General features: G+C 39.1%; 1 protein-coding gene across 2 annotated transcripts; it reads left to right on the top strand.

Annotated features, from left to right (window-relative positions):
- Positions 1-17,779: 17,779 nt before the first annotated feature.
- Positions 17,780-53,537, top strand: LOC145632089 (putative feruloyl esterase A). 2 transcript variants are annotated; one of them, XM_081684365.1, is made up of 11 exons: positions 17,780-17,860; positions 18,034-18,103; positions 18,296-18,375; positions 20,469-20,534; positions 20,654-20,701; positions 20,795-20,862; positions 25,605-25,677; positions 25,814-25,975; positions 28,132-28,326; positions 29,463-29,551; positions 53,098-53,537. In XM_081684365.1, exons 2-11 carry the CDS (start codon positions 18,037-18,039, stop codon positions 53,309-53,311), a joined length of 1,062 nt encoding a protein of 353 aa, XP_081540491.1. In that variant the 5' UTR covers positions 17,780-17,860; positions 18,034-18,036; the 3' UTR covers positions 53,312-53,537. The 2 variants fall into 2 exon arrangements, with proteins under 2 accessions (XP_081540491.1, XP_081540490.1); XM_081684364.1 differs by having other exon boundaries at positions 17,789-17,944.
- Positions 53,538-72,089: the final 18,552 nt, after the last annotated feature.

Genomic DNA, 72,089 nt, shown 5'->3' with positions numbered 1-72,089 from the left:
TACTTGGACTCTCATGGGTCCACATAAATCAATATGAATAAGTTCTAGAGGTCTGCTGGTACTGATAGTTTTCTTTGGCTTAAAAAAGGATTTGACTTGTTTCCCTTTAGCACATTCTTCACAAACTCTATCTGCTTCAAACTTGATGTTAGGCAGGCCTATCACCAATTCTTGAGACCTGAGTTTGTTAAGAAGTCTAAAGCTGACATGTCCCATCCTTTTATGCCAAAGCCATTGGTCCCTATCAGAAACAGCACTCAAACAGATGGACTTGTTCTCAGGGATTTGGTTTAAATAAGTAATGTAAACGTTTTCATGTCTGAATCCCTGGCAGACAAGTTCATTTGTTTGCAAATTCACTATGTGACAAAGGTTGTCTTTGAACTCAACTTTATTACCTTTATCACATAATTGTGAAATACTCAAGAGATTATGTTGTAAACCATCAACATAATATACATCACTAATAGCATGGGAAAGTGACTTACCAACCTTACCAATTCCAAGAATGGTACCTTTGCTGTTATCACCAAAAGTCACCTTTCCCCCTTCATGAGCTGTAAGTGAGAGAAACTGTTTCCTATCCCCTGACATGTGTCTTGAGCAGCCACTGTCCAAATACCAGTAGGTATTGTCTCTCACTTCAGCCTGCACAGGAAAAATTCAAACGTTAGCTTTAGGAACCCAAATCTTTTTGGGTCCCTTTCCAACAACAGATTCAAGCAAGTCTTTTCTAACCCAAATATGTTTAACATTTTTCTCATTTTTATCCAATCTACTTTTCCCGTCTTTACACTCATATTTCTTATGGCCATTCTTGCCACAATGATAGCACACATGCATGTCTTTTGCTAAGACATACTTACCTTTCTTATACTCCTGTAACCATGTAGTATCTCTGGGAGACCAGTTCCTCCTGTTCCCCTTCCCAGTATAACCAAGTCCCCTTCTACCACTGTTTCCAGCAGTTAAGGTTAACTGGTTCAATGAGTTCTGGGATTGGAGGACTTTATCCATTCTCTTCTTAAATTCTATGAACTCTCTGTCCTTTAAGTTCATTTTCTCATGCAGGGATAAATTCTGGTCAACAACTATCTCAAAGTCAAGCTTAGCTCTTTCAAGCTCAGCTTGCAATTTTGAAATACTTGAATCATGCAAAACTACAGAATCACATGAATTAGTCTTTCTAAGCTGGGCTAACTCAACCTGCAAGCTACAAATTTTAGCTTCACATTCATCATGCATATTACTAGAAACAGTTTCAGAACCAGTACTTTTGCTGTCCTTAACTAGGACATATGCTTTATATAGTTTCTCTACATCATCAACTAACAAGTTGAATCCTTCTAACAGTTTAGACCTATTTAGAGCACTTGCCCTAGATTTTATACTATCAAAGTCGTACAAGTCATCATCACTATAATCAAGCACGTTAATGACACAACTTGTAAACTGTTTCTCACATTCATCATCACTGTCATCACACAAACCCATATCAGATTTTATTCTCTGAATTTCAAGTTTGCTTTGATCTAAAGCAATCTCTAGTTCAGCCACTTCCTGCTTCAAGTTAGCACAGACACTTTCCAACAAATCACAACTTGAATTAGCAATATCATATTCTTTAGACTTTTCTTTAAACTTTCTCTTAAAATCATGATAAGCAATTCCAAGTTCAAAACATTGATCTAAAGCACTACTAGCACATTCCATCAAGTTTTCTCTATCATAAAAGAGCATATCCTTTTTGATCTGATCAATGTTTACCTGATGTTGATCCAAGGGGTGCTTCTTTGCCATGAGGCAGTGGACATCTGAGCTGGTTCCTCTGCTGTTCCTGGTACCTTCTTCTGAACTTTGATTCAGTATTGCTGTCATACATACATCTGACTGACTTGAATCATCTCCCTCTTCATCACTGTCTGTATCTCCCCAGACAGCAGCAACCATGGCCTTTTTGTAGGCCATCTTGTCTGCTTCCTTGGACTGGTTGTCCTTCCATTGAGGACAATTCTTCACAAGGTGTCCCTTCTCACCACACTTAAAGCATCCTGTTGCAGAGAAGTTGTTAGATTTTTTATTTGATGCATTATTAAACTTACCCTTGATGAATTTTCCCTTCTGGTTTCTGAAACTTCTTTCAAACCTTCTAGCCATCATTCCTATCTCATCATCCTCATCTTCGACTGTTCCCTTTAGAGCAATTCCTTTTGCTGGTACCTTCTCTGACTTAGATCCAACCAGCATTTCATGGGTCATGAGGGAACCTATCAACTGTTCAACTGAAAGAATTGAAAGATCCTTTGCTTCATAAATGGCTGTAACCTTGGGAGTCCATTCACCTGTCAAACTTCTCAAAATCTTTCTAACAAGATCTTCATCAGTAAAGCTTTTACCAAGAGATTTTAAATCATTTACAATAGTCATGAATCTACCAAAACAAGTATTAATATCTTCATCCTTAAACATATTAAAAGATTCATATTTTGACATAAGTAAATCAATTTTAGACCTCTTTACCTCACTGGTACCCTCAAAGGCAAGTTCAAGGGTATCCCAGATCTCCTTGGCAGTGGTGCATGCTGAGATCCTGTTTGTCTCATTCTCAGCAATGGCCTGTTGCAGTATCGACATAGCCTTAGCATTTTTCTCCAGCTTTTTGTAATCAGTGGAGATGTATTCATCTTCAGTCTTTGGGACTAGCTTCCCTTCTGGATCAGACTTCTCAATGGTCAAGGGACCATTCTTAACAACCAACCAGCATTCATAATCAATGCCAATGATGATGTTCTTGATTCTGTTCTTCCACCATGCATAGTTCTTCCCATTGAACTTTGGTGTCTTGTTGTCATATCCCATAGCATTCATTTCCTGAGTACTCATGATCTACTTCTCTAGGTGTTACCCTTACAAGAAGCCGAGGCTCTGATACCAATTGAAAGTGCAGCTGGTACTCAAGAAGGGGGGGTTGAATTGAGTACAGGGCAGTGTTAAGAATTATTGGATTTTCTTCTCTATTTATGTAGGGGGACCAGGTGATGAACTAGTCCTGCAGCGGAAACAGAAAATTCAATAAATAATCAACACAAAGATTTAACGAGGTTCAGCTCAACTCTGAGCCTACGTCCTCCACTACCCTAATTACTTTTATTAATCAACTCTGAAAAACAAAAGCAATTACAAATGATCACACTCGTGATCCCCACACCTAACTCTAGGTGTCACTTCGCACTTGAACTCACAAGCACTTGCACTCACACTCGTAAATGCTACCCAATCACTAACCTCTTAGTGATTCAATACAAACCCTTTGTTTCCCTCTAAATGCTTCCACTCAAAGCTTACAAGAGATAATTACAAAACAATTCTTATTGTGTGCATAATTAGTTTGTAAGAGATGAACTAACTATTTCCCTTAGAGTGTATTTCGAGCTTTCAAAGATAGAGAAGTTTTTCAGAAAAGCTCACTCGAAATTCTGATCGAGTTTATGCTTTTATAAGGTTGGGAGATGAATTCTTTCGTGATCTTTTCAGATCATAACTTAGGTAAATAGAATATCTTTTATTTTGTAAATAAGAGATATTCTAAGATATTATTCTACTTTCCATAAATGGGTAGAATAATATATTCTAAGTTATATGCGAAATAATTCATCTCCAACTCTGCATAAACTGAATCAATTAGTTTAGTAAATATTCTCTAAGGATAGGAAATATATATTCCAGAAAATATTTACTGAACTAATGTCCAGGTTCATGAAACAAGCTACGAAGCAGCTGTTTCCTAACCTGTTAGTGTCCTAGAGATCAGGTCAACTTTTCCTGATCTCTACAACACTAAATATTCTAAGTAAGGGATACAGATAGCTCACGTACAAACATTCATGCACACTTAACATTATAAAGACTACAAAGATCAACTATCCTAATCTGAGAGACTTCATAATCTTCAAGTCTTGACGGCCTTCCTTGATAGAACATTCTGATACATATTTCTTGAATGCTTTGATTCAAAAGGACTTCATATTGCCTCAAGTACTTGGGATAGCTGTTCCTGTTCAAAATGTCAGTTGATATGATATAAAACCAACAAGAACCAGCTAGTCAGCTGTTTGTCATCACTCAAAACCTTAAGTGACTCAACAGGCCTCCCTTCCCATCCCTCTTAGACTGCCACCTGGTCGGCAGCCGCCGTGGCTGCGCCACCCAGCCGCGATTGCTGACCACCAAAACTATTATTTTTTTGGGGTTTTCAATTTAATTAAAATAACTTTTATTAAAATTAAATCAAATCAGTCCGAAAATTAAAATTAAATCAACATTCAATTTTAAAATTATGGTTCATCATAAAATTAATCCTAATTTAATTTTAACTCTTAAAATTAAATCGATGATCATATGCAAAACATTTTCATACATAAATCAATCCGATTAAAATTATGAAACATAAAACAAATCGAATTAAATCAAAAATCAAGCACTAAAATCATATTTTAAGGCTAGGATTTTCGAAATAATTCAAAATTAGGGTTAGGGTTTTCGAAAATCCGAATCTAGGGTTCTAGGGATCGAAAATTTCGAAAACTCTAGGGCTTGATTCGGTCCTCTTCATGGCTATTTTGAGCATAATTAAATCATATTTAATCAATTCCAAAAGTTTAATCACATTAAATATAATAATTGAACCATAATTAAATTAATTTCTCGCTCTTAACTGATTATAAAATTAACATGGACTTCAAATTAATCGTATTAATATGATCAAGCGCGTTCATGCAAGAGGCTAACTGATACCACTGTAAGAGTTTATAGGTACTACGCAACGGAAAATCATGAATCATATTCATAAAAGTACCGAATCCCAAGATCACATGCATAACACACAAGACAAATAATCATACCTTTGAAGCGTGAATTCCACGTAGCAATTTGATTAACAAATCAGGGATATAATAGATCCCCAAGCGTTGCTCCTCTACTTAGTCCACGAGCTTTGAACAAGCCGTCCACCAATACTAGATTGGTCGAGTGATTGAGGAAAACTGCGATCATCACCTTTAATGGACTAAGCCTACCACCACGAACCACCACCACCACGAACCACCACAACTGCGCAAGGGAGGAGGAGAGAGCCGTGAGAGAGAGGAGAGTTTGAGAGGGCTAGGTCTCGTGTTTGCTAATTCGGGTTTTGATCTTACTGTCCAACTGAATTCAACTTACTTGCAAACCCTAGGAACTGATGAGTGTCATTTATGGCACTCATTTGGCCTCCTTTAGGATGATTTTCATGCTATTTTATAGCCCTTTTTCTTAGTTTTTCCTTAGTTTTGTTCTTTATTTCATTAGTCTGTGCTTTCCATAGTTAGTTTCCTTATTTTGTGCATTTCTTTGTTTATTTGTTCTTTTTCCCTTTTATTTGTTTGTTTTCGTTTGTTTTTAGGTTATGATCGTGTTTCCAAGGATTCCCGAGCATTCCTCTCATATTTCTCATCAATTTGGATGCCTCATGTTCGCCTTTTGGAACTTCAAGTTTGAAGGAACGCAAAGAGCAAGTCAAGAGATCGGTGAACGTATGTGGTGGGGGCGTCATCTCTGCCATGAACCCACCAAAATGGCCCTTTCAAGACTGCCTACCTTGGTGTTCATCATCATCATAAAGACAAGCGCACAAGGATGAGCTTGGACGAAGAAGAGGGGGGGCTCCCCTGCTGCCAAGTGCGGGCGCGCACGAGGGTGGTTGTAGACACCTAAAAATGTTTCCCCAAAACCAAACCCGATGATGAACAACCTTTCACCGCTATTATTGGTCGGGTTGAGTATTTAATCTTGGAGTGCTTAAATCCATATTTCCATTTCATAAACCAACCCAACTCCTAGCCCATTTCTCCAAACCATAACTTATTTTCCTCTTTTCGTGCCTTTAAACCCAAAATATTTCATTTCGTGTCCTTTAAAATCATTCATTTCGTGCCCTTTTTATAAAACGTTTAATCCAGTTTATTTTGGTCCATAATCTGGGTCCAATGATTGAATATTTGGATGGGGCTTGAAAAGAGATTTCCAACGATATATTATAAGCCAAAATCCGAGTTATAACGAATAAGTTATGGCCAAAATATTAAACTGAGCCCAAACCGAACCTAAGCCCACCTTACCTACGACCCAATGATCATGTGGAGGGTCCAAATTATTTAATCCCATTCCTAAATCAATTAGGATTAATTAGAAACTTCTATAAGTTTCTAAAAGATCTTAATTATCCTTTTTGAAAAGATAAGATTAAATAGTTTGAAATTGAATAAAACTTTTCTTTTTGAAAATCCTATTTCTATCCGAATTGAAAGACGTTCAAAGATAGACAGATATTATTTTCGTGCCTCATAGTTTTTATCAAAATTTAATATGGTTGGATAGCCCTTGAAATTATATTTCCAATGATATATTATAATATCAATGCCGAGCTATAACGGAAAAAGATATGAATAAGATATCAAACTCTATCCAAAACTGACACCGTCTCACTATTTCGGCTATATATTTTGTTCTACAAAATATTTTAATCTGATTCTAATTGGGTTAGAAAGTAGACTTCAAGATCTTTCCAACGATATCTTATTCATTTTATTCCGAATTCTGGATCAAAAGATATGATAAAAAAAAAACCGCAAAAACTGCTGTCTATCGCAAGAGTTTTATCCGATTCGAATTCTTATCTTTTCTTGATTCTTCGACCTTCTTTTTTCTCTATAAATAGAGTTCATATCACCCCTTTTCCAATCATCAACAAACTTGGTCATCAAATAATTCTCTTCTCCCTCTTTAGCCTAAACACTAGCCTCCCCATTCTTTCACTATTTCATCCTTTAAGCACTCCAAGGAGTCCATACAATACCTGAAGTTCTATACTTTAACTAAGGCGTGATAGGTAGAATTAACTGAGGGCTTGGACCAAATTAAATCTACTTTTTAGTTAATTTAATTTAATTTCCATTTGATTTATTTTTATTGAAGTTACTAACAGTTTATTCATGATGTAGCAATTTAAAGGAACGTGCGGAATGTGAGTAATTAATTAATTTAATTACTCTTATTTTATTTTAATATTGCTAGCATCATGATTAGGTTATTTTATTATTTGATTTGACTAACGCTATTATTAATAAATTGCTTCCAATATTAATGTTTATTCTATTGTTATTATGATCACCATATTGCATGTTAAAGGGAATATGTAATTGAAAATCACGCCTAATAAGATAATTTGGACAACCGGTTTAGGTTCCTTTTTAATCTTGTTGTTTAATCAAGTGATCACGATATTTTAGAATTATGTGTTGCATTAATATTCAACCAATTTAGCTTAATAATACTTTGGAGCGAATTGAATATTTTGTTTGTATGCCTTTGAGATCGCAGGAATCATTTTTCACTATAAGAATCGAGTAGAGGCCAATACGGGCGAATGTGACTCCATGACTCACTTCGTACCATCATCCCCGATCCTCCTTTCGTGGTTCCGAACCATATGGAGTTAGTAATCTCATGGATTACGAATGGGGTGTAACCTTCACGGGTCAATCGTTGTTGCCTTCGTTGTCCCTTATCGTGGTTGTCTTTTTATGATCCGTGAACGGTTTACAAGTTCCTTAAAAACTTGTTGGCGACTCCCTACTTTCCTTGTCCCTAATTGTATTATGTCAATTCCCACTTCCTAAGAGTGCCAAGCATATTCACACATGCTTTTAACGTAGGCGCACTTCGAACGACGCCTTACAATTTGACGACTCCACTGGGGAGGATTCTTGATTATTTATCGATTTGAGTGATCGGTATTTAATTAAGATGAGTGGATGAGACTTGAAAGATTCTTGAAAAATATTCCTGTAATTTAATTGGCATTGTCACATTTGCATATGCATTTTAGCTTACCTATTTTGCCACAATAGTACGTATTCTACGTATGTGGCTAGCCCGGGGGATTTATGCTCTATCAACCCGAAAACGCTCATGGCAATAAGGGTTCATCCGAGTTTTTAAATCCACCCAAACCATGGAGTCGAGTTCGATTTCATCACGAACTCGCGGAGCCGCCCGTTGGCATACACCCTCAAGGGAGGCTGCCTTGCTAACGCGTCCAAACTCTTAACCATGGTACCCTTTGACACCCAAAAGCTTGACCATAGTCGAACATAGAACTTGACTTTAGGTTGCGAACTTCATTGCATCATGCGTGACAATATGCTTATATGTGCATTTTTTTAATTGACTTTTTTTAATTATTCTTTCTCTTATCAAACCCTTTTTATTTTTTTTAGAGCCGAGTCATAGGATTTTTTTTAAAATTTGAGTCAACTCGGTTTTTTATTCCCGTATACTGCATAAGAGTCAACTTGTTTTGGTCATAGCCGGAGTTCTAGAAATTGTTACGTGTAGTGTAACCTATGGATCTGTAACCCCGAGTTTTATCTTTCACTTGGAGCTGGTTTCGTCCTAATCAGAGTAACAGATCAAAAGTTATAATCGATATACTACAGCCTGTCCAGTTTAGGTGTCTTTTTAACGTTACCTTTTTTATTTTATTTAAAAAAAAAGAAAATCGTGTCAAGCTAGTCTTAGCCAAGTCCTTTAATCCGTTTCAACTCGTATAACATAGGATTATAGATTTTTTTATACCCATGAGTCTTAACTCTTCTAGAATTCTAGTCCTCTTCCTAGTTTCTTGTGATCGATTTTTGTGCTAACCTTAACATGTGTTCTTTGTCTTTGATTGTGGTTGATCTTATTTATGACTAACGATTGCCAATGGACCGTTTTCACCTAGTAAATAGCATAAACATTAAAAATGGACAAAATTAATCAAGTTAGTTTGTCTTTTAGTCTTCCGTGCTATTTGGTCATTAGGTCCTTTGTTTTTCACAACGTCCTCATGTCTAGCCATGCGATCATACCACGAGTCTTAATATATTCACCTAATTACACATGTTGAGTCATTGCACACACTTTGTCTTCGAGTAATGCACTATATTGTTTATGATCGTATACTAGGACCATGCATGCATCGTTTTCCGTCGTAATAGGAATGAGTGGAGTATTTCTCATCAGTTTTCAAAATCGTTTCATACACTCTTCCTTTTCAATCCGAGTATTGAGTGAATGCATTAAGTGAGTTCTTCTTTACACAATATTTGAGTCTAAAATCACCAGGAAATAGTTGGAAGAATAAGGGGAAGGGGGAACGTCACTCCTTCCTTCTTTCCTTCCAATCAAAGCATCAACAACAAGAAACTTTTTTCCTCAGCAGGCGGCAAGAAGTAACTCATAAACAGCCATGAAGACAAAGCACGATTCAAGATTCTCACCAAGATTTCATGTTTTCTTCTTCTTTTGTTTCAACCCGTTCCCCCTAAAAAGTCTAGCATAGGTTCTCCTTATCCATGTGTCTATGCGTCACATTTCTTACCTTCTTTATAAATGAGCATCTCTTTCTTACATTCGATCATGTGATTAAAAGAAAAAAAATCAATTATCGAACTAAACACAAGGTACACCAATGATTTCAGGCACCTTTGCAACCCTGTCATTCCCTGTTAACCGTTCAATCACATTCCATTTCTTCATCAACCACTTTGAGCCTCGTCTAATGTTTGGCCTTCATTTCTTCGGCCCACATTCACTTAACCCTGGGATTGGAAGATGTGTAATTGTATAACATTCAAAAAGCAAAAAAAAAAAAAAAAAAAAAAAAAAAAAAAAAAAAAAACAGCAAAGCAACAATAAAACAATGTCTAAGGGCAAGTGTTCCAATGTCTTTGATATGAACACGTCTCAAATTGCGTTTCTCATCGAGTGCTTGGTACCGTGCCTAAGAAACATGAATGCTAAGTGAGTGATGGACCACATGATCTGAGATTGCCTACATTGATTCAAAAGAATGAAAAACAAAAATCCAAAAAAAAAAAAAGAAAATAAACTTGCAAAGTCCAAATTTTCAAATACACAATTACACATCTTGGGGGCTTCTCTCGGGTCTTGAGCCTTTTACCCCTTTCTTCCTTAAACCTTCAGATTAACCACATTACAACCCTACTCTTTGAGGTGTACACACACTTGTGCAAAGTTCGGTTAGAGCTACGTTCGGCCTGATTCCTAACGGATACGTAGGCAACCTCACATCGAGGTGCGGCCACATCCATATTCATATCTATGCATGATCGAGTCAAAGAATATCCAATGCTTATCTCTATATCCCTACTAATTTAGAGCTAGACTTGGGGGCTTGAACCTACATCATTTAGCCTACCTAGCCTAAAGAGTCATCATCTTTGACTCTTCTCACATCTCTTTCCATCGCCATAACCCTTGCAGCCAGCCTTAGTATCACATTCACACACTTCACTCACACATCCATATCCATATCAATCATCCTTCCTTTTAAGAGCCCTTTATCATGAAATCTTGTTTCAACACTGTGCATGTTTCATCATATTTAAAGACAACATTCATTAGAAGAACATTGTATACTTGCTTAGCTTTCTGACCTGAGCAATATTCATTGTTTCATGCATTGCATAATGTGCTAAGAAACATTTATATATCAATGATTTTTAATCATACAAAGCATATCGTGCTTAGCTCCTTGACCTAAGCAACGTTCATTATGCAATAATCACTTCATCTGTATACGTGCTTAGCTTCCAGACCTAAGTGACGTTCAAGATCGTTTCTTTACCCCATATATGATGCTTAGCTCCATGACCTAAGTTCATTCATCGTGTCACATGATGTAATCGTCCTTAGCCTCCTGGCCTAAGGACATGCATCATGCATACATTACTTTCAAGAAAAGCAATTCAATCCATGCGATTCATTTTGTCTTGCTCAACGAGGAAGTTCAAAACTTCTTTCTTTTTTTTCGCGTCTTTTCTTTGGGGAAGTTTACAAAAACTTTTTCAAAATTTTCTCATCGAGGGAAGTTCGAAAATAAAAGTTCAATTTTCACATCTTTCTTTTTCGGGAGAAAGTCGGTACCCTCCACTCATGACAAAAATTGACGGAAAGTTTTTGCTTTTGCATCTTCGTTTGCTTGTGTCTGCACACACACATATACACACACACACTCACAAGTCATACACATGTCATGTCACATCAAGTCAAACTTGGTCAAGTCAGTGGTTAAGTCAATCACAATATATACGAGTCCATTGGCAAATTTATTTTTGCAGGTCTCATCTACAACCCACGTTCCGGGACAAGCGAACCAACTACAACCCACGTCCGAGGACAAGCGGACCATCTACAGCCCACGTTCGGGGACAAGCGAACCAACTACAACCCACGTCCGGGGACAAGCGGACCATCTACAGACCACGTCCGGGGACAAGCGGACCATCTACAGCCCATGTCTAGGGACAAGCGGACCATCTACAGCCCTCGTCCGGGGACAAGCGGACCATGTACAGCCCACGTCCGGGGACAAGCGGACCATCTAGAGCCCACGTACGGGGACAAAAAGACCATCTACAGCCCACGTCCGGGGACAAGCGGACAATTTACAGCCCACGTCCGGGGACAAGCGGACCATTTACAACCAGCCCAGGTTCGGGGACAAGCGAACCAACTACAACCCACGTTCGGGGACAATCGAACCACCATCATTTCATGGCGCAAGGTTCTCGATACACAGAGACTTGCAATCTCATCATCTGTCGACTTTCCTCAAGCTTGGAAAGCGTTATCGGTGGATTTTTCTTCAAGTATAGAAAACCGCCAAGTCGGCTTTCCTCAAGCATGGAAAGCGTTATCGGTGGATTTTTCTTCAAGTATAAAAAACCGCCAAGTCGGCTTTCCTCAAGCATGGAAAGCGTTATCGGTGGATTTTTCTTCAAGTATAGAAAACCGCCAAATTCCTTTGTCGGCTTTCCTCAAGCATGGAAGGCATTATCGGTGGATTTCTTCAAGCATAGAATGACACCAAATTCATTCGTCGACTTTCCTCAGGCATGAAAAGTGTCATCCAGTAGGTTTCTTCAGGCTTAGAAGGCTACCAAACTCATCTGTCGGCTTTCCTCAAGCATGGAAAGCATTTCAACATACGTCATCCGGTGGATTCCTTCAAGCATAGGAAGCTACCAAACTCATTTTTCACCGATACACTGGTGTCAGATACGTATTCTATCCTTTTACCCTTTTATCTGTAGAACTAACATTTTTCTGCAGGTATCGGCGTATACAGAATGATTTAGGATCGCAGAACGTCTTAAATCATTCTCCGTCCCTATCGACTACTTTGACTATCGTTTTCGAAACTAACGTTTCTACAAACTCAGTCAAAGTGGGGGCTTCTGTAGACACCTAAAAATGTCTCCCCAAAACCAAACCCGATGATGAACAACCTTTCACCGCTATTATTGGTCGGGTTGAGTATTTAATCTTGGAGTGCTTAAATCCATATTTCCATTTCATAAACCAACCCAAATCCTAGCCCATTTCCCCAAACCATAACTTATTTTCCTCTTTTCGTGCCTTTAAACCCAAAATATTTCATTTCATGTCCTTTAAAATCATTCATTTCGTGCCCTTTTTATAAAACGTTTAATCCAGTTTATTTTGGTCCATAATCTGGGTCCAATGATTGAATAGTTGGATGGAGCTTGAAAAGAGCTTTCCAACGATATATTATAAGCCCAAATCCGAGTTATAATGAATAAGTTATGGCCAAAATACTAAACTGAGCCCAAACCGAACCTAAGCCCACCTTACCTACGACCCAATGATCATGTGGAGGGTCCAAATTATTTAATCCCATTCCTAAATCAATTAGGATTAATTAGAAACTTCTATAAGTTTCTAAAAGATCTTAATTATCCTTTTTGAAAAGATAAGATTAAATAGTTTGAAATTGAATAAAACTTTTCTTTTTGAAAATCCTATTTCTATCCGAATTGAAAGACGTTCAAAGATAGACAGATATTATTTTCTTGCCTCATAGTTTTTATCAAAATTTTATATGGTTGGATAGCCCTTGAAATTATCTTTCCAATGATATATTATAATATCAATTCCGAGCTATAACGGAAAAAGATATGAATAAGATATCAAACTCTATCCAAAACTGACACCGTCTCACTATTTCGGCTATATCTTTTGTTCTACAAAATATTTTAATCTGATTCTAATTGGATTAGAAAGTAGACTTCAAGATCTTTCCAACGATATCTTATTCATCTTATTCCGATTTTTGGATCAAAAGATATGGTAAAAACAAAAACCAGAAAAACTGCTGTCTATCGCAAGAGTTTTATCCGATTCGAATTCTTATATTTTTTTTATTCTTCGACCTTCTTTTTTCTCTATAAATAGAATTCATATCACCCCTTTTCCAATCATCAACAAGCTTGGTCATCAAATAATTCTCTTCTCCCTCTTTAGCCTAAACACTAGCCTCCCCATTCTTTCACTATTTCATCCTTTAAGCACTCCAAGGAGTCCATACAATACCTGAAGTTCTATACTTTAACTAAGGCGTGATAGGTAGAATTAACTGAGGGCTTGGACCAAATTAAATCTACTTTTTAGTTAATTTAATTTAATTTCCATTTGATTTATTTTTATTGAAGTTACTAACAGTTTATTCATGATGTAGCAATTTAAAGGAACGTGCGGAATGAGAGTAATTAATTAATTTAATTACTCTTATTTTATTTTAATATTGCTAGCATCATGATTAGGTTATTTTATTATTTGATTTGACTAACGCTATTATTAATAAATTGCTTCCAATATTAATGTTTATTCTATTGTTATTATGATCACCATATTGCATGTTAAAGGGAATATGTAATTGAAAATCACGCCTAATAAGATAATTTGGACAACCGGTTTAGGTTCCTTTTTAATCTTGTTGTTTAATCAAGTGATCACGATATTTTAGAATTATGTGTTGCATTAATATTCAACCAATTTAGCTTAATAATACTTTGGAGCGAATTGAATATTTTGTTTGTATGCCTTTGAGATCGCAGGAATCATTTTTCACTATAAGAATCGAGTAGAGGCCAATACGGGCGAATGTGACTCCATGACTCACTTCGTACCATCATCCCCGATCCTCCTTTCGTGGTTCCGAACCATATGGAGTTAGTAATCTCATGGATTATGAATGGGGTGTAACCTTCACGGGTCAATCGTTGTTGCCTTCGTTGTCCCTTATCGTGGTTGCCTTTTTTTGATCCGTGAACGGTTTACAAGTTCCTTAAAAACTTGTTGGCGGCTCCCTACTTTCCTTGTCCCTAATCGTATTATGTCAATTCCCACTTCCTAAGAGTGTCAAGCATATTCACACATGCTTTTAACGTAGGCGCACTTCGAACGACGCCTACAGTGTGCGGGCGCGCACGAGGGTGGTGCGGCCGCGCACCTGGGTGGCGCGGGCGTGCCTGCCAGGGCCCCTGTTCCGTACCCTTTTTCCCGCGGCCGCGCCTCTCCTCTGATGCGACCGCGCCTTCCGGGGTTTCTTTTGGGACGATCTAACTAACTCTTCTTTTGTATCTTTCCTATATATAGTTTTTCCTTCTATTTTAGGAGGAAAGAGAATTAGAATAGAATGAGAATCAGTTTTAGATTAAAAATTAGAGAGAGAAACTCTAGATTTTTAGAGAGAGGATTTCATGGTGGATTGTTGATGATTGAAGGTTTCTCCATTTCCTTTGATTTTTGATCAAGTTTGTAAGGATTCCTTTTCTTTAATGCAATCTTTAGTTTGATCTTTAGTTTGATTTGAATTGTTTGTGGAATGTTCAAGTTTGGTTGAAGTTTGATTGATTTGTGTTTGATTTTAGCTTGTTTGATTTGATCATGATGAATTTGTTAATTAGCCTTGTTTTGATCTTGATTTCAATGGCTAGTGAGTAGATAGCTTGCTAGGGTAATGGTGAAGCATGTATGAGTAATGGATTAAAGCTAATTGGGGAAAATTAATGGAGTTGACTATGTGATTAAATTGGTTGATGATCATGTGCATGTGTGTGATTAATTAAAGAGTAGCTAACTTTGATTGTTGCACTAGATTGCATTGTAAGTTTGCATTGATACGGATCATTGATTTCTGGCTTGCATTTAACGATTGAGGTGTCTTGTGATGTTTCTTAGCTAGAGTTTATCATAGTTGACGCTAGTTAGACCTCTACGAGAATAGCTTGATATGCTCTTTTGGCTGCATGATTGATTTTCCCTCACATTGCTTGACTTTGTCAATTTGACCTCCCAATTAGTTGAATCCGTTATGATTACATGTGGATCCTAGCCCTAGTGTTTATTACATTTGATTTCTTCTCGTTTATTAGTCGTCTTTGTCCTAGCGTAACATTCACACCCAATCATTACATTTCGGAATAGCTTGACCATAGACAATAGATAATCGCCCACCATTCCTTTGGGTTCGACCCTCAGCTTACCATTATACTTGTGTAGGGGTGTGCTGAGTGTTTACAAATTTTGTTTGGCCTCGGGTAGGGGTTAGTTTCAACGACCTAGTCTCGACCTTCGTCAGACATCTAGTCTATTTATAATCACATTATAACTAGACTAGGGTTAGGAAGCCCAAAACCCTTCAATCCACTCCATGTGCCCGGGCATACTAGAGGATGAGGCCCATCATGGGCCTTGTCCTCTCGTGCTCGATCTAGACCCTTTGTGTGACTTTATAGGATCCGTTCAATTGGGATTTGGGCTATTTTTCTAGACCAAATTTCGTTAGTACCTCAAGCTTTTAAAACGACGACCCAAATGTCCGAACTTAATTATCTCCATAATTTGATCCATTGATAGATCTAGTAATTGCACACGACGAAGACATAAATCCTTCATACACACCCTCCATTCAGGTACGTACAAAAAACCCCAAAACAAATGCTGATTTTTTTCTCATCTTGTTATGGAAGAAACGGGTGTTTCTATCTCCTTGGGATAGCCAATTTTTATGAGATAATTTTCCAAAATGGTTTTGCCCAAACAGGAGTTTTTCCCTTTGACGGATCATGCAGTTGAGATGGCTAACTAGAATAGGGTTAAAAGGTTGAGAGCGTAGGGAGCTCCCTAGGGTAGCTATCTTTTCAGCGTTGCGTAATATTTGTTATTATTGCTCCTATATCTTTTTCCTTCCCAAATTTATAGTTGGTTTTTAATGCGGGCTAGTTTTTGTTGGATTCTATAGAATCTTGATCCATGGATTGAATGTGGCCAATTTTTTTTTACTAGATCATGGGAATCTTTGTCCCATATCTTTTCCCTGCCTAAATTCCTACCTAGATGCTTCCACGTACCTAAGGCACCATCAATAAGGGGAGTTTGTTCTCGAGTTTTTGAAGAGCCACGTAGGATTTAATTTTCTTAGCGCGCCATGTAGGATTATAAATTTTTGTTGTAGCCAATTAAATAAACGATTATTAATTTTTTTTGATATTAAATAATTCAAATGCCACATATGCAAAATTGGTGAATGAAATTTTTAAGGTTAAATTAATTAATTATTATATATTATCTTTTAATATTAGGAATTTTATCTAAATATATAACAAATTTCAACACATTAATACAAAAAAAAATTATTTTAAAAAAGTCAAACAAACTGTGCATCGCACGGGCTTCATCTAGTCCTATTTTTTTTAAACAACGTACATACTTTTTTTTTTAAAACAACATACATACATTTTTTTTATTTTTAAGAAATGTACATAAATTTTAATGTATTTAAGAAATAAAAAAAAAGGTTTTTTTTTTTTTTTTTTATTTTTTTTTTTTTTTTTATATATAATTATCAAAACACTGTGTTTTGATGTATATATAGGGAAAACACTATGTATAGGGCTGTTCATCGGTCCAAGACCGGACCGGACCGAAAATTAGAATTTTAAGAACTGAAGACCGGACCGATTAAGTTAGGACCGAACCCGGACCGGACTGAAAGGATCGGTCTAAACCCAGACCGGACCGCTTTGGACCGATTTAAGAATTTTTTTAAAAAGAATACTAAATTTTTTTATAAAGTTTAGGAAAACACAAAAAAAGTATTGGAAAAAACTATGTTGTAACGTCTTTTTTTGTATGTTTAGTGCGAAAAAGCTTATAAATTTAAAGTTTTCTAAGCTTATTAAGGATAATTTTAACCATTATTCAAGGTTTCACACATATTTTTAATAGTAAAAAAATCGGTCCGGTCCAAAACCGGTTTTTATAGGGCTTTGGACCGGATCGAAGACCGAAAAAATGAATTTCAAGACCCGATGACCGGACCGATTAACTATGTAGTTAGGGGTGGTATTTTTAATAGTTAGGGGTGTTCATAAATCGGTCCGGTCCGATCCGGGTTCTGTCCGGGGTGATCCGGTCCATTTTTTCGGTCCGGACCGATTTATGAACACCCCTAACTATGTATAATATATAGAGTTGAGTATTTAGTTTTCAAGACTCCACTTCAGATTTTGTTAAGACTTAGCTTTTTAAATGCATTAAAAAAACAAAGTCTTGTCTTAATATCACAAAATCAAAAAATGATGATGTCTTTATTTTTTACGAAAAAAAAAATGATGATGTCAGACGCAAATCTATTGAGTCTCCTCGTTGAAATTACTTAAAACCCCATGCTTCTTAACATTTGCGATTACTCGATTAGCTCTATAATTCTTCCCAGATAATACAGACAAGCAGTATTACAGAAGGGGCAATCTCGTCAAGTCAAATAAAGAAACGTACAAGGAAAGGATAAGCGTTCTTCTCATTCTTTTGTTCATTCATGACTTCAAAACTTTATCCAGAATTTTAATTACACGCAGAAAAGTCAATCCTCCCCCCAAATAAACAAAGGGTAAAGTTGTCGGCAATATATTGTGAAAGAGGAATTATTTCATCCATTGTTAAATTTTTGAATTCGAGGAAATTGATATTTGATGTAAATATTGTTTGGCCCTAATTTTATTAAATGGTTGCTTTTTGATTACTTGATTGAATTTGAAGAATTATTGTTGATGGTGTGCGCAGATTATGGAGCGAAGTAGATTGTTAAGGATGTTGCTGTTCTTATGTTTATTTGGTGCTTCTTTTGGCAGAGGTAATTTAGCTTTGGATTTTCACACTTTAATTCACATTTTTGACTTCGTGTTTCTTGAATTTTATTTATTTGAAATTATTATTAGGTGAAGTATATGTATTTGTTTGGAATTCAACTATTTGCTTTGTTATTAATTGTATGAAGTCTTGAATGTTTAACATAGTTGGACACTTGGTTTCCTTTTGTTCATAGTGCTCAACCTTGAACACGGTGATAAATTCTCTGTCTACAATCACACGCTTGCCAAAATTTTGGTGGAGTACAACGCGGCAGTAAGTACTCTACTACCTCCGTTTTTATTAGATGCATCACTTTTAAAATCAAAAAGTGGACTCATGTGATATGAGAGAGATAGAGTGAATTTATTAACCAAAAAGGAAAATGATGCATCTAAATTGAACTTCTAAATATAGAAATAGAAATCTAATATATTAAAAGGCGTTACTAACTCTTTGCCACACATACCACCCCACGTCACCTACTCCATCTCTCATTATTATGCCACATTATCACTACTCAATGAACCTGAATCATTATGCCACGTCACCTAATATTGCTTCATATAAAAAGATGATGATAAGGGAATTCGAACACCCAATCTCTTATAAATAAGAAGGATGGTTATTTAACCATCTAAACTAATTATCATTTATGTTATGAACATAAAAATAAATGTATATAATTGATAATCATAAGGTCTAACTAAAATAAAAAAAAACTAAAATATCAAATACATATAATCACAAGCAATAATTAAAGTAGCAACCCAGTGTAACACCCGGGTTACACACTAGTTGATATATATTAAAAGAAATGGAGGAAGTATTTTATGACATACCTCTACTTGTAATGATGAAAATTTAAATCTCTTTGCTATTTGTCTCTTGGCGCTGTTGAAAAAAATAGAATGGTAGTTGTTGATTAATAAGCTATTATGTCAATTAAAGAAACTAGTTTAAAGGGTATCTAAGTATGTATAGATTTTACCTGTGATTTCTGACACTGTTGCCATAGTTTAAATATCAGCCCGGGGTTTGAACTAGGCTGAGTGCATTTAAACTAGAAATGCAATCTGTGGTATCTTTTCACTCCAACACTCCAGCATTAATAGATCAATAAATGAGGAAGTCTTAATGGCTAACAGCCTAACAATTAGACATTAAAATAAATATCTAACAACCTTTGATACTACTGAGAGTGTGAGAGTGTCTCTTATACTATTGGAAGCATATATAGTACTACTGATAATGTCTAGTAGTACTATTTTACTGCTCAGTATTACTATCAAATTTGCCATTATTTATAAAATTGCCACTGTTATACATTTGTCAATGTCTAACTGTTGATTAGGACTTCCTCATCAATGGATACTATTTTTGTTTCGTTATTGTAGATTGTTGTAGGTAATTATTGGAGCAAGGCTTTCTTATATTTGCCCTTAGAAGCAGGTGCGCCAGTTGTATTTGGTTATGTTTGACTTTTGAGTGAAATATGGTTAATTTTTTCCCTTGGTAGAAATGGTATCAAGTTAAATTTATGGAGTATGTCAAATATTTAGGAAGATGAGGTATAGGTTGTCCAAAAGAGAAATAGATTTTTCAACCTCGTAACAGAAAAACATCCTGCAGTCTATCCAATATCTTTTGTTTTTAAGAACAGGTAAGTGGCAATATATGTACGGTTTTAGTAACAAGGTTTAGGGTTTAGGGTTTAGGGGATAGAATCAGAAATGAGGTTATTCGCAAGAAAGTAGGTGTGGCGGGCATTGTAGATAAATTAAGGGAAAATCGTCTGCGTTGGTTTGGACATGTAAGACGGAGACCCGAGGGTGCACCGGTGCGAAGAGTGGAAGAGTGGGACCATGGAGGGATTAAACGAGGAAGAGGGAGACCAAAGATGACTTGGTTGGAAGGAGTGAGGAAGGATATGAAGTGCATGGATTTACGTGAGGATGAAGTTTTGGATCGTAAGGGATGGAGGAGAAAGATTTATGTTGATGACTACACGGAATAATCAAATTTGGTTCATGTTAGCCGACCCCACTTTTGGGATTAAGGCTTTGATTGATTGATTGATTGATTGATTTTAGTAACAAGGTTGTGTTTATTTGTTGACTACTCTGACCTGATTAGCTTTCCTACGCTTTTGTTTTTATATATTTTATTCCAGATATATGTTCTGTAGCTTAGTTGTTTTTTTTTTTTTCAGTGATAATGCTTTACTTGCAATATGTTTTTAGTAGTAGTGTTGATATTAATAAATTGGGTTTTGTGATGGAGTTGGCATTGAGCTGATTTCGTAATGCTGTTGAGGTAGCATTTTAAGGCTAATCTGTAGACTGATTCTAATTTTCTGTTGTTTACAGGTGTACGAGTCAGACTTGACTGAACTATTTACCTGGACTTGCTCAAGATGTAATGGAATGACAAAGGTTCTTGACTTACTATTATTAAATTTCTGTTTACATGTTTTATTTTGTCAGAATATCTCTAATGGGCATTAAGTTTAGGTATGTGATTTTCTTAATTAGAGATCGTTTCCTGTTAATAGGGATTTGAAATCATAGAGCTTATTGTTGATGTCCAGCATTGCTTGCAGGTGCGTAATCACATCTTTATCTATCCTATATGCTTCGCAGAATTTTTATGGGCTCCTAACTTCTATCTTATATCATTATTCTGTCTATTGCAGGCATATGTTGGGGTTGCTAAGGATCTGAATGCTATTATTGTTGCATTTAGAGGAACCCAGGAACACAGGTTACATTTTTTTTTTTCAGAACTTTTTGTTTTTGAAATTGATACTTTTAAGGTTGGTTATTAGTCTTATTACGTAGAAACTTATAATATCTAGCTAAATGGTTGGTTATAAGAAAGCTTTACATTTTTGCGATATTATAAGAAACTAACATATCTTAATACAAAATTCTCTTTTGAAAAATGTGTATAAGAATTCTGTCATATGCTTCCCACAGGTTCAGGCCAGGCCCCAGCCTTTGATTTTAGGTTTAGACAAACCTGAGATTGCCCAAGTTATGTGAACTTAGTATAGCTTGTTACCGTCTGTTAGACATTAAACAAGGTTTGTGACACGTTGATGGTGCATAACTAGGTTTGTTGGCTATTCCACAAGGTTACATTTTTATAGTGATCGTGGTGATTCGAAGGTCCAACATCATCCTGTTCTAAATTCCTTCTTTCTTTGATGAGGAACTCTGATTTTCAAAAATACCTGCTGTGTGGGCAGCAATATCTCTCTGATGTAGCTTTGAATCTTTGGTGTTGAAGGCTGTCCACAGTTTTGCTGATACCACATAATAACTTCCGTCATGCCTTCCTTGTTCTGTCTGAATATCAAGACATTTAGATGCCCCAAAAAACTTGGGCAATATGAGTTTGCCTAACAACTAGCTACCTAATAGCTCTCTATTGCAGTTTTTTGCTGTTATCACTCAGGTGAATATCATGAATGGATCTAGGTTACACCTAATAGAATCTTGATAAGCTGCATCTTTCTAACCTGTGATGAGGACCAGGGGGTCTATATCATCCTAGCCTTTATGTGTTTGATTGTTCATATTTTTTATTTTTTATTTTTTGTTTTTGTTTTTGTTTCTGTTTATTTTTTATTTATTTATTTTTGGATTTAATTTAGTTTAGTTTTTTTATTATCTTTTCTTTGTAAATTTTTTTCATGAGAGATTTTTATGCTTTTCGGATGATGGTGGCATCCCACAAAGATTTAAGGTGTTTTTTTTCTGTCTGAAATAAGAAAGTATGGGAGGTTCCAATTGCATATTCTTGGCTTTTACCTGGAAATTTGTAGACCAATTGCAACAAAGGGAGATCAGAGTTGCTCTATAGATGCGTAGGTGGTTTATAAACTTAGACATGCAACATCCTAACTTCGATATCATGAAGTATGCATAGAATGGAGACTTATTTATTTATTTTTTCTTTTGATACACATGTATTGATTGTATCTTGTCCAGTACCTAGGATTGAATTGCATGGCCACTTCAAAGCGGGGTATGAGACTTAGAATCTGTTAATTTACTTTCTTTGACACCCTTTCCCCAGTTAAAATAAAAGGTACTAGTCTTGTTAAGTTGTAACATATCAACTGGTCAAGTACTAGTTTTGATATACGTAATATATTTAAAGATTACCAATGCAATAGTATAATCTTTTAATAAAGATCAACTTTATTATGTCCTGGGATGGCAACTATATTAGCATATTCACTTAGGTTATGGCTCTGCTGAATACATCAATGGAATGTCTCCTTTTTGTGCCTTCACTGCCTAAACAGGTTCTCTGACACTCTTCTTGTGTGTCAAAAAGGTGTGAGTTTATCATTAGTGTTAACTTGTCAGTCACGTCATGAAATCATGATTTACGAAATAGTGTTACAGACAAACCTACTAGTATTATCCTTAATCATATGTTTGTAGATCAATTTTGTTATTATACCTTTGGGTGACACCATAGTATTGAAATTTATAGAGTAGGACATATCAAAGATAGCTTCAATTTCTTACAAGTCCCTATTTAATGTCACTAGGACTAGAAAGTTTGATGTCATCAGTGATTCAGTGGTGGTGCTGAGCTTTTGTACCCATGGTTCGAAAACTCGGCCGTACCGTCGCGAATCGGCCAAGATGTAACGGAATTTCAACTCACCGTTCCGATATTTACCGAGACAGCGCGCTGTTTTTTAAAACTCTGCGATATCGGCCGATACGACCGTTTTGATACAAATCGCGGGCGCATCACACGTTACCGGCAGAAAATTGATGAAAAAAATCCAAATTTTAAGCTTTTTGAGAATTTTCACCACATTTTCGATGGGGTTTATGATTTCTCCATGAAAGCCGATCACTTTCTCGGCAAGTTACTGTTTGAATAAAAGAGATTTCTTTTAAAAATATTTTAAATGGGTCTGACTTATGACAGCTGGAAGTTACTAATGCAACATTACTTTTCCTTTGAAACTTTAACCTTCTCCAGCTGACCCCACCACCTTTTCTATTCCCTTCTTCTTTTATTTTTTCCCACGTGACTACACCACCCCATACTTTCACTTTTTCAATTATTTTAAATTATTTTTTATCCCTGCTTTTTTATTAAGGAGTATATTTTATTTTTTATTTTTTCCGAAGCATTTCAATTACTATTTTCATAGTGCAGTACAAACTTACAAAGAATATACTACCTCCGCTTCGGATTACTCGCAACAGTTTCCTAAAATGGCCGCTTCACATTACTCGCAACAACTTATTTTCTTTCCTTTTTTAGTAAGATTTTTTGTATAATTTTACAAATTTACCCTTACTTTTGTTTTAAACACCCTAATTAAAAAAACTGATTTTATCTTATTAACTTAAAATCTAACTTTAATTAACTTAACTATTTCCACTAAAATCAATCCTTTTCCATCTAAATTCATCTATCATCCCAATTCCCAGCCACTTTCTTCCTTCAACCACCTTCATCATCCTTCATCTTCTTCCTCATCCCCATTATTTTTCACTCTCTTCCTTCATATTCTTCCTCATTCCCGTTATTTTTCTCTCTCCTCCTCCAACTCAATATTCAAGGTTTTTCCAGAGGGTTTCGTGGGTTCGTTGGGTTAGTGCGTGGGTGCGATGGCTTTGTGGTTTCGCGAGATCGGTGGTTTTGTTGGCTGCTTGTGGTGGTCGTGAGTGGTTTCAATGGGTTGGTGGGTTCAAGGGTTCGTGGTTTTGTGGGTTAGTGGTGATCGTGAGTGGTTTCTCCGGGTTGGTGTTGGTGGTGGTGGTGGTGGGTTCAAGGGTTTTTGTGGTTTGTGGGTTTTAATTTCCAGATTTGTGGGTTTTCGTGGGATTGGTGGTGATGTTGGTGGTCGTGGTTGTGGTTTTCGTGGGTTCGCTGGGTTGGTGGTGGTGGTGTTAGTGGTTTCGGTGGTGGTGGATGGTGTTAGTGGTTTCGGTGGTAGTGGGTTTGGTGGTGGTGGTGTTAGTGGTGTCGGTGGTGGTGGTGGTCGTGAGTGGTTTCGGTGCTGTTGGTGACTTGGTGGTGGTGGGGGGGTGGTGGCAGTGCTGGTGGCGGGTGGTGGCAGCATTGTTGGTGGTGGTGGGTTAATTATTTTAATTATTGTTAAATTTGTTTTTTCTATTTTTTTGGGGTTGGATTAATAGTTAAGTAAATGCCCTTATTTTTCAATAACTACACTTAAGATCTTTTGCCTCGGCCTCCGCAAAGTTGTCCTTTGTTGCGAGTAACCCAAAGCGGAGGTAGTAAGATTTTTATAAATTATGAGAAAAAATTTTAGATATTAAAATTAAAATTCGTGCCGTGTCAACCGCGACGCGTCCGCGATCAACACATCAATTCCGTTACCGAATTACCGTTACCGTTTCCGCGATCGCGCCGAAACCGCATTTTCGAACCATGTTTGTACCATTGAGATAGAACTTTTTGTAGTTGGAACACTTGGAACTGCCAACTTGTGAAATTTATGCTTTTGGCTTTTGTCAACGCTCCTCAATGCCATTCCACTTTTACAAATAATCCAAATAGCCTTTCTCTGTCTGGCCAGTGAATAAAAACTGATGCATTCGGTGCCTGATTGGTTTGACCTGTTCCTGATAAACGTGACAAATGTTTCATTTGCTGCTGATTTATTAGCTTCTTGTATAGTTCAAATTTTAGTTGATTTGCAACATGGTTAATTTGTAATGCAGGTCTGCAAAACATTACATACCAGTTACTTAGACTGATTGGGAGCACACTTCATTACATATGATAATAATGTAAAATTTTAATCTGCCTGATATCAATGCTGCTCTCATAGTCTCACCTCACATTCAGAAGATCCTAGTCTATTGTTTTGATGATTTTCTGATTTTCTTAGATCTTTAGGCAGCCTTTTGTCCTTCGTTTGACAAATTTCATGCTGTCATGAGAGCTTATTTTCCTCTGTTTCAGGCTTCTGAAACAGGTGAAACCAGTTACATTATTTGTGATGGATAATAAACTATCAAAATCACATTAAGCACCTGTAAAGGACTAACTTAGTATTTTCTGATTTAAGGACTAATTAAGATATAAAAGCTTGATAATTTAGATTAATAATGGCAGAATTTGGATACAAAAAGATAGATTAATAGCTCAAGGCTATCACTCTCTTGATAACTTTAGGTTATCAGTTATCACTCTCCTAGTAACTTGAGGTTACTACTCAACATTTTTCCTCACAATTCACATAAAGCCTAATGCATATACTATCTCCTATTTATGCTAAGGAGTAAGGACTACTAACCTAAAACCATCTAAACTTCCCAAATTGCCCTTCCTAAGGTTAATCTATTACAGCACCTGATCTGCTACATTTTTCTGCTCCTTCAATGCCTCCCACTTACAGATTGTTTTGGGTGCCTTATCACGGTTGTATTATGTCTGATTGTCTAGTATTGTTTGCTTTCACATGCTACTTGCTTGACATTTAACCTCTTCTACAGCATCCAGAATTGGGTTGAAGATCTGTATTGGAAACAGCTTGATTTAAATTATCCTGACAAGCCCGATGCAATGGTAGGTGTCCTATCACTGTTCTGTTCAGTGGTCAAACTGGTCACTATCATAAAGCTTTTTGCTGGCCATATGACCTCCAGGTCAGCGTGGGACGATGAAAGACATCATAGCTCTCCTTTCTGATTAAATCTTGCAGGTTCACCATGGATTCTATAATGCCTATCATAACACCACACTTCGCCCTGGAGTTGTTGATGCTGTTAAACGAACGACACAAATGTTTGGAGAAATGGACCTTATTGTAATAGGGCATTCAATGGGTGGGGCTATGGCTGCCATTTGTGCACTTGACCTCACGGTAATCATTGTTAGATACTTAATTTTTTTTTTTATTTTATCTTTAAGTTTATTTTCTGCTGTTGCAGGGTTAATATCTTTAGTTATGTGTGTGTAATATGTTGTTTGCTTGATAAGGGATCCTAAGATCCATATACTATGGTAATCTGTAGTTCAGTGTCTTTTTGGCCATGTGATATTGGAAAAGTCTATTTGTAACTACGAATACTTTCTCTTTCCCTTGCTAGTTTTCACAATAGTGTTTTACACAAACTTAAGGCTACAAGAAATGAGGGTAAGGCATGTGAGATTTTTGTACTACCTTCGTTTCTTATTATTTGCAACAAAGGGGGTATTATTTGTGATGTAGTATATCTAAAATGGATCAGTGGAGCACTTGGCTTTCTTGTGAGAGAGACGATAAATATCCTTCCTTCTTCGAAAGGGTTTGCTCTATGATGAAGAGCTTTATGCACACGAGGGCATTTTTCTAAATGAAATAGGTGTTTATTAACCCTTGAAGGAAATGTAAAAATCTATATGGGAGCATTAAGGAAGTGTGGGAAATATAATGGATGGGGGAATTAATTTATTACTCTCAGGTCTATAATCAGGTGTGAGCAGACAGCGCTGCGAAAGTTATTCAACGTTTCTCATTTCTCAATTTATTTAGAAAATTTGTGAAAAAAACCACCTTATAGAAGTGGATTTATGTCGGAAACCACCATGAAAAAAATATTGCCATGGTAAAAATGCAAGTATTTCCCTCTTCCTCTGTTTTTGTTTCTGTGATCTGTGGAGAAATTTTGTTCTGAGTCAAACATGGGTGCAAGACTGAGTTTTGAATGAGTTGCTTGGTTCCTTTGGGGGGAAGAGAATATGAAAGAGAGGGGGGGGGGGGGGACGGTGAAAAGGGATGCATATACAATATAATTTATGGTTTAATGGGAGAGAAGGAGTGTATGTCAGATAAGAGAAGAGTAGCAATGGAAAGGAATGGAGGAAATTAAGATAAGGAGAAGAGCAGAGAGTCTCATAGGATGAGCAAGAAACATGTGAGCAAGAATGTTTTTGAACAAGTTCTTACCATGGAAGAATGAAGATGAGCAGAGGAGCTGATGAGTAAATGTCAGATATGTTACATTGAAGAACTTAATGATGAGGAGAAGAATAGTGGTAGTGCAGAGAGAATGGAAAATGAAGGGGGAATAGAGGATAAAAAAAAGGGAGGTAAGTGGGTCATGTGCATCCCAGGTGGGTGGTCAAAATCGGAAAGTGGAGTCCAATGTCAAATCCAGCGTATTGTTTATTTGACAAAAAGAATTCACAAATAGGTTTTTCCAATATTTATTTATATAGGGAAATTTATGACAAAAACCCACTTTTAAAACGTGGTTCCTCACAAATTTGCCTTTTACTTACTGCTGAATTTTCTTCTTCTGAGATATTCTAATCCAGTTTTTCAACATTGTTATCTTTGTAAGTTCCTGCACTATATTTTTTATATAATGTTTTGCCTTTTATTGTATTATGGACTAATCATGGATTTTTGGGACTTAAGGCTTTGTTGTTGTGTTTATCATGAGAGCTTATTCGAACTGTCATACCCATGTATCCAGTTATGTTATCTTCCTTTAAGTTTACATGTGCTCCCTCCATCCCATAATATAGTGCCTATATTCCTTTTTGGGTATCCCAAAATGTTGTGTTTGTTTCCAATATTTTTTCAAAAAATTTTACATACTTATAACCTTCTTCATTTTTTTAACCTCTCTCATATGAAATCCCTGACATATCCCCAATTTTTCTTGTCATTAAAACTCATTAGCTACTTTTTTTTTTAAAAAAAATATCTTTCTCATATAAAATGACCTATATTTCAAGCTTCATTAATGGTCGTTATTTACTTTATACCTTTCCAATAAATATTTCCCCTATATTTGAGAATGAGAAATGGACACTATATTATGGGAACTATTTTGGTTGTGTGTGGACACAAGGTGAAACTTTCTCCATATGACATAGTAAAGCATTTTGCTGACTTGGTTTTGTGTTTCTAGCTGTATTTTAGTTTGCTATCAGGCTTTTTGCTTTTGACGTTGTCCCCTATCTCCCATTTTTACTTTGTTTTGCTGTACTTTGTGTCTCATGATATATTGACAAATCATGTATATCCAGGTACATCACGGCATAAAAAATGTTCATGTCACAACCTTTGGGCAACCACGGATTGGAAATGCAGCTTTTGCTTCTTACTACAGCCAATTTGTCCCAAACACAATTCGTGTCACTCATGAGCATGATATGGTGCCTCATTTGCCGCCTTATTATCCTTATTTCCATCAGAAGTCATATCATCATTTTCCTAGAGAGGTATGTTGTAATTTTTTTTTTTTGATGTTCTCCTGGTGCAGGCATGTATGATCTGTGCTCAACCCCTTCCATGATTCATTTAGTTTGGACATTTTGCATTGGTATCTGATGGAAGTAACATTGTTTTGATATCGCAGTGATTTACTAATTTCTTTGGAATGAATTTATTTTTACCTGTAGTGCAACATATTCTTTGAGATCAATGATGACATTATAGTTACTGCACATTTATTGCACTTGGAAATTCTTAGAGATCTGTAATGAAGGTGTTCACTAATCTTACCCTGTATACCTCATTAGGCTTTGCTTAATTGAATGATCCCATCTGTTCAACACTCAACCTGTAGCAGACTAGCAGGGTTATAACTATAATTGAGTGTTCCTGACATTCTTGTTGTCAGGGGGTTGTTGGATTGCTATATATCTCCACTGTCTTTGAACTAGTAGGTTATTAAGCTAGCTTTGGTGCAAAGCTTCATTTAGTACCTTTTCAATGGAGAATTCTTGGAGTTCTGAGTCATTTCTGTTGTCAGCCACCTTAAGGCTCTAAGTAAATGCAACTTTGTGATGGATCCAAGTAAACCATTATTGGTTTATTCGAGGCGGGAGAAAAGGCGGCAGCAGCAACCATAGGGAAGAAGCATTTCTTCACACCAGGACAATTGCAACTAAGAAGAATGAAGGAAAGAAGGGCAATCAACTTTAGTAATGCTTAGCATGGTTTTGCTTAATTAGTAAAGTTTCACATGTATTCTCCCTAAGGTCAATCTGACCACTAGTATAAGAATTGTAGGAAGAACTCAGAGGAGATTACCCAGAAATTTGTAAGGCAAACACAAGAGAGTTACAACCTCAAGTTGCTTGGAGACTTGTAGCCTCAAGCTACTACACTATCACTTGTAATCCTTGATTAGTTATATGAAAAATCTGCCCTTCTTCTATTAAATTGAGTAAATTCAGCATAATCAATTCTAGTCCTTTACAAACTTGCTCTCGACTCCGTGGGTTAACTATGGTTATCTTCAATGTTGCTGACTATTGCATGAACAAAACCTCTAGCCGTGAAATAATGTCTTTATTGTTTCTCTTGATCTTTTCTTGTCAATTGGAAAATTAATTATTTTCTCAAATTTCAGGTATGGCTGTATAATATTGGATTTGGAAGTTTAGTCTACACTGTTGAGAAGATTTGTGATCTTTCTGGTGAAGATCCATCTTGTAGCAGGTAAGTAGCGTAACATTGTAGGTGTATTTTTATTATTGGTTGGAAACTTTGTTGAATGAACGAATTCCCTAGGAAGATTCCTGTATATGTTTTGAACATATGTAGTTTAAGATATATCCACTGTAGAGAAAATTAGTCAGTATCCAGATGGTTGAGCTGAAATAGAGTAGTTTCACATATCATAACTGTGAATTGGTACTCTTTTTCAACAGGAACTTCCTTAATTATTCCACTTATCAATCCTATTTAGAGTAGGATTCAAGCTTATTCATCAATCATCACTCAATTAAGAGAATATAAGACAAAAGACAGCTTTGATAGCATTTCAAAGCACCCAACGTGTTCCTATTCTACTAATTGATTAAAGACAAAAAGTGCTTTGTAGAAATGGAAAAAATATTCCTGTCTAGAGTTTTGGACTTGATTACTTTTCTTTCAATGATAGTTGATAGGTTGTCATACACCTGTCAAAAATAAATTCCTAACAAAACCAACTAACAATGTTATAGGGTAAGTAGGGTCGAATCCACAGAGAGATGGTTATTCAATCTAACTTATAAGGTATGGAGAAACTAAACTATGTCACGAAATTGGGATGAAAATATAGTCTAAATTAAAAGAGGGATTAAATAATTAATAAAAAAACCTAGGGTTATGGTTCACCATGTTTATAGTTCTTAATCTATCAAATATCAATAACAATTCAATCAATCAATTATCTAGAGCAATTGCTAAGCCTACGGTCGAGTCTTAACGCTCTCAATTCAACATATGTAGTTCGATCGCTAACATAATCAGAATTACTAATTGTAGGTAAGCCTCTAAGAGTAAGATCTTTCGATTCAAACTCTTATTAACAATAATTAATCAAACAATTGATCAGGTTGCAAGATTAATAAGAAAACACTATCAATTAGAGAAATCAATAATCAAAATATTAAAAATACCAATCACGATTCATAGTATAAACATGGATTCCCAAACTCTAGAAATAAAACTACTCAAACATGAAAGAAATAATTAAAACTAGATCTAATATAATAAAGAAAACATAATTAAAGTAAAGAAATAAAATTACCTCAGAATTAAAGTAACAAATTCAAGGACATGTAAATCCATGGATTTGTTCATGAAAAACTAGGGCTAGAGAGAAAACTAGGAAGAACGTAAAAAATAATAAAAGATATAAAAGGCATAAAAAAGCATAAGGGAAAAATAATATCCCTTGGAGTATTTTATATTATCCTAAAACTAATCTAAAGATAAATAAATAAATAAAAGATAAGAAATTAAAATAACAAATGTACAATTAAAGGAGTCGTAGTCGATCAAGGATTGTTGTGATGATGGAAAACAAGGCTCGGAGAGTCGGAGATGACCTATGACCTCCTGCTGCTGCTAGGCGCGGAAACCAGCGGCCGCTGGGTATCCATCGGCGAGACCAGTAGCTGCTCGTGGCTTGGGAGTGCCGAGCTTCGGGGCGCTGGTGGTCCACTAGTTCGCAGGGTTGTCTTTTAAGGGCTATAACTCCTGTTCTAGAAGGAGTCTCCGGGCGTGTGACCTATCAATGGAAAGATCTTCAAGTCTAGTTTCCAACGCAGTTTGAATCGCATCAATCCGATCTGTAGAACTCAAGTTATGATCAAAAGAGTGAATAAGAGTCAGTTTTACCACTTTGTAAAACATCGTTTAACTTCGTTTCTAACTCAAATTCAATTCCGAAAAGTGCATAACGATCATTGTGGATGCTATTTTCATTTCTCATGCTTAAAATCCTCATAGTCAACATCCACGAACATGAGATCTTCGATTAATAAACTCAATTCATCGACTTTTCATCCTTTCATTGTCCGATTCTTCCAAAACCACTCCGAAAGCGTTCAAATAGCTATAGATACTACCTGAAACATTAAGAAAACACAAACGAAGCGTAATAGAATACAAAATGGACAACTTATGCAATTGCGACCTAAAAAGCGACAAGAGACTCAAAAAGCAACTATAAAACTAGCATAAACGTGCCTATAAACTCTACATAAATATGACTCATCAATAGTTAAACTCAAAGCTAATCTAAGGATCAATCTGGAAGCAAGCTTCAATTAATGTACACTTTATAGCTTTTTCCTTGATTTAGTAACTATTTTGTTCTAAGTTAATGTGGTAAAGGGTTGTTTTCTCTTGAAAGTTTTGGTACTAATAAGCTAGAATTAGTTAAGCAAGTATTTAATTCACACCAGAATCTAAGCTACTTGATGAAAGATCTCTTGGTTGAATAACATTCCCTCTGTCACAAATTAATTATCTTCCTAGTCGATCATATTAAGGAATTTTGTAGGGTGGGGTGAAAATATAAGAGAAAGCACAACACATAATTTAAGTGGGAAAATTTTCCTTTTTAAGTAGCTTGAAGATTTTTTATGGACATCCTAAAAAGTAATACAAAAAGATTATTCGTGGGGAACAAATGGACCATTATTATGGGTTTAAAGTTTTATTTATTTATTTATTATTATTTTTTTCACTGATTGATCCATTGAAGCAAGTTCCTGAAACACATATGTGAAAATTTATGATCATATTTACATACTAATAGCTGCCAGTTAATAGTTTGCTATTCTAGGAGAAATAAATGTAGTTGATTCAAGTGGCAACTTGCATGCATGTCTATCTCATTGTTTGGGTCCAATTTAGCCTAATTGGGCCAGTCCATAAATGATCTAATTAAAGTCCAAGGTCAAAGGTTCAACTCTCCAATCCATGCCAAGTGAGGCCAAGGGCCCAGTCAACGTGGCAAGCCCACTTGACTTCAAGCCCACTTCTCCTTATTGTGCTAAGGTATAAAAGCCTTCATTTCCCTTACATTGCATTCATTCACAAATAGCCTCAAGCAACTAATTCTCTTGCAAAGCACTCTCTCTCTACAGTCTACACTGTACTGACTTCGGTATCGGAGGGGCCTTCCCAATTGTTCTACTTTAATCTTAGTATTAATGGCTAAGAACTGTAAGAACAAGAAATCCGACGGGAGTGGCACCTCTTTGTCAAAGAGGAGCCACGGGGCACTTGAGAAGCCCTCGCCGTCTCCGTAAGCCTCACCCAGCTAGGGATGGCAATCTAGTCCGGATCCGACCCTACTCCGCCCCGATCCGAGGTAAAATATCCGCTCCGAGTCCGAGAAAAAAGAAATCCGAGTTCGACTCCGACTCCGACAAATGTCCGACTTTAACGGATTATCCGACTCCGACTCCAATAGATAGTGGATTTTTGTGTGGGTCATGGTGGCATTGGGTGTGGGTTGTAAAGGCCCAAATAGCCCAACATCTCAAAGTATATTGAATAATGAAAAAAAATACTCTAAGTCGGATCGGATCGGAGTCGGAGTCGGAGGTCGGATATCGAAGTCGGAGTCGGATATCGGATTTAACCTCCGACTTCCTGTCGGGTCGGAGTCGGATTTAGCATAATCCGCTCCGAGTCCGACCCAGCAGGCATTCCTCCGGGGAGGCCAGCTCAGGGGGCCATCTAGAGAGAACTCATTCTCCTTCTCATCATTCTCAACGGACGAATTCTCAGCGTTCGAGTCACTCCAATGCTCAAAGTCCACCTTTAAGCTTCGATTCTCGCTCTCATACTCAGCCAAGGACCCCTCAAACGGGACCCTCGACCGAGGAAATAGTGAGAGCTCTAGCGGTCTTCATGGAGGCCATGAAGGCTGGAACCATGCCACCTCCTCACCTCTATACCTGGCATCAGCGGAGGAGAATCGGGCAAGAGGGGGGGAGGCCCCAATCCTTCAAAGAACTGGAGGATGAATGGGAAGAGGACACATGGAGAACTGAACGGGAAAGGAGAAAAAACCCGCATTTCTTCAAGGAGTCCGACACCCAAATCTTCCAAAGCAACAAAAGCAGCAGTTCTGACTCTCGGCTAGAAACTGCTCGCCGAAGCGTCTATGACCGCCTTGGCGTAAGGGAATCGAGTGTGCATAACCGCCTCTCTTTCCCTGACCAAACCGAGGCTCATCCTGAATCTTCCCGGCCAGGGACGAAAACCACTTCTACCTCTCTGAGAGGGCAGAGCGCGGTCCCTTCGACCAGGAATAAAGGAAAGGCAGTAATGCTTCCCACTCGTTCTCCATTCGAGCGATGGATACTGGAAGAGCATGTGCCGACGGATAAAATTCTGTCACACATCACTTACCACATTGCCTCTTACGAGGGGCACATGCATATGATACTTTCCTACTCTTAAGAGGGTCGCGCAAGCATGGTTCTCCAAGGGAGTCATGGAAAGTTCGACAACGGGGCGGGACGATTTGTCCACTAAGTTTAAAAGCAAGTTTTCTACGGAAAATTGCCTAGAGAAGACAACTGCAGAGCTCATGGGCCTACAACAAGGGGAGCCCGAAAGTCTCCGAGACTACGTGACTCGTTTCAGTAATGCCTTTCGAACTGGACCGTTCCTTGACTTCATGGTCATGCATACCCCGCAGTGGAGGAACATGGTTCGAAAATGTGGTTTCGGTCTTGATCGCGGAAACGGTCGCGGTATTTCGGTAACGGAACTGATGCATTGATCGCAGATTGTATCGCGGTTGTCATGCAGGAATTTTATACTACCTCCGTTACATATTAGTTGCAACTTTTGCCATTTAGGGGTGCTACCTATTAGTTGCAACTTTCTATTTCTTTCTTTTTTTGGTAAATTTTTTCATATAAAATTACTACTTTACCCTTACTAAAAAACTCATAATCTCAATTACCTATTATAATCTGATCACCTTAACCATTAACCCAAAGTCATTAAATTAATGATTCTCAACTAATAAATTATTCACCAACCAACTTCATTCACCCTTCAAAAAAAAAAATGGAACCAACTTCATTCAATGAATCAAACCAATTCATTGCTATTTTCCAGATTTGGTGAAATTTCAATACCGTACCAACTTCATTCAATGAATCAAACCAATTCATTGCTATTTTCCAGATTTGGTGAAATTTCAATACCGTAGTTCTTCTGGGTTCTTCTTCTTCCATGAGTGGTTCTTCTTCTTCCATGAGTGGTTCTTCTTCTTCCAAGAGTTTCTCTTTCCTTCCTCCATGAATGTCACTCTCATACCTCAATCTAGCGTCTAACCCACGAATTCCTTACAATTGCACTTTGATCTAACCCACGAAATTCATCACAATTGTTCTCAAACCCACGAAATCCTCACAAAACCCTCGAGTTCGTCACAAATTTCCTCACAATCGCTCTCAAACCCACGAAATCCTCACAAAACCCACAAGTTCGTCACGAAATCTTCTCAAAACCTCAAAAAATCCTCAGATCTACACTTAAATATGGTTTCTGGGTGATTTCTGGGTTGTTTAATGTGCGTGTGGGTGGTTTCTAGGTTGTTAGAAGTTGCGAGTGGGTGGTTTCTGGGTGGTTCCGGCTGAGAGGAGGTGTTTTCAGGCTGTTGGGCGACGATGGCGGGGTGGCTGCTGTTGGGCGACGGTTGCGGGGTGGCTGTTGTTGGTGGTGGTGGTTAATTTTTTAATTACCTTCACTTTCTCTCTCCTATCCTTAATTATCTATTGTTTGATTCATTAATCAGCTATTATGAAATTTTGTCTTAAAATCCGTGCCAAGGTGAAAGTTGCAACTAATATGTAACGGAGGTAGTATTTTAGTTTTATGTGTTTTATAATGATTTTTCTCTTATTTTTTGAAAATTTTATATGCTTAATTTCTTATTTCTCCATAGTTTTATTACTATGGAGTACTTTTTATTTTTTTATTTTTTTAGGGGTTACTATGGAGTACTTTCAGTAACTACACAATTAATACGAGTAATGTAACTCTTTTAGATTAATTTAAAGATTAAATTCCTATTCTATATTTCTATGTGCTAGAAATTAAAAGTGAGAAGGGTTACGTGGGAAAAAAATTTAAAAAAGGGAAGAGTGTGCTCTACAGGTTTACTTTCTAAAGAAAAACAAAAGATAAGACCCTTCTAAACTCTGACACATTATTTTATAAAAACAAAAAGAAAAAGACTCTCACTTTTGAACTGAAAAGGGTCGACTTTAATGCAGTAGTCGATAGCCCTCACCGGAAAAGAGATAAGGGCTTAATTTTGAAAGTGTGTTGTTCAGATCTTGTTTAAAATTGTTCAAACCAGCCGAATTTCTGCTCAAGACGGCCGATGTAGTCGAAATTCTATTCAAAACGGCCGATGCGGCGGATATTGCGGGTTGTAAAAAAAAGCGTGAATACAGGCAAATCTTGGTTCGGTAATCTTCAAATCCGCTACAAAACGGAGATACGCGATGTTTCAGGCGCATTTTCGAACCATGTGGAGGAAGCTCTGAACGTTTCGGATAAGTTCATATGAGCCGAAGAGTGGAATAAAACAAAAACCCATCCTCAAACTGGGGGTGGGAAACAAAAACAACAATCCTCGTTTGAAGACCAAGGCCAGAAGGCGAAAGGAAAGACTAAAGCCTCTGAAAAAACTTCGGCTAACGAGCCGAAGGACAAATCTGCACCTCACTGGGGCACATACAAGTCCTACACGTCGCTCGCCCTTCCCCGCGCACAAATCTACAGCGTGACCAAGGACGAGCACAAATACAAAAAGCCGAGACCACTTCCTCAGTTGTATCAGTGAAATAAAGATTGGTGGTGTGAATTCCATGAGTCTCCTGGACACAACACTGATTCAGCTGAAGGACCAGATTGAAGACATGGTCCAAAGGGGATACTTGAAAAAATACCTCGCAGATCATCGCGAGGAGAAAAAAGCTGAAAATGCCGAGAAAGACTCTCGGCAACAAATTGACGTTCCCCGGAAGAACAAGTAAAAGGAAAAATTTCCTCCAATCATGGCAATTTCCGGAGGAACATGTTCTCGGAGGGAATGAAAATGTCACCTTAGGGCGCTAATGCTGACATCTAGCCTCCCGAGTCGCTAGTGCCGAACATGACTTTCACAACCGCCGACTGCCGGGGGGTGATGTTCCCTCATGAGGATCCATTGGTGATCATCACCACGGTGGCCAACCCCAAGCGGACTCTCGTCGACGGTGGTAGCGGAGCAAACATTTTGTTTCGAATGGCCTACAATCAAATTAAGCCGAAGACCAAGCACTTAATGCCAGTACCCTCCTCGGCATTTGGATTCAACGACTTACCCTATGGGAAGATCCTTCTTCCTGTCACCATCGGCCGCGACGGAGCAGCCAGGAATGTCATGGCCGAATTCTTGGTCGTCGATGCTCCTTCAGTGTACAACGTGATCATGGGGAGACCTTTGATTCACGAGATTCAAGGGGTAGTCTTCACGTATCATCATATAATGATTTATGTTTCAAACGCCGGCTACCCTGAAAGAATCGAGCAGCCAAAAGGAAGCCCGAAGGTGCAATCACCTCAAGCCATCCACTAGTCGTTCGGAAGACGACGACGATGAGGATGAGGAGGAAAGAGAAAAAGAAAGAGAGTCCAGCGCGAAGAAGCCGAAAGGCCTAAGTGCTTCAGCTGAAGGTGTTAAAGGCTGGACCTTCATCTAGGCCGAAAGACTCACAGGATTACCAAAGAAAAAGTCTGGGAAGCCAGCTGATATCGACAGCAGGCAGATTGTGAAGAGTCCGACCCCAAAGCAATGGAGTTGGACCAAAACTGTTGAGTTGACTGAAGGAGACCTTGAAAAATGCGTCACAATCGGACAGGATCTTGATCCGAACGTCCGTGTGGAGCTTATCCAACTCCTTTGGGGTAATAGAGATGTGTTCGCTTTCTCGGCAGCTGACATGCCCAGGATTGATCCGAACCTTATCTCCCATAAGCTTAACGTCGACCCAACGTGTCGGCCAATTAAGCTAAAGAAGCGGAATTACTCTGCAAGCAAGAACTGAGACATCGCAGCTGAAGTCTAAAAGTTGCTAGATGCAGGCTTCATCGAACCCTGTTAGTATCCGGAATGGCTGGCTAATGTGGTGATGGTCCAGAAGGCAAATGGCATCTGGAGAATGTGCGTTGACTTCGCGGATCTAAATAGGGCTCGTCCGAAGGACTTTTACCCCTTGCCGAGGATCGATCAACTGGTCGACTTGACAAAGTGGGCATGCTCTGCTTAGTTTCATGGACGCATTCTCGGGGTATCATCAGATCTTCATGCATCCCGACGACCGAGTAAAGACGACCTTCGTCACGAACGCCAGGGTGTACAATTACAAAATGATGCCCTTCAGGTTGAAAAATGCGGGGGCAACATAGATCAAGTTTTCGCCGATCAAAAAGGCCGAAACATGGAAGTTTGTGTTGCTATCGTCAAAAGCAAAGAGGATAAAGATCATATTACGGACCTGGCCAAAACCTTCGCCACCTTGAGAAAGCACCAAAGTGTGTCTTCAGCGTGAAGAAGGTGCAAGCAGCGCTCGATCTTACCGAGCCGAAAACAAAGAGGGACATTTAGCGGCTCACCGGAAGAATGGCTGCCCTTTCGAGGTTCATCTCCAGTGCCTTGGACAAGGGACTGCCCTTCTTCGAAGCCCTTAAACTCCCGAAAACCAAAGAGCTCATCTGGAAGCCGAGCAAAAAGAGGCCTTCAAGCAGCTTCGAGAGCATCTTGCTCAACTTCCTACGCTGGCTCGTCTAGCTCAAGGGGAAACCCTGTACTTATACGTGGCAATCAATCCCAAACAATGACTCGACAAAGTTGAAAAATCCGATAGGCTAGCCAAGTGGGCTTTCGAGCTCACTGAGTTCAGCATCCGAGAGCAGCCATCAAGGCTCAAGCTCTAGCGGACTTCCTGGCCGAATGCTCGTACCAGGAGACACTAGACGAAGAAAAGAAAAGCTGGATTGTTTTTATGGATGGATCCTCCACCATAAATGGTTCGAGTAGTGACAACCTCTCCCGGATGCAAATCCTTTGAGTATGCACTTAAATATTCTTTCAAAGCTCCGAACAACGAAGCCGAATATGACGCAGCGGTTGCTAGCCTAGAATTGTGCATATCTCTAGAAGCCAAACATGTCTGTCTTAAAGACTCTCAGCTTGTCGCAAATTAGATCCGAGGAGAGTATGAGGCCAAAAAGCCCTCAATGATAGCCTACCTCGCCAATATCAAAATAATTTTTGCGAAGCTAAGAACTTTTGAAGTTCAGCTGATCCCAAGGGGTCAGGATGCTCAAGGCGATGCACTCTCCAAACTTGATAGTTCAACTTTTGCCTAGCCGAACCGATCTATATATGTGGAAGTGCGCCGAGAAAGAAGTGTCGACGAAGCACAAGAAGTGTGCAGCGTCGACATAAACCTAGCTGGATGGATCCCATTCTAGCTTACAAACTTTGGGGAGAAATTCCCAAAGACAAAACCTTAGCCTCTAACCAGCTCAAGGTTCATAGTCTTCGAAGGTCTCAGCCCCATTGCTGAAATGCGTAGGACCAAACGTCCTTCGGGAAATTCACCTCATCACCCGTGAACCACATTGAGGGAAGAAGTTTGGCCCATAAAGCATTAAGGGCATGGTATTATTGGCCTACTATGATCTTAGATGCTAAGGAGCTTGTTAGAAAATGCAAAAAATGTCAAAAATTCACACCAGTTATCCATCAGCCATGCCGGGATCTTGAATCCGCTTCCGTTTGCTCAATAGGGGCTGGATATCTTGGGTCCCTTTCTTGATGCTCCATATTAGAAAAAATGGTGATAGTCGGCATAGACTATTTCAGCAAATGGATCGAGGCCGAGGCAACCTCTAACATTACGGAGCAAACTGTAAGAAGTTCATTTGGCAGAATATCATCACTCGCTTCGGTATCCCGAAGGTGTTTGTCTTTGATCACGGGAGGCAATTCGACAATTTGCTAATCAAGTCGGCATCAAATTGGCATACTCAGTCGTGTGCCATCCGAAAGTACCAGAGAAGCTGCAAACAAGCAAGTCCTTAACACTCTCAAAAATAGGGTTGAGGACCAAAAGTCCAAATGGCTAGGGGAACTTCAGCAGCCCTCTGGTCACTTCGGACAACCGAAAAAGAGGCTACGGGCCATTCACCTTTTGAGCTGGTGTATGGAGCCGAAGCCGTCCTTCCGGTGGAAATCGGCGCTGAAAGTCTTCGAGTGCACCACTCATGAAGGAATCCCTCGATTTCCTAGATCCCTTGATTTCCTAGACGAGGTCAGAGATTCAACTCGAGATATAATGGCCAGAGAATCAGCAAGTTCTACAATCGAAGAGTCCATGTAAGGCCTCTCAAAATTGGAGACCTTGTCCTTCGGAATGCTGAGACATACCGACTTCGGCAGTTGGGGAACTGAGCTGAAAAATCATTGGAATGCTGATGTACCTAAGAAATACCATGTGTAAACCTTTCGAACAATCTTTGTAAGTACATCTTTTATCAATAATAAAAAGGCCTTCGAGCCACCATTGCTATAAACATTCGCAAACTTTATTCTTTCATTTTTTCCTACCCTATCTATTCTTTGAGAGCTTTCTTCAGCATTGTCCAAACCTTTGCCTCAAAGGCATCAGGTTTTGGACTGCTTTCAAGCTCGCCTTTAACAGAGCGTTAGTCTTCGGCCAAAGCAAAAACTTCGGACATACACGTTCTCCAAGGCAATGAGTCCATGGGCGAATCTGGGGTATTGCCCTAATTGAGCCTTATACCCCACAAGGTTGCCTTAAGTTGGCCTTGTGTCTCATATATCCATTCTTTCGGATAGACAGAAAAATAAGAACAATAACGCGAAGTACTAGAAATTTTGTTAACATTACAAGTTTCGTCTGATTCAAAAAAAAGGACAGATAGTCATCTTCTAGGGGCAATAAGCATGCAAGTACAAAGTACTTTCCGCCAAATCTTCCAGGCCGAAGCATTTTACCTAGCAAATTTTTGCGAATTTTTGAAAATTCATGAAGACAAGTATGCAAACAATGGAAGAAAAAGCGCTAAATTAGTGAGAAATACACTCGGATTCCGAGTTACAGCGAGTTAAGTGTTTCAGAACTTAGAAATAACGTCGGTAGCCTCCCACAAGCGGAAAATTACAGCCGCCGCATCAAGTACAAGTAAACAAAAACAAAGTTAAAAGTTTGTACACGGAGGCAAGCTGAAGCAAAAAACATCTAAGGCAAAAAGGCTGAAGTCAGATTGCGGCAATTCTGAAGTTAAGCACATGTCGATCCGCAAGACTCTGACGACGGCTGCCCGAGTTCCTATGCTGAGTTGGAGCTAAGGGGGTCCCTAAAGGATGAAGCAGCTTGAGCAGGAGCCTTCTCTAATTCTTTCTTTTTCTGGGCCTCGGCTTCCTTCTCCTTCTTGGCCAACTTGGCATCCAAGCGAGCTAAAAACTCGCTTTCAGCTGGATAGGCGTTGTCCAAGTAGTAGTCATCCCCAATCATGGCCCATTCTCGAGGTTGACGTGAATAGCGAGGCGCCGAGCCACCTTGTAACTAATGTTGCAGCCTACGTCATACTCCTCCTGAGTATAAATTTTAACCTTCAACTCTTCCTCAGCATCAGCCAACCGCTTCTTAGTCTCATCAAGCTGAAGTTGAACCCTGGCAGCCTCGATCGTCTGATTTCAGTTGGTTCCGGACAAGGTTTGTTGCAGTTTCAGCTTGAGACAATTCCGTCTCTTTCTCTTTCAGCTTATCTTCCAGCTCTTGCACAGCTCAGCCTCAGAAGGTTATCTCTGTTTGCAACAGCCTGGTTCAGACGAGATGAATTATTCTCTAGCACCTTGATTCTTTGATTAAGCTTTGCCTCTCGGACCATCCGAAAATTAACTTCAGCCTCGATTTACGCTCAATCCGAGCTCGGAAAGTGGGGATGTCAACTGCCCCATACTCATTCAGCAGCTTTCCTCCCGTGTCAAAGGGAGGGAGAACATCTTTCTCTATTTCATTGCGGAAACGTCGAAGGCAGTAACAATCCCCTGCGAAAAGCAAGTGGTCACGCATAGCCATGGATACCAAGTGGTTATGCGACAGCTGCGAAAAGCAAGGAAAGTGTAAAAAAAAAAAAAAAAAAAAACTTAGCTAAGTCTAAGAATGAGAGGCTGAAAGGGTTACCCGCATCAGAAGTCGTTGACTGTCAATAAAGGGGTCGGGACCCTATCCGAAACTTCAGGAGCCCCACCAGCGGCTCCATAGGTCCAAAACTTCATCCTGTCCAACTCAGAATTGTTGGCAGGATCGCCAAAATAGGCGAAGGCATGGGGGCGCCACTCATCCAGCACGAGCCGAGCCTTTGAAGGAAGAGGCACCACTGGAGCGGTAGCAAACCCCATTTCAGAGGAGTGGAAGGTCCCAAAGGAGCGAGCCGCCGAAGAAGAGGGCATGTAAGTCCTGCGGTGTTCAACAGTTCCTCGGCAGCGTCCTAAGCTCCTTATAAGTGAAAATGCGTGGAGCCTTCGACCTCCACGTCAACATCATCATCCTTCTCCCCCTCAGCTAAAGACCAGCCTCAATTTGAATTTCAGTGAGAAAGAAGTCGCTGCGTGCCGAGGGGAAGGCACAATTCCTGGATCCCCTGAGTTTGCTGAGGGGTCTGGGTAACCTCCTCCCCATGAACTTCAGTCTGGGGAGGAGTCTTCTCAATGTTACCTCCTTCAGCGAGTGGATTCTTAGGAGAAGGGGCGTTATCCACCTGAGGGTCAAGGGTCGTAGCATCTTGAGTCTGAGGTCTCTTCGGAAGAGGTGCTTCTCGAATCGTCCGGGGTTTATGACAGTTCTCTTTCGGTTCAACATCAACCCCTCTTCGTCTGAAAGAACCTCCTCCTCAGGATTATCCTTCTCCTCTTCCTCCTCGTCCAGCTTCAGAAGAGAACAGGGGGCCAAGACGTGAGACAAACAAAAAAATTAAAAAAAAAAGAAAGAAGAAGAGAAAAGGTACAAGTTAGAAAGCTTACCATGGTATCCAGCAACCTCGCGTCTTCGGAGTCTTGCTTTGGCTCCTCTGCAGCAACTTTTGCCTTCTCAGGGGTTTAGGGGTTTAGCGGAAGAGAGGATCCTCTTTATGCCACCAAGGCTTCTGCTTCAGGTATTCGGAAGTCGGGGTGATAACGAATTTTTCGGCGTGCAAGTGCAAGCGCTGATCCTTGGAATCAATAATAGAGGGCTGATTGTTGGTCACAACCCTCCCATCGTTTATCCCAAGCCGCTGATAGTTCACGCCGCCCCTCGTGAAATACCGAGAAAAGGAGAAAAATAAGCATAAGTGCAAAGCAAAAACATGCCGAAGTACTGAAATGAATTTAAAGTAAGAAAAGCCGAAGGCACATACTGTCTTTATATTTTCGGCTGAGGCCGACAACAACAAGCATGCGTTAGGTGTCCCTCAGGCCTTAAGTTTTGCATCCTCGGGTCAGGATGCAATAGCTATCGAGGCACGCCGAAGAAGTTCGGATGCCGGGGGTCTGAAGGGGCCCTAACCCAGTTCTATTGGCCTCGCCAGTCCTTGTCCGAACTGTCGTTCGGCCACACGGTTTGGTACCCAGGCAGACTTTCAATTCGCCACCGGCGAGGACCATGTTCACCGTAACTGCTGTGGGTGTTCGGCACAAGCCGATACAACTTCTTTAAGCAGTGGACACTCGGCTGCTGACGATAGAATAGGCACACCCCAGAGATAGGTCATTATTAGGTCATTATTCTTCGGATGCAGGGCGTCAGTGGCACAAGGAGATGTTGTAATTGCTTAGCACCTCCGTAACAAAGGGGTGCAGTGGGAACCGAAGCTCATACTGCAGTTGTCGAGTATACACTCCCACATAGCCTGGCGGTGGATGATGGATTCTCTCAGTTTAGGCAGGCATTCCGCACCAATACCTATCCTCCTCCAGGATGCCATAGAAAATTTCGACTTGTTCGGCAAAGCAATAAGCTTCACCGTTCTTTGTCAACCAAGAATAGGGTGGGCAAAGCATTAGACCCCAGTTGTGCTCGTGGTGCCCCCATTCAGCAACTCCAGGGGCAAATCCCAGACCGCGGCGGCCACCTCCTCCTGTTGGCTGGAGGGAGGCGCCGCTCCAGAAGTTCTAGCCTCGCCCGTATCTCGGGGAGACACTGTGTTCAACGGAACGACGGGAATCCCTTCCTCTTCGATGGAACGGGAGCGTTCCTCAGTTTTCCTGATTCTGTCCCTTGGGTGTCGGACTCGGCCTCGAGCCATGGTTCAGGTTGCCGGAAATTCGAAAAGAAAATCGGAAAAAGGAAGGGTACTTCGAAAATCAAAGAAAACCGAATCAAGTTCGGAGTAAATTACCTTGAAGTGAAGCGCAATTCGCCGATCTGCAAGTTTGGAATGTCAAAATTCTACTTCAAAGCCTTAATTTTAGGGAATCGATGGAGTTTGGAATCGAAATCAAAGGGTTTGAGTGAAGTTAAAATGCGGTTAAGTGAAGAAATGAGGAGAGAGTGAGAGTGTGCCGTCTTAAATCATTTCAGAAAAGGGAATTTTGGGAGTTCGCGCCTTCAACCTCTCATTAATCCTTCATTAAGTAACCGTGAAACGCATTTCCTTCCAATTAACTACCCATTATTCGTCCAACTCCCTCAATCATTACCCAAAGGTCGTTATCTCATTAATGGCGTTCAAATTTTAAATCTTTTCTGATTTAATTAAATCATTTACTTCCCTCCATTTTTCATTAAACAAAACCCGACCCGTCATGCTTCCGAATCAGGTCTGGGGGCAAGTTGTTTGGGTCCAATTTAGCCTAATTGGCTAGTCCATAAAAGATCTAATTAAAGTCCAAGGTCAAAGGTTCAACTCTCCAATCTATGCCAAGTCAGGCCAAGGGCCAGTCAACGTGGCAAGCCCAATTGGCTTCAAGCCCACTTTTCCTTATTGTGCTAAGGTATAAAGCCTTCATTTCCCTTACATTGCATTCATTCACAAATAGCCTCAAACAATTAATTCTCTTGCATAACACTTTCTCTCTCTACAGTGTACTGACTTCAGCACACCCTGATGCCAGTTTACGTGTGTTTGTTGTGCAAGAAACCCTCGGCCCAGCATTACTTGGACCGAGCCCAGTTTTCATCCACTTCACAGGACCTTCGACAAGGTCTCATTGTTTTTACCCGAAACACTCATTATTCCATTGCTTTTGTTTAGAAAATATTAAAATAATTGAGGCTAATGTAGGGTTTACCTTTTGTCTTTCTTGTGGTGCTAATTTTGGTAACACTTCACTTATATCAAGATGGCTGACTTTTGGGAAGACTTTTGGCTTTTTTTTTTATGTACCTTTTTTTTTAAATAAAAAATAAATTATTTATTATTACTTTATTATATTCCCTCCATCCCTATTTTTTTTTTCCATTGCCAATATTTATGAGAGATAATATAGTCATGTGGGAGTATGCTGGCTTCACCTCATTGTACACTTTATTAATACTTGTATCAAGTTTATAAATCTTACGCGTCTTGAAAATCGTGAAAAGTAAAGGGGGTAAATAAAAGGGTGGATGGAGTAGTAATTACTACCGCTGTTGCATTTAATTGCCACAAATGTCTTGGCTTATTGTCCTAGGCAAAATCTTTTATGGGGTGATTAATAAAGTTAGGGGCATGTGATTAAGAAAAGTGGGAGAAAGAAAGTAGAGACCAACTTTTTAAGTTAGAGGCATGTGAATTTGTGATTATGAAAAGTAGGGGAGAGAAAGTGGGGGACCAAATTTTAGGTAGGGGCATGTGAGTAATAAAGTAGGAGAGGAAATTTTAAGCGGAGATATTTTATCTAAAAATGAAAGAAAAAAGTTTCTTAAAAAAAAAGGGAAATTCTCACTGCAATTACTTAATTTTACAAGTGGTAAACATTCTTAAAATTAATTGTCAATGGTAAACCCCAAATAGAATGACTAATCAATTGGTAACCTTAATAATGATTTATTCTAATTATTTAACCATGGTTAACATTAAAAAATATTTTTTTTAAAAAAAAACCCTGAAATTCCTAATTTGCCCTTTTTTTATTTCCCCACCCACCTAGCCACCTGACCCAAGCCCTAGCCACCTGACCCACCCAATTGACCCACCTACTTAGCCACCTAATCCAACCGCCTAGCCACCTGACCCACCCACCTGACCCACCCGCCTAGCCACTTGACCCACCCGCCTAGCCACTTGACCCACCCACCACCCACCTAGCCACCAGAACCACCTTCCTAGACAAATGACCCCACGTCGGCTACAATTAATTGCTTTTTTTAAAATCGACCGCTTTTCTGGCCACCTGACCCCTTCCCCTGACCGACCGGCGCCCACCCAACTGACCAACTCAACTGACAACTATTTCGGTGGGAGGTGGGGCGAATTAAAGGAGGAACAACTATTTCGGTGGTTTTTTTTTTTTTTTTGAAATAAGGGGGGGGGGGGGAGGTACTAGCTAAAGAATTTGGATTAAGGGCTTTGGATTTTTGGGTTTTGGATTTTAGGGAAGGAGAGGAGGCTCATCAACAAATATCATCATCAAAGGTGAAGCACATAAACCAAACCAAGCTCATTAAAATGCAAACATTCAACCATTAACTAACCAACCAAGATAAACGGAGCATAATCAAATTAAGCATAAAACTAGCAACATCAAATCCCAACTCTATACAAGGCCTAAATACTCCCCCAAGCTAGACAAATAAGTCACCGTTTCAATGAAACAAAATAGGCAATGAAGTAACCTCCCCCAAGCTTGGGATTGGCACCGTCCTCGGTGTCCCAAGAAGTGAAAGGGGCAATGAAACGGTAACTAGAATGTCTAGACCATCTAATTATGTCGGCGTCCCGGCGAATAGTGATAATTGTAGTTAATATCTACATCACTAGAAGTGGCCGGGGCGTCTACATAAGGAGGTAGATCATAGTTGGGGCAAGTGCGGTAATGGCCAAAGTCCGGCACACCTTGCTCACCCCAACCACCATCATAGTCGGGTGGAAACCCGTAATGCCCCCTTAGGGGGGGATCGAGTACCTCTGATCGAAGGAGACAGGAAAGGAACGTTTCCCCCCAAAACCCCCTCGGGGGGATGTTTACGAGGAACCATAAAGTTGATTTACAAACACAAGAACGGCACCTGAAGAAAACCGAATTCGCCCTAACCTCGAATTCGGATTTTCGAAGGACGTGACCCCCAACCCACGGGGGGAGCAGGATGTTGAGGTCCGAAATTCGAAGTGAAATTTTTTATTTGTCTGTTCCTAGTAGTCATTGGAAAAAGTGAGGAAATAAGAAAGAGATTATTCCCTAAGAGGCCGCTTATGCGAAGCTTAGGGGGTAAAAAGAAAGTCTTTTGAACAACCAACCTTAGGCAGGGAAAGGTGGCACTCGACATCTATTAAACAACACCAAGAACAAAGTCATACCATGTCCTCGAAAGAAAGTAGTGATGATTGCCGTGAATGCTGCCCTCGAGGACGTGTAAAAGAAGGTCTTTGCCCATGGTACACCTCTCAGTAGAAGGGCGTGAAAAGGCCGTGGAGACTTTGACCGAAGAGGTCATGCTGGAGGTCACCTTGGAAAGTCTTTTCGTAGGAAGTGAGTTTTCTAGAAAAAAGGGCAAACCCTTATCCGAAACCCGTTTATTTAGCTCGTTTGTCCTCTGGTTGAGCTTGATTAATGATTCTTTTCGAACAAACTGGACAAAGGGATGACTCTCAGTCTCATCCGTGTAATAATTAGGAATTATTCTTCCAACTCGTCCCAGAATGGGCGTTATGGCAAAGAACAAGAAGAAAAGAAAAGAAGGAATTTGTCCAATAGTAACAAAGGGTGCTTCCACAGGTTGACATCCGATCCAACCTAGTAGTAAGCAATCTGCCAAAAGCAACCAAAATAGTCCCTGAAGATTGCAGGTTCGAATCCTGCCCCCGCCTAAGAACTCTTTTTTCATTTTAGGTATAGATGGTACTGGACAAGCTCTTAGGGAATAATCTCTTTCTTATTTCCTCACTTTAAAAAAAACATGGGATCTTGGCTTTCCGCTTTTTTGTTTGGTCAAGGGGTGCGGAATTAGGTTGAAGCCCTGGCTTCAACAATCGATACCGATTGCCTGGACTTTTTTTCTTATCAATACCAAGAGAGACCCACGGAGCGGTAAGAGATTCAGATTACAAAGCATTTTTAGAAATTACTTGATAGATGGTGTTACAGCAAGCGCCGGGGATAACAGGCTGATGACTCCCAAGAGCTCTTATCGACGGAGTCGTTTGGCACCTCGATGTCGACTCATCACATCCTGGGGTTGAAGAAGGTAAAAGCCTCAATCAGAAACACATTCATTCCTTTTGCGTGCGGATGTAGTTAAGTGTCTGACTCTATTGGTCATAGTTTCCTGCTTTTGCGGCCGGTGCTCGGTTGCGCGCGCGTGAACCAACCCAACAAAGAAGGAAAGGATGCCCTCTCGAACGCTGGGCTGCTATACCCTTAGAGCAGAGCGAAGTGGAGTTTGGCCCTCAGAGGGGGCGTCAGGGGAGTCCCTTCGAAACGTAAGTGTTCGGAGGTACCAGGGAAGTACTCCCGAGAGGGCGCCTTTGCCCGGGCAATATGCGGAAACCGACTCGACCATCCTCCCGGATCACTATGGCCGACTTTCGTCTCTGTTCGACCAGTCGGTCTCACAGTGAGGCAGGCTTATACCATTACGCTCACGAGCAAAATAGACGCTTGAGCCTACCTTCGCACACCTCTGTTACTCTTTAGGAGGCATCCGCCCCAGATAAACTACCCACCTCGCAGTGGCCCGCCAACGAGTATGGAGCGGAGCGTTGACTTTCTTTCATTTTGGTTATGGAAAGTGAAAGTAGTTTCGTTTAGTACGAGATTGCTTCACACCTCGCGGTGCTTACACCTCTCGCCTATCGAAGTTCTGTTCAAAAACCTCGTCCGCAAGTACGAGAAAAGCTTGATAGAGTGTTCAATAGCTGGATCAACCCTAATCCCTCTGTTGATAAGCTGCTAGGCAGCATCCCCGGAAGGACCTATGCGTGAAGGTAGTTTAGGAATGGGGTTGGGCAAGAAGCTCGATGCAGGGAGTCCCTATAATCTTTTAGATCGATCGGGGCTTTGCTCCAACACTTAAGCTTTCATCCAGCCCAGCGGATCCATTGTTTATGCGGCAGTGCAATGGAGCCACGCTCCGCGTGTCACGAGATATGGGGCGTTCTAATCGAAGGCTCATACTTTTCGGCCTTATGACGGTAAGGCCAATGCACTAGCCAGCCAGTGTGGTGGCGAACACGCTGTGCTGTAAGCTAAGTTGTTCACCTTGTAGACGGAGGAGAAAAATAAAGTGTGCCGCGCGTGATTCATAAGATTCTATAAAAGCATCAGTTAATTATTTCACTTAGCCTGCTTATCCGCTTTTTTTAGTCTATAAAAACGCAGAATGTCGAATTTAAGGTCGATGTCAGGTACACGCTTTTGGGGCACTCCTGACTATCTAAACGGAAGCTTTAGTAGTAGGAAAAATGTAAGCCGCCTAAAAAACGGTGCCTGGGTTGGTGGAGGACAGGCTAGGCTGTGGAATCGCCAGGGCCTCTAGTAAAATAGTGGCGGAACTTTACGGTTTCGTCAGTTCGACTGGATCATGCATGTACGTGGAGGAAGAAGGCTATGGTTGCGTGAGGTCTTATCTTAGAAATCCTTAGAATCAAAGATCAGGTTATTTCCTGGTTGCAGAAAGGTTGAAGGTCAAGGGATGATCATTCTACTAGAGGAAGAATTTGGTTGGGTTGGGTGGATGACCTAGTGAATGTGACTGTAGGTGAGTGAGTCCTCAGTGACGTGAGCGATTTCGATCACCTAGCAGGCTTTTTATTTAGTAGGTAACATCGCCGAAGCGTATTATCAGATTTGGCTACGAACGATGATTGAGAGGGCACCGTCTTGTGCAACGCAACGATAGTTGGCCCTCTATCATCTTTGTAGACTTGGTAAAAAGGCCGTTACTTTTTCCAGAATTAGAGTTCGACCACAGCCGCCCCCCTTTTGTCTAGCCTTTGGCTAGAGATTACACTTTGACAGACATCCTTTTCTGTCAAATAGGGATTGAAATAAGATTCATCCAAATCATATTTCTGTATCTTTTCTCCTGACCGGGTCCTGGTGGTTGGCGTAACAATAATGACATTTGTCGATATGCCACCGCCTGTTTACTAAGATCATCAGGTTCCGGATACGGTCACTTTTCTTATAGACCTCGGGATCGGAGGTTTGAATGACTCATATGGATGGTCCCCTTCTGCCCACTCTCCGTTCACACGGTTCTCAAAGCGGAGGAGGAAGGGTGAATCTCCAATCAAAAGCCAGGGAGAAGTAGTAACCACAAGACTCAACAAGTCCCTCCACAAAGCCCTCCTTGTTTCAACAGTATGAAGGCCATAAACCATTGTTAAATAGATAGGATTCTTCATTTGCTGACCTGCCCCCTCCGAGGGCCAAACTCCACTTCGCTCTGCTCTAAGGGTATAGCAGCCAGCGTTCGAAACAAGTTTCTCACAAGGTCGTAGCTACGCTACTCGGTTGTGCTCCCCCCGTGGGTTGGGGGTCGCGTCCTTCGAAAATCCGAATTCGAGGTTGGGGCGAATTAGGTTTTCTTCAGGTGCCGCCTCACAACTCAGGGATTGTATCACAACCCACCTACCCTTTTTAGTAACAAAATGAAGCAGAAGTATGACCAAACTGAGAGTTAGCAGCATAAACAAAGATGGATTTGTGAATGAGAAATACAAGTTTCCTATTTTCATAGGAATCAATGGGAGAATGGAAATTGCTCAAGTGGGCTGTTGGGCGTAATCGTAATAAACACTTTTCATTTCATCCCTCTAGTTCCGCTTCTTGCTCAAAAATGAAGAAAGACTTGTCCGAAATCACCGGTTGGGTTGGTCGATGAACTATCACCACTAACCTCGGGGACATAGTAATAGCTAGGGTCGCCCCTATAATCACATCCCCCGGGTTGGGTGTAGTCATAGGGTGGGTAGGAGCGAAGCTCATCAATTGAATGGCGCGGGCCTTGCCAAAAAGGGTAGGTGGGTTGACCATTATGCCAACCCGGAACCGGCCCTTGTTCAACGGGTCGGTTGGGATAGTTGAGGTAAGGGGGAAAGTCTCCCCTCTCAACTTGATGTTGGTAGCTTCTTTCCGCTACAAAACTTTGATATTCATTTTGCTCAAGGAGTCTTTGGTTAGTTAAATTCAGTTGGTTGAAAGCATATTCTACATCAAAGAGGGAAGAGGAAGAGGAGGAACCACCTACCCTAGATCGGGGGATGGAGGATGTACTCGCACGATGGGGTATAAGTACATCCTCGTCATTACCGGCCATACCACGTGGGGGCTGCTCACGTGGCACTTGCCACGTGGTCCCCACCGAGCTATTAACCGCCGGGTTTGGGAGAGTGCAATAATGCTTCCCATTGACTTTCCAACTATAGCAAATATTACGACCCTCAATTTCAGTAAGGCACTTAGTTGTTAGGGTTGGTGGTTGTTGAAATTAGGGAGGAAAAGGGAGGGGGTTGCCTGAAATGGGGAGGAGAAGGGAGAGGGTGGCCAGAATCGGGAAGGGGAAAGGATTTGGTGGTCGGAATTGGGGAAGGGAATGAAGATGGTGGCGGGTTGGTGGTTGGGACGCCGGGATCTGGGTTTGGGAGATATCGGGAGGTGGAAAGAGAGAAGGTAGGGCGGGGGTGGATGGGCGTCGTCGGCCGATGATGGGGGAGGTCAGGAGTTGCCGACGGTGGGGGAGGTCGGGCATCTCCGGCAGGGAAGGGCTGCCGGTGGCTAGGGGTTGGGTGGGGGAGGGGTTTGGGTTTTTTTTTTTTTTTTTTGAAAAATATTTTTATAATAATTTAATTATTAAAAAAATAAAAAAATAACCATAGTTAAGGATTTTTTATTAAAATAACACTTATCAATGGTAATAAAAAATTGAGGTTTACCATTGATAATTAAATTTAAGAATGTTTACCACTTAGAAAATGTAAAAGTTAGAGTTTCACCAAAGAAAATTTCCCAAAAATAAAAAAATAAAAAAATAAAAAAAAAAAAAAATGAAAGAAAAAAGTAGTTGCAAATAATATGTAACATCTATTTTTTGAATATGATGCACATAATATGAAACGGATGTAGTATAATTAATTTATATAAGAAGAGACGCTTTCACTTTTTGCGTAATTTGCTGTAAATAATTTAGATCCTTGGCTATATTAAACATGCCATCCAATATTTTCTTCATCCAGCTTCTTAGGCAACGAGGAAGTGAAAATGGAGAAATGTTATGTATTTGTAAATACATAACATTGATTAAAATATTTTAAAAACACATGGTAGAGAAAGAAAAAAGGAAAGAGATAGGAAGAGAGAGGTTTGCAGGTGGACCCCACCTATTTTTTGGTCAGATTGTACCACGTGATGGGAGACCACATGCTGATTGTTCCAGTGAAAGTTTATATAGTATCATTGAATCCTCGGTGGTACTATTTATTTATGCATTGATATAGTAAAAATGAATGCATATATAATACCATTATGTGCATATATAGTATCATTGTATATTCAATGGTACCATTTGATCATCCAATAATACCAAAATATGCATTCGTTTGTACATATGTATAATTACATGAATACCCTTTGTTATGCATTTCTGCATGCCTGACATTCCTCCCTTTAAAATTCCTCCTTCTTAGGCAACCTCTATGTCCACATATGTCCAAAAGCTCCCAGTTCATTCTTCTGTAGGTTATTGTCAATTTTCTATGTAGATGATTGTTTATGAGAGTGGTGATATATAATGATGCTCTCTTGCAACAATCTCTTGCATTCTTTAATTCCTCCTCTAGTTTACTGCTTCATGTGGAGAACAACATTAATATGGTAACGTCATCTAATCCTCAATAACCTCCACCTTCCTTACTGGTGCGTTCTCCGTTGACGTCTTACAGGCTTTGACCATGTTAGCTGATTTCCTTATCTTTTCCTCATTATTCGAAACTCCAAACTTTCCTTTGAGGCTTTGAATATGCATGCCTATTTTAACATGCGCATTTGTACTACATCCATCTTGTTACTAATTTCTTAACTGCCCAACATTTTGGACCATATAACCCTGGGTTAATATATTTTTATCTTTGAACTTGGAAGCATTCAATGGTTATAGTTTGAAGCTTGCATTATACGATGGATTTTCTATAAAAATATATCAATATTAAGCTGACTCTTTTGTCACTTTTTCAATGAAACTAAAGTGATCCACCTATACTCTGAATTCTTCTCAGTTAGAAAAATTAGGAAACCTATTTGCTAAGTATAATTTTTCTCTGTTACCCACTTTGCCGAATTACATTTACTGAGAAATTATTTGCGTAAATCTTGGTTGTACCTTCTTGACCTGTTGTTGGAACTTGGAACTCTTATTCTATCTGTAATATACAAGAAACTATGCAATATTGAACTTGATTTAAGATCTTTTTATCTATAACATTTGTACTTTGTGCTTGTTATATTGCATCTTATTATGCTTTTCTTGGCATTTCAGGTCAGTTATGGGGAATAGTGTATTGGATCACCTGGTCTATTACGGTGTCAATTTAGCAGCTGAGACATGGAATTCCTGCAGAATTGTGTCTGGTCCCCATCTTCTGAGGTACACAACTACAGATCACGCTGGAAATATTATCTTGTCCAAGCAACCTGGGTCTACTATTTACCTTAGAGATGGAGTGTCAGGCAATGGGGCTAGCGTTTTATAATATTTCTGGGTTTTAGGTCTCCTTGTAGAAATACTCTGGGTCTCTTTATCTTCTTAGCTTTGGAAGAGAGGGAAGGAGGAGGGGCAACCAAATCCTGCCGAAAGTTGCAGTGGATCTGTATATATGCAGTGTTTTATATAGTGTATTGTATAAATAATGCTTGATAATTGTAAATTCAAATTCGTGCTACTTAAATGGATGAATTATTTGACATTTCAGGTTCCTATGTTCAAGATGTGTTTATAGCATATCACAATAGCTATGTTAGTATGATTCTAAATCAATTTCTTCCATTGTGACATCATTTGATTTATTTTTTTTTTTTTTTTGACATCAGTAGAATCCTAAATTAATCCTAAACTAAAGTACACATTAGAACATTAGGGGTAGAACCATACAACAACTTTCTATTCGAAAACTAGAAGTATTTGACAGGGTAGGACGCTTTTTTTAGAGCCACTCAACCTGCAAAATAAAGAGTTGGTAAAAACAGAGGAAGTTACATTCCTTGGAGAATCACTTTTCTTTCTAGCTCTGAAACGACGAGAGGAAACAAATATCATCACATTCTGAGAGGATTTGTTAGGGCTCGTAGCAGCCTTCAATGGAGAGCGGAATGGAGCAACTGGAAGAGACACCGATGTACTTTCACACGATGACACTTGATTTAACAATACCTATGTTCAAATCTTCTTGCATCAAAATTGGAGTTGTTTCACACCTATCATGTCCTTTCACAAGGGTGTGACTAATCTCCATTGTTGTAAAAACTTCTTGAGTTTAAACACAATCCTTCTTTTGAGAATCAAGTACTCGAATTCTAATAAAATTTTTCTTGGAAGAGCAATAGTAGTGTTGTAGGGAATATTTCAAGCATCCCACACTTGAACCCCACTGTGATCATACACTTAAGTATGGTGGTGTCCAAATGGAAGAAAGTTAGAGTAAAAGAGTAGTCAACAAGTTTTAGGAACATGTAAATCGTTCACAGGGTGAATGTTACACCCCTTCACGATCAATGAGATCTCTAACTCCATAGTGGTCTGGAACCATAACTAAATATTCGGGGATGAAGGTACAAATCCAACCTAAAAGAGATTGAACCTGCCCTAAAAATAGGCCTCTATGTTATTCTTGTCGTATTCATATGCGCTTTCTGACTAACATATAATCAATGTATTAACCCTAAACCTGTTTGTCGATGTTGATTGAATATTAATGCACAAACAAATTTTTATTGGCGATCACTTGAATTAAAATCATATTAGCCTAAACAAGATTATTAAAAGTATTACGTACAAATTCCTTTTAACCATTAATAAAAGGCGTGATCAGGCAATAACAATAACAATATATCAAGCAACAATAATAAGAACAATAATGATCATATCAGTCATCATAACAACCATGTTAACAATAAAGCATAATATTAATAGCAAAATCCTAGGCATGATATTAACAAGATTAATAACAAACCCTAGCATGTCTCCAAACATTAAAGATCAAAGCTTCATCCCTAACATGATACTAACATAATATTAAAAAGAATAGAAAGCATTATAGAAACATACATGATATTAGAAATATTAGTTAGTACCCTAATATGATACTAGGAATCATGAAGGCATCCTAACATGATACTAGGAATCAAAATAATCAAAGCATGATTTCTATATCAAAAAAACAATTAAAGTAATTAAATTACTTAATTGGATGTCTCTTATCTCTTTCTAATAACAAAATACACGCGTTAGTAACTTTAAGGAAAATATTAAATCAAACAATTAACTTAAATTATTGAAATAGAGATTTGTGACCAAACCCTCAGAAATTATCAACCTTTCACGTTTAGGGCGAAGGCAACTTCGAACTTGACTAGGTGTGTCTAGATTTTGTGAGTGTGGAATTTTGTAAGACAAGAAGGTTTAGGATGAGGGAGAAAGAATAAGCTTCTAGCTTAAAGAGAAAGAAAGAATTAGAGAATTCTGGGTCCTTTGAAAACGGAGGCCATGGACCCTATTTATAAAAAAAATAGTCCGGAAACCGATAGAAAAGAAACCAAGTTTCATTCGGAATAAAAAACCTCCTGTCGCGAACGACAAGAGCCAGCGCCAGACGACGGGAACCAGCGTCGGCGACAGGTTTGTCGCCTTGCGCTGAGTCAGAAATAAAACGCGCTTTGTATGCAGAATCCTGTTCTTAATATGATTAAGTAGTAAATTCCACATTTATCAAATTGGGTTTATCATAAAACACTTATTTTATTCCAAGTAAAACTTCCTCATTATTAAAATTCATAGGAATAATAATTAATAGGCCCTCCTCTTGATCATTGGGTCGCATATAAAATTCATTTCGGGTCCAATTTAGTATTTTGGCCATAACTTCCTCATTATTAATCGGAATTGGGCTTATAATATATCTTTGGAAAGCTCTTTGTGAGCTCAATCCAACTACACTATTATTGGACCCTTATCATGGACCAAACTAAATTAGACTGACTATTTTCATAAATAGAACATATTTTCAAAAACAGAAAGAGAGAAATTTTAATAAAAACAACCGCATCACTAGATTTTTCACACTTTCACTTCGTTCGATAATCAAATGACGTGAAAGGTATTCATCACTAGGTTTTGTTTTGGGGAGACACATTTAGGTGTCAGATGCGAGAGCATGGACACTACTTTTGGGCCAAATTGACTATTGTTGACTTGATCAAGATCGGAAAATATTTGAGCTTAATTTGAATTATTTATATAATTGTCCTCGTTTGTGGGATGTGACTTAGGTTGTATTTATTTAGTTACTATCTTGTAATTAATCCTAGCCTTTTATTTTGTATGGTTTAGATTTAATGAGGTTTAGGGTTCCCTATAAAGGAGTTACTTTAGGATGTAATAGAATAGATTTGTTTTGAATATTGAAATCATGAGAGTTTTTCTCTTCTTTGAGTTCTTTGTGATCTCTCCGTTGTGGTAAAATCTCAATCTTTATCAAACTTTGTGGTTGATTAGATTGAAATCCTTGTTTCTCTAGACTATGTGACTAGTGACTCAAGTTATTTTGCTAGATAATCTTACTTTGTGTTGATTATTTTAGCTTAGATCTTGATCCAAGATCATATCTTTAATTTTTTTGCACTCAAAAACTCACAAAAATTCCTTAAAAATATATCTTTTTTTTCTTTTCATACCAAATGGTATCATGAGCCAAAGGTTATCAACCTTTTGATCCAACCAAATTAAAAAAAAAAAAAAGGGAAACCCACGAATTTGTGTTGCTGCCTGTTCAGTTCCCCATTATTAACACCATTTCATTATCACCACCAACCATTATCATATTAATCATCACCGTTCACTAACCTCTCATTCAAGGTCTTCATTTGCTGCGAGAATCCACCGTAAAAAACCAACCTTTCATCCAATTTCTCCAAGAAATTCAAAGACCCACAAATTTTGAACCAACCCAAATATTTTTTGTTCGAGTGTCGTCCTTAAGGCTGTTTCCATCACCACATTTTTACAGCTCCACCACCAACCGCGACCACTGTTATTTTGTGTGATTAATACCCAGTCAAGCACCCAACTTGATTCGGTTTTCATCGGGCTTCATTCGGGTCTCTATCGGGCCGCATATGGGTTTGCTCTTTGCAGAACAGAGGAGTGTGGCTCCATAGCTTCGAGGCTCCGTAATAGTGAGGAGCGGACGCTTCAATTATAGGAGCGGGTGTTCTGAGATACTGACAGGACAGTTTGGTAACGGTGCTCAATTTCGACATTTATTCTGGATTTATTATTATTGTCATCATTTGAGATTATAAGTTGTTCATATGAGTTATTGGACAATGGGATTGGATTTGTTTGTAGAAAGGGATAATCTTGGCTCCATCTTTGATGAGCAAATTGATTTTGTTGGACCCCCTATTTTTGATGAAGAAATTGAATTTGAACTTAATATTCCCTTTCACATGTTACCTTGTCTTCCATCGCATGTGTCTCTACTCAACGATTGTTATTACTATGTGGGAGCAAGTATTAACAAGCGAACATGTGAATTCATTTCTAAATTGGGCTTAACTAAGAATGGTGATTTCATTTTGGGAGAGTGGAGAAATACGCTTGGACATCTTAATTGCGTCTTTGTTTGGGTGATGTACTCCTTGGTTCTATATTATTACACTCTTGGATTTGCTATTTGGGTGTTTGATCCGGGAGGTTTGTTGACGATGCTTCTTGGTTATGAGTGATGTTTATTTGCTTTCAATAAATAACATCTCCATTCGTTTGATCATGTCGGCTTGCTGTTACCACTAGGAATTGAGGACAATTCCTTTTGAAGAGGAGGAGTTTGATGCGAGAGCATGGACACTACTTTTGGGCCAAATTGACTATTGTTGACTTGATCAAGATCGGAAAATATTTGAGCTTAAATTGAATTATTTAGATAATTGTCCTCGTATGTGGGATGTGACTTAGGTTGTATTTATTTAGTTACTATCTTGTAATTAATCCTAGCCTTTTATTTTGTATGGTTTAGATTTAATGAGGTTTAGGGTTTTATTTCATGTATTAGTGCCTCCCTATAAAAGGAGGTATTTTATGATGTAATAGAATAGATTTGTTTTGAATATTGAAATTATGAGAGTTTTTCTCTTCTTTGAGTTCTTTGTGGTAAAATCTCAATCTTTATCAAACTTTGTGGTTGATTAGATTGAAACCCATGTTTCTCTAGATTATGTGACTAGTGACTCAAGTTATTTTGCTAGATAATCTTACTTTCTGTTTATTATTTTAGCTTAGATCTGTATCCAAGATCATATCTTTATTTGTTTTTGCACTCAAAAACTCACAAAAATTCCTCAAAAATAGATCTTTGTTTTTCTTTTCATATCAGTGTCTACAAGTGTGGTGTTCGTCCTTTAGAAATCGCTCCATACATTGTTGGAGTGAGATGCAATTAGGAATCAATATGTTTTCGGTTACAAAACCGATAAATTGGCCCTGTAAGATTTGGGTTTTTTGTTTTCTTCTGAAATTGACTTCAGATCAGAATTGTTATTAACAACATTGGGCCTTTGATCTTGATCGATAGGATTAATCATACCTTCCTACGAGTTCAAAGATAAGCCAACACCATCCTTTTTTCTTTTGGCGACATCTTTTATACCAATACCCCTACGAACACAATAATTTCTTTTCCCTTTCTTCCTTAACTTCTTATTTTCTTATTCCTTCCCAAAATTAGCATAAAATCTTGAAACATTTTATCCTCTCTTGTAACTGTGAGTGTCTCATCAACAAAATCCAGAGACTAACCCAACACAAACGTCACCTCCTTGAGTTTTTGTTGAAATTCTCTATTATTGGAATCAATCTTAAAAGCTAAGTTGGGTTTATTAAGCTCTAAAGCTGTCACCACCCTTCTAAAGTAAGCTTTCACATTAGAAGTATCATAACACAAAACTGCCAAACTCAATTGACCCACTTTATCAAAGTTTTTCTCTTTGACATAACAAGCATCCAAGTTCAGATTGAGAGACACAACAAGGCTCAAAAAGACTGATTTATCTTCATCATTACAAATGAAAACAAAAGATAAAATCTTGAGTGCAAGATGGTATTTTACAAGCACTAAACCTATATTACTCTAGTTATAGAAGTTGTTACCTTCATCTCTCAAACCCCTAACAAATTTCAAAACACCAAAAGGATTCTCCAACTTCCCAACTAATAGCTCTAGTTTATGAGAAGATATATCATCTTTTTCAACATGAGCAATACACAAAATCCCCCTAAGTTCTTCAAACTTATCTATAAAAACTTTAAACAAAGACCAACTTAAAAAACCAAACAACTAGAAACTAAGGATCAAACTGAGAAATATATAGCAAACAAACTTCTCCATAGCTCAAACAAGACGTACCCGAAAACTCTGGCAAACAAAGGATAAAGACTCAACAGATGCGCGGTTGCACCTATACCACTGAGAAACCAGTAGATAATATAATAGCCAAAACGCGGATCCTTGCTTCGAAGTAGAAATGGGCCATGAGAATAGGACCTAAAAAATGCCCTAAATCAAAATTGAAACCCTAACCCTAACTTTTCTTTAGTAAAATTAGAGTGTTCGGGGTAGCTAGGAAAAACCGTGCCTAACTAATTAGACTTGAGGTCGTCAAGAGATGCTCACCAACGACCATGGTTGAGCGGAAAAGCTCTGGCCGTCGACGGCAAGGGAGGCTTGGGGGAAAACTCTGTTTTTATAGAGAGAAGAGAGAGTGTTTCTCTCTCTACAAGATGAATAGAAAATTCTTTTCCATTTGAATTTTTAGGTGTAAATATATTAGGCAAATTTTCGGAAATGCCAATAAGGATTGTTTAGTACAAAAACAACTAAGGGCCTGTTGTTTAGAGCTCCGTGGAGGTGTGGTGCATTTAAGAGGTAGGAGTTGCTGGATAATGGTGGGGGCTGCCGGGAAGTGGAAGTGGAAGTGGTGGGGGTTTATGACTAAAGTTCATGGAGAGAGAAAAAGAAAATGGATGGAATTAATCTAGTGGGCCCCATAAAATAGAAAAAGTAACATATTTTGTTAAGTGGTAGCTGGTAGTAAAATCTATTTTCATTTTGCTTTTGGATGGTAGTAAAATAAAATAAAATTTTAAATGGGCAACAAAAATCCCAATGCTGAATTTTAGTGGTAGCAAAAGTCAAAATTTCCTGTAAATAAATACGATTAACATTTAAAACACATATAAGGAAAGACGATAGACCTTTGGTGCATATTTGGCAACAATCGCAAGCAAGAACCCCAATCGTGGCTCCTTTAACGTCGTCCACCTGACACGTCCAACCTTGGTCTTAACGTGTTAGTTTAGAACATGTCACAACGCGACTAGAGAATTAGACTCTTAGTTTTCTCACTTTTAAATGGAGATGCCAAGAATCAAATTCTCATGGAAAATAGAGGAATTGCATATTTATAAAGGAGGCACACCATCCAAAATGCAAAACCTTAGCTATTTAATTTAATTCCATAACAAATTAAATACCTTAACCAAATAAGGAAACGACTTTTGTTACACTCTTAGCAAGAGTAGGTAGGAAGACCACAAGATCTCCTTGGAGAGTAAGCATTCCCAAACCGCCCAACCATAGGCAACCAGCTAGTCGGCCTTGCCTTGGGCAGCAAGGCGCCTTCCTGGCAGCCTAGCTCCCAAGGCTGGGCCTACAGAGATCGCAAGCCTAACTTACTTTGATTGTGTTGGCGAGGCTCAGCACGTTGCGCTAGAGCTACTAGACTTGCTAGTGAGGCATACCAAGGCCAGTTAACATGCCAGCTAGCGTTGTTAGCTAGCGTGGCTTGCCAGTGCACCAACCTCCTATAACAAGGCAAATAACGTTTTGATGGTTACTTCCTTACGGGTGTGCGGCTTTAAGCCGTGCCTTGTGGTCCGATACTTGTCCTCACATGTGTGGTGCAACAAGGCCTCATCCTAGGCTTCCGAGCCTAGCACAATGTGTCGTTTGACTTATTTTTTGTCTAGCTGATTTCTAAAATTGACTTGACGTTTGATGCTCGTTATCAACGCTCTAAGATTGAATTTGATATTCGAATCTAACATACGTTTATCAACGTATTTATTGCTTCCGGCTTAATCCGTTGCTTTGGTTGATTATGTGCTTGGGTATTACTTGTTAGGTTTAGTGAAGAGCAAGTTATGAGATTAAATAAGGTATAGTGTAGCGATGCAACCTTCCGTGACATGGTACATCTTTGCTAGATGCGATATGCTTCCTAGCTCGGGCATGGAACTTGGCCTGCTGCCCGATCCCAAAAATGGGTAGCTCGGCTAAGTTCCTTAGCGTGCCGGCGCCTGACCATCTTGCTAGAGCTACCCTGCTCGACTTATTGCATTGTATTTATTTTATCTACAAATAGTTCGGGGCTTCTTCTTTGTAACCCAACTTTAGAGTACTTCATTTTAAATCCTCTTTCTTAACTAGGCTTATTTGAGAGCTTCTCTTTCTAGATCTAGGATTTAGATTATGAGTAGTTCTAGAGAGAGAAAGTGAGGAAGATCAAAGAGAGATTTTATATTCTAAAGATTAATTCAAGGGTGACAATTGTATTAAAAAACTCCATAATCATTCAATGAGCATTGCTCACTTTCTCTCCTCTATTTAATTTCTTTAATTTCCTCTTGTTTTAGTTTTGTTGATTGATGCTTTGATTAGTTTAGTTGATCTTCATATTTTGTTGATTCATGCTTTTAATTGCTTCTTTGGTTGAATGATGATGATTAGTGAGTAGATCCTCTTGCTATGGTTTTGGTAAAACATGCTTGATTGATTATTGTGACTAATTTGGGGATTTAGGCAGGTTAATTGATTGTTGAGATTGAAAGGAATGGTGTCCTTCGAACAAGTGTATTATTCTGATAGGGAGTTCAAAATTATTAGAAAGCTAATATATTCAGCAAGGTCAAGTGATCGGAATGCCTGGGTGGAGGCCGCTTTCGATCAGTAATATTAATGTATAATTAATATTACAGCTTAATCTTGACTGAACCCTTCAGGTCACACCCTAGCAAATATACGAACAGACTCGACGAATTAATTCTTAAGAAATTAATTCGTCGCCCGAGTATTAAATATTTAGACGTCGGAAATTCGAGCTTAGAGCGTCGAAACCGAGCGTCGGAAGTCGAGTCAAAACAATAAAAGACGAGACACAAAAATAATAAATCAACAAGACTAAAATACCCCTAGCATTCGAATGCCCCGAGAAAACCGAGTGCTAGGGGCATTCGGTGTAGCATGGTCGCTAGCACGCGCACCAAGCCGAGCCTAGGCTGGCTGGTGCGTGCTAGCGCACCAATGCTAGCATCGCATGCTAGCAACGCTGGCCAACGCGCGCAAGGAGCATTGGCACTCAGCAGTAGCCCGCATCATTGATGCGCGCCTTGCTGGCCGAGTGCACAAGCAGCCCGCACAAGCTGTGCTGGGCTTGCTGGCCAGCAACGCCAAGCAGCCCGCACGCTTGTGCTGGGCCTGCTGGCAGCCGCACATGGCAGCCCACCTTGGGGTGCCTTGGTGCCCAAGTGTGGTGCCATGTGGAGCATTGTAAGGGGAGGCTTAAGGAATGAGGTGGCCGGTTTTTGGAGAGGGAGTGGGGAGCAAGTTTGGTCCCCCCCTCCTCCAAATGGTCCTCACCTAACCTCTCTCATGAGCTTGCCACTTGTTGATTTATTACTAGTTTGATTATTTATTTTATTTTAACTTTAAAATAAAATGGAAATATCAAATTCTCCCACATTGATGGGAGAGCCTTTTCACTCTCTTGTTTTCCCTATAAATACCCAAGTTGGGGTATTGGGAAAATCACTTGAGTGAGAGTTGAAAAAGGCATCACCATTGTGAAAACCTTTGAACTCATTTAATCACTCGGGTTTTGGTCGGACCTTGCTAACTCCAAAGTAGTGGACCTAAAAAGTCGGTGTTCGTCCTTTGTGGGTGGATACCGTTGGAGGCTCGGTATTTTCGGAGCTAAAGCTTTCAAGTAAGAGCCCATTAGGTCGGGCGAAGCACGCGTCAAAGGCAAATTACGATTCTATCCTTTTATGTTTATTTGTTATGCTTTATGGTTTTATTAATTGCGAGTGGTTCTTTGGGTCGGGGTCGTTTCCGCGGTAAGTTGGACTTACCAAACCCCAACAGAGATTAAATTGATTAATGGAGCTTACATGTGTTTAATTTAATTAGGCCTTAATGACTAAACTAGATTGCATTAAATCATTTGACATGACCAATTGATTTTGGATGCCAATTATGAATTGGTTTGATTTGTGATTCTCTTAATTTGTCACTCTTAGAGTGAACCTAGTTTGATGATTAGGAGATAACACTTCAATTCCTATTGATAGCTTTTACCATTAGTCCTTACAACTATTAATTAGCTTGACCTACTCCATATTGGTGCATTTATCATGATTACATGTTGATCCCCGTTTCCTAGTGTTTATATAGTTCGTTTGATTGCTTTGTTTTTGTAGTTTATTAGTGTTTGAATAGTCGTCTTTCTCCTTTGACTGCCACCTAGCTAAGGCATAGACTGTGTTCCTTGTAGTATGACCCTTGACTTACCTCTATACTTGTATTTAGGTTAGTTAAGTGATTATAAATTTGTTTGATCATAAGAAGGATTATTAATGACCTAGTTTCTTCCTTTCTCAAATATGTTGTATGAATCTGGAAATTGTTACATTGAGGGAAATATATAATATTACTAATTATAAAAGAAACAAGAAAACTAATACAATCTCATAGTTAGATTCAAATTACATAATTAATAACATTAAATTTTTCATAAACCTTGCAGCAATGTATGTGAAGGCGGGTAGATGACAATGGGGACCTTGAAAACATTAGTGGTGATGAAGAAAGCAAAGCCAGTGGCGTAAACTCCGATCCACACTGTACTCTTAGTATAAACTGATTAAAAAAAAAAGGATTGAGAAAGAGAATTGCAAGACAATTCCATGAAACTACCCAAAACCAATTGAATTAAATAAATCAAATTCTCAAACTTAATTATCCATGCCCTCAAGCTGAATGAAAAAGTTCCCTAAACAATTTGATTTGAGGATGCTAATGGAAATAGGAAGAATGAATTGAATTGTTGGGCCCGTATTATCACACGACCTATTGCATTTAGAGCACCAATCCAAGGCCATTAAGTCAGCAAGAATATGCAAAACGGCTTGATTGAAATAAACAAGGAAAGCAGCATCAAGCATATCAATCAAGGAGATACTTGCCAAAGATACACCTACAGAGCAGGAAACAAGATAAATCAAGAAGAACTTATGCATTTCAAAGATATTCTGAATATATTTGTAAACCCTAGAGATCCCTAGATATAAATAAGAAGAATTAGACATTTTAACAGTCATGTACGTTCGCATATATATAAATATAAACAATTTTCTATACTTTTATCTACGGAACTGCGTCCCTACTGAACAAGGAGACCTATCCTTACTCAGTATTGTATCTCTAAACTCATCTTCTTTATATAATTGAATGTTTACTGCTTACTTATTGATTACTTATTGATTTATTATCGTTCTTAGTTATTTCATATGCTATTGGTAGAATGATTGTTATTACCCCTCAAACCTAGAAAATTCTTAGATACCCTTATTGAGATTTGCCTAAACAATTTGGCGCCCACCGTGGGGCTGATAATCAATTAACCTACCAATTCGCCAAAAACCAGGACAAACACCATGACTGGGCAACCAGTACCTTTCACTATTGCCGAAATTAATGAAGGAATGAACGCATTCCGCCAAACTTTAGACCAGCAGAAAAGCCAAATTGAAACGCTGCTGGCTCAAAAGGTCCAAAATGAAGCCAAGCTCACCAGCCTTACCAAACAAAATGAAGCCCTTTGCAGCCAAATACAATCATTTGCATCTAAAACTGTTAACACCAGAAAGAGCACTAAAAGTATAGCCATGCAGCTCGACTTGTCCGGAACCTTTCACACCCGTAACGGGGAAAAAGGATCTAACAACAGAGAAACAACCCTGGATCTAGACTCTTTGGATGCAGGAACCCCCAAGAAGGACAGTCAGGAAGGAGCCAAAGAGGAAAAAGTAGAAAGGATGGTCAAGGAATACCTCAAGACAATCGAGGCCAAAATAGCCAAAATCCCTGGAATGCCGAAACCCATGGAAGAAGAGGCAGCAGATGGCTATGTAGAATCCCCATTTTCAGAAGAGATCACCATGGTAGAGGTCCCAAAGAGGTTCAGCACGCCCAATATGGCCATGTATGATGGAACAACAGACCCCGATGAGCATGTGTCCCTTTACAAACAGAAGATGATGACAAGCTCAATCCCTAGAGACATCAGAGAGGCTATCATGTGCAAAGGCTTTTGAGCCACGCTATCAGGTCCAGCTCTAACCTGGTTCATTAATTTAGATAATGGGACTATTCGATCTTTTACAGGAATGGTGAACCTATTCAAGGTCCAATTTGCTAGCAGCAGAAAAATCGAAAAGCAATCTTCAGATCTGTACCGCGTTGTGCAGAGACATGGTGAATCCTTGAGAGATTATCTTAATAGGTTCAACAGGGAGAAGATTGGAATACATAAGTGTAATGCTCCCACAACAATCGAAGCGTTCAGAAGAGGATTGCTAGACCACAGTGAGCTTTACAAGGAGTTGACTAAATATCCCTGTACAACCTTTGAAGATGTGCAAGCCAAAGCTATGGCTCAAGTCAGATTTGAGGAAGATGCATATGCAAGAAAGACTCCCGAGCCAGATCGCCAGTCAAGAAGGAACAACAATTTTCCCAGAAGGGATCATCGATTCAAGCCGTATCAGCGTTCCCGCTTTGATGAGGGAACAGTCAATGCTGTCGAAGAAGGATTTTCTGATTGGAGGGAAGATCCTGAACTCCCACCTAAGTTACATGAGTATTGCTTTAACGTTAACCCTGTAGGAGTAATTAGGAGCCCAGAACAGCAATCAAATCACAAGCCTTGGCAGACTTTGTACCAGACTTCAGCCCAAACCTTGAGGAAGAAGCGCAAAAAAAAGTATTGGCACTACAGGAACCAAAAGCTACACAAAAGTGGATACTCCACACAGATGGCGCAGCAAACATACGTGGAGTAGGCCTAGGGATAGTACTGACATCACCCCAAGGAGACAAGATAGCACAAGAAATAAGGTGCAACTTCAAAGCCACTAATAATGAAGCTGAATACGAAGCACTGATCACAGGATTAACCGTTGCAAAGGACATGAAGATACAACATCTAGAGGTAATTTCAGACTCCTTACTCATGGTAAATCAAGTTAACGGAGAATATGCAGCAAAGGATGCCAGGATGGTAGCCTACCTGGAAGTCACAAAGAGGCTCATTAAAGAGTTCAAGGAATTCAAGATAGATCAAGTACCCAGAAACTTGAACACTGAAGCAGACGCACTAGCAAACTTGGGATCAAACATCAACCCAGAAGAATTTGGAGCTATCCCCCTAGTGCACGTACTTTCTCCAGCCATAGAGAAAGAATCGACTGTGAGCGTCTACAAAGTTCAAGAAAACCCTACAGAGAAAGAAAGCAACAACTGGACAGCACCACTGAAAGAATACCTCTTGGACACGACGAAACCAACAGGGAAAGTAGCAGCTCAAGCACTTGCTCAAAAAGCCTCCAAGTATTGCCTAATAAGCAACGTACTCTTCAAGAAATCTGCAGCAGGCCCCTTCTTACGATGCCTAGAAGTAAAGGAAGCCCAACAAGTTTTACAGTCTTTACACAGCGGAGAGTGTGGAAATCATTCTGGAGGAAGGAATTTAGCCAACAGAGCACTTAGAATGGGATACTACTGGCCCATCATGAGAAAGGATGCAGCAGAATTCGACAAGAAGTGCCTAGCATGCCAGAAGCACGCACCCTTGACGCATAGGCCATCAGAAGAGCTACATCCAACACTGACACCTTGGCCATTCATGAAGTGGGGAATGGATATAGTAAAGCTCCCTCCATCATCAGGACAAAGAGTATACTTCTTAGCAATGACAAACTATTTTTCGAAATGGATCGAAGTAGAAGCATACAAGGAAATCAAGGATAAGCACGTCATATCATTTATAAAAAGAAACATCCTAAGTAGATTCGGGGTACCAGCAGAGATCATTACAGACAATGGATCCCAGTTCATCAGCAATAAGACTACAAAGTTCTGTAAGGAATGGAACATCTCCCTCATTACATCCACACCTAGGTACCCACAGGCAAATGGACAGGCAGAATCAAGCAATAAAGTCCTCATAGGTAACATGAAGAAAAGGCTGGAAGGCGCAAAAGGGAAATGGGCAGACGAGCTACCCAACATACTATGGGCAAACAAGATAACCCCAAAAGACGCTACAGGCCACACCCCATTCTCGTTGGTGTACGGATGTGAAGCAGTGATCCCAACAGAGGTAGAAGTTCCCACAACAAGATATGGATTAATGACAGAAGAAAGGAATCAAGCAGAGCTAATTCACAACCTAGACACAGTGGAAGAACTTAGAGAAGACGCAAGAATGAGAATGGCAGCATATCAGCAAGAAGTAGCAAGATCCTTCAACAAGAATGTCAGAACAAGAGTCTTCAAGTTGGGAGATTGGGTTCTCAGGAAGGTATACGAAAATACCAGAGAAGTGAACGCAGGGAAATTAGCACCCAACTGGGAGGGACCTTACGAGATCATTAAGGTGGTAGGAAATAGAGCCTACAGACTCAGAAATGCAGAAGGAAAATAGGTACAACGAAGCTGGAATGCAGCACACTTAAAGCTATATCATTTCTGAGGAGCGAAGGTACGTAGTTATCATTTCACTTTTATCTATTTTTACAAAAAAAAAAACAAAAAAAAAAACAAAAAAAAAAAAGAAAAAACAGAAAAGCACAAAAAGCTCCAGCAGCCAAAATCAGCACGAAAGGTACTCCTCTTTACTCACACTTTGTCAATTCAATTTATGATCATTACGAGTACTGACTTTGGCATCGGAGGGCCGTTGGGGAAACCCACGGCCACCCCTCACATTATTCTGTTTTGCAAGGAACAACACCTACAGTGCTAGGCAAGAGCACAACAGGTCATCACAGAGCAAAGGTTAATCATCCTTGCAAGGAACAAATCAAGTAAGAAGGTCATTGTAAAACTGTCCCCACAGAATAAGCAAACACATGTAAGCAACACTACATTCATATTACAACTGTAATATAACTATAATACAACTGCAATACGACCATAAGACAGCAAAGATACAATAAGAAACATAAATAAAGATCAACATAGCAAAACAGGCAGAATTACTTAGTTGCAAAGTAACAAAACAAACAAATCATCCAGCTACAAAAGAGTAGCACAAATACAAAATAAAAATTATCTAACTGCACTAAGGCAGTAAAAACAAACATCCTTCAAAGTTAACAAATTTTTTTAAGGTGACACAACACCATTGAAACTAATTCTCATCCATGTTATCAGCAGGGACCACTTCCTCAGCAACAGGCTTCGTACTCTCCGGGACATCCCTGACCTCGGCGTTGTGAGGAGAATTCACTTCCTCATCAACATAGCTCAGCAACAATGTGCCAGGAGCAGCAGTCCCTGCAGGAAATACAACCTCAAAAGCAGCCTTGTCAGCATCATAATCCCAGGCCTCATGTTTTCCTTGCTGAAACTCCTCCATCATTTCCAGACGAGCTTTCCCAAAGTAATACGCTGCAGCATCAACAGCCTCGTTTCCAGCCTCCTTCAAGGTCCTCTTCAGCCCATCACGTTCAGCAATGCATTCCCTATGCCTAGCACGTTCAATCTTCAGAGCCTCAGTGGCAGCCTTGTACTTGTCAGAAAGAGTATCACGCTCCTTCTTCATAGCCTTATACACTCGAGTAAACTCTGACACTTTGCCCAGTACGCCCAAACAAGACTGAAGGCTCTGCAGAACACAGAATCAAGTAAGAGATGCGCAATCCGATATAACCATGTTTATTAAACATCTGTTTTTTTCGGAGTATACCATACCTGGAAAGACTGCACATCAGCCTCTTGAGAAAGGTCAACGAAAGTCTGCGAGGACTGGCGATCCTTGAAGGACGGAAACAGTAAGGTATCCACATGCGGAGCCAAGGAATCAAAAGAGAAATCAGCAGCATCAACATCAATAGGTACCCCCAACTTCCTCTTAAGGCCAGTACGAGGTGGAGGTGGGGGAAGACCGCTCTTTGGAGCCACCGTGTTGAGAGGAACAACCTCACTAGTTAGAGGAGAAGAACGATGTTTAAGGCGGCCCAGGAGAGAGGATGAGCTAAGAAGGTTATGAGACCTTAGTGACCTTGAAGTATCTACAAGGAACATGGCAGAATTCAAAAGGGGATACAACAAGGAACATGACAAACGCATACAACAAGGAACATGACAAACGCATACAACAAGGAACACGACAAACATACTCAGCAAGATACATAACCACCTCAGAAAGGACAAACAAATTAAGAACTAAGTAAATCATTAACAAGGGCGAAACAAATTTACAACAAGACACATTTACAGGGAACAACACAACAAAAATCACAAGCACATCAGAAAAAAGAAGAACATACCTTGAGACATAGTTGGGGCAACTTTCTGCTCAGAATTAGAATTGTCCAAGGACTTGATCTGGATAACCGCTTCTGATTGCGTCAACTTGATGAAAGATCTTTCGTCTACACTCAACTCGTACAACTTGTCTATCAGGGACGGAGACTAAGAACGTTGCTTCAATTTACTCACTGCAACCATCAAGCAAATAAGTCCAAATCAACAAAGAAGGAGAGCAAAACACAAGAAAATGAGAAAACAAAATACCTTCGGCCTCAACAGTGTCAATCAAAAAGTCACAATCACCACCCAACGAATCAATCCTCACAAAGAAGAACTTGTGATACCACTTCTTGTCAAACGCCTTCTCCAAATCAGTCACCAAAGGACCAACACCATCCTTCAAACGAAGACCAACCTGACCCTTACCACTGGTCCTAATAGTATAAGGATAACACAAATCCCTCACATCAAGTTCTAAACCCAATTTCGCACTCAACAAATCCAAAATTCTCAAAACCCTCCAAGTTTGGGGCAATAACTGACAAGGTGAAACCCTAACCCTAGAGAGAAATTGGCGAACAAGAGGAGAAAAAGGGAAGGTATGCCCAATTGCAAAGGGGTACTCAAAGAAGCACACCCAACCAGGGGCGGTCCAGTCAGCCCTCTCCCTAGAAGATGGGATTTTCACCACAACCCCATCAGGGAATCGCGCAACAGCAGCGATGCTCTGAACTTCTTCTCTCGTTATGGTGGAAGGATAAACATCCTTAGCAGGGAATACGTTCTGCGCCACCAAAGACAGCTTTTTCACACCCTCATCCACCCCAACAAACACTACTTTTACATGACCACCCATCGCAAAACAAAAAAGAAAACAACGAAGTAAAGAAACAGAGGAAACAGAGAAGAGAGAGAAAATACCTGGTGAAACTGAAAATTGGGGTAAAGCAATGAAGTGATTATACAAGAGCCTACACACTCAATAAATACCAAAAAATAAATAAACCGCCATGAACGGTTATCGAGGAAGTTGCCTTAAAACTTCCATCACGTTTCCTATTTTGCTAACCGTTTAAATAATTTCAGAAAAATTCAAAATCCTTCCAACGACTTTTTAAGTAATTTTCACTTCCAAATACTTGAAAATAAAAATTAGGGGCAATTGTGGGGCCCGTATTATCACACGACCCATTGCATTTAGGGCACCAATCCAAGGCCATTAAGTCAGCAAGAATATGCAAAACGGCTTGATTGAAATAAACAAGGAAAGCAGCATCAAGCATATCAATCAAGGAGATACTTGCCAAAGATACACCTACAGAGCAAGAAACAAGATAAATTAAGAAGATCTTATGCATTTCAAAGATATTCTGAATATATTTGTAAACCCTAGAGATCCCTAGATATAAATAAGAAGAATTAGATATTTTAACAGTCATGTACGTTCGCATATATATAAATATAAACAATTTTCTCTACTTTTATCTACGGAACTGCGTCCGTACTGAACAAGGAGGCCTATCCTTACTCAGTATTGTATCTCTAAACTCATCTTCTTTATATAATTGAATGTTTACTGCTTACTTATTGATTTATTATCGTTCTTAGTTATTTCATATGCTATTGGTAGAATGATTGTTATTACCCCTCAAACCTAGCAAATTCTTAGATACCCTTATTGAGATTTGCCTAAACATGAATGACAGATCTAAACTTTGAGTGAGGAAGAATAGATGATGGAAATTAGCAATGGAGAACTGAGACATTATTATTAGCAATGGAGAACTGAGACATTATTTTTAATGAAAAAAATTTAAAAGTGAGAATGAGAGAGAACGGAGAGATAAGGATGCAAATTTCATTTTAATGGTATTGAAGTGGAAACCACTACTTGAGGGCTTGTTTGGCATCAGTTTTGGTTTTCAGTTTCCTTTTTTTTTTAAAACCAAAAACCAAAAACAGGAAACAAGAAAAAGGTGTTTTCACTTTTCTGTTGTCAGTTTTTAAAATTATTATAATTATAATAAGTTTATATAATTTTTGATTTATTATGGGACTCATTTCATATGCTTTTAGAAAACAAAAAACCAAAAAACAGAAAATCACAGCAATGCCAAACGAACCCTGAAGTAGCGGTTTCATTTTGATGAAACCTTTCCTTTTTATGAAAATGCTACTTCATTTTTCCGTTTTCCTACTGAAACCGCCATTTGAGAAATCGGTTTTGCCGGAAAATAATAATTCACTGAATTGCTAACGTGGATGGTTAATTGGGAATTTTGTAATAGTAAAGGTATGTTAGGAATTATAAATCTTCCATTAATATTAAGAAGGGTAAGCTTAGGAAAATTAAGAAAGAAACAACGAATATATATAAACCTAAAATGTATTCTTTTGAGTGTCAAAAATGACACTCATTAGGTGGTCAATCTTTCGGAAGTAATTATTCCATCTCCATCCTTTACCTCTTAATTGGATTAATATAATAAAATTTGATTACTTTCATCTCTATCCGTATAGAAAAAAAGAAGAGACCAAAAAATTCTTTATGTCCTTTTTTAACAAATGAATATCACATTAAATTCCTCATAAATTTTTTAAGTTT

This window comes from Chenopodium album, chromosome 5 (assembly GCF_948465745.1).
Source record: "Chenopodium album chromosome 5, dcCheAlbu1.1, whole genome shotgun sequence".
In the NCBI taxonomy this organism is placed as follows: domain Eukaryota; kingdom Viridiplantae; phylum Streptophyta; class Magnoliopsida; order Caryophyllales; family Amaranthaceae; genus Chenopodium; species Chenopodium album.
This window is presented reverse-complemented; position numbering and strand designations above follow the sequence as displayed.

Excerpts from the sequence above, each read along its gene's own strand:
- LOC145632089 (XM_081684365.1), top strand. The coding sequence starts at position 18,037 with ATGGAGCGAAGTAGATTGTTAAGGATGTTGCTGTTCTTATGTTTATTT. Across the intron at positions 20,863-25,604 it reads AGAGGAACCCAGGAACACAG|CATCCAGAATTGGGTTGAAG; the intron begins GTTACATTTTTT and ends CCTCTTCTACAG. Across the intron at positions 25,976-28,131 it reads TTTGTGCACTTGACCTCACG|GTACATCACGGCATAAAAAA; the intron begins GTAATCATTGTT and ends ATGTATATCCAG.